Raw genomic sequence first — 56102 nt, forward strand, 5'->3', positions numbered from 1 at the left:
TGTTTGTGGATTTTGGCATAAGTTATCCGGTGCGTGCCATTTTATAAAAGAGCACTAAATTCATTAACGGTGTATAGCTTTCCGTCAAAAGGGATTTCAAAGCTTGTGTAATGGTAGTTCAAGGTAGAGGTGGTCAAAAAAACCGGTCGGCGAACCGGTTTGCCGGTTTAAACCGGAAACCGGTTTTTAAAAAAACCGGTTTTTTGTAAACCGGTTTGACCGGTTTACAAACCGGCGGTTTGTATATCGGTTACACAATTTGGATCCTAAACCGGTTTTTTAACCGATTTTAAAAAAACCGGTTTTTTTTAATAACCGGTTTATTAAAAACCGGTTTTTTTAATAACCGGTTATTAGAAAAACCGGTTAACCGGTTTTTTTATAAACCGGTTTTTGACCGTTATAAAAAAACCGGTTAACCGGTATAAAACCGGTTTTTGAACGTTGAGTAACGGCCATATAGCCGTTTTTGGTTATTTTTGACCGTTTTTTTTTTTTTTCCCATTTTACCCCCACAAACATCTATATATAGCTTAGGTTGGGTATTGGTTAGATCACACTCGATTATACAACTCCAAACGCTCTAAACGTTTATTACATACGCGATTATTTTGTTATCTCACGCTCAATTATACCACATTACCACTCCATACGCTCTTATTTCGTAGTCGATTATCATGGCCTCCCAAAGTGCTGCTTCATCCGTCAACATGGGTGCCTCGAACACGGGAGAAACGGTCGTTCGGGTCATCCCCACGAAACGAAACCAAGATGTTTGGCAACATTTCGACCTATGCGAAATGTCTAACGGTACCCAAAAAGCTCGATGCAAACATTGTTTGAAGTTTTATGGCAAAGATGCAAACTCCACTTTAAGAGCGCATGTACAAAGGCCCTTTTGCAAGGCCTTGAAGGACGAATCGGGAAGTAGTTCGCAGCCGGAGATGACGAATCAAGGAACGGTGTTTACGTACGACCTTGAAGAGGTACGTCACCAGTTTTCAAACTTTGTGATTCAAAATACACTTCCTTTCAACCACTTCGACAACCCTCAATTCACGTCGATGATGCAAAAGTATGTTCAACCACGCTACCAACACGTAAGTCGTTCGACCCTTAGAAGAGATTGTCTTAAAGCTTGGAAAAACGCTAAATCCGAACTAATTTCATACTTTTCAAACTTACAAACTGGTGTAAACTTAACAACGGATGTGTGGTCGGTACCTAATGGTTCGCCCGACTCATACATTTGTGTGACGGCTCATTGGGTTGACCCCGGGTCGTGGCAAATGATGAAACGAACCGTTGCGTTTCAATTGTTTGATTACCCGCACACGGGCAGAAATATTTTTAAACTCTTGGATAAAGTCATTCGACAATACAAGATTGAAGATAAAATCTTTTCAATTTCGTTTGATAACGCGTCCAACAATACGGCCGCGGTTGGCCATTTAAAATTAAAGTATAAACCTATTTGTGATGGAGCGTTTTTTCATAGCCGATGCATTGCACATATTATCAACTTGGCCGTGCAAGATGGGTTAAACGTGATCGAAACGCAAAGAAACAATTTTAAAAGAATGTTACGAGATGTTTTTAGCAACAATAAAACATTTTCAAGATACAAAAAATTTTGTGATGAAGCTAATTGTCAATGGTTGGGGCCCAATTGGGATTGTCCAACAAGATGGAACTCGACTTGTGATATGTTTGAGAAAGCCATCCAACAAAAAGAATCACTAGTTGCGTTTCATCAAATAATGTCAAGTAGGGGTAAATGTGCACCGTACGATCCTAGAAACTGGTTATTGATTGAGATCGTTACGGAGGTACTTCAAATTTTTAAATCTTGCACAACAAGTTTATCCGGGGTTTACTATCCAACAAGCCCCATTGCTTTACCAAAAATTGCTGTCATGTGCACAAAGTTGGGTGAACTTCATTGTAGGGGTGCACCTTATTTTGATATGGGTGTAAAAATGAAAGAAAAATTTAGAAAATATTTTCAACAACTACCCGCTGTTTTGACATGTGCTGCTGCGTTAAACCCTTGCATAAATGTTGGTGGTGTTGAAGCTTTAATAGAAAAAATTTGTGATGAGCTAGAGTTAAACGACGATCAAAACCCCTATTATAACCAAACTTTAAAGAATGCTTTCAACACCACCTTGTCTAACATGTATGATGTTTACCTTACAAAATACGGGTCGTCTTCCCAAATTCATGACTCGTTAAGAGCTGTTGCCCAATCCCAATCCCAAACCGACCTTGAAATGGGGATGTACTACATGATTTGGGAAGACGCCGGTAAACGTCAAAAGGTAAACACCCCAAGCAGTGAACTTGGAAGGTATGGTGGTACCAACTTTGTGAAACACATGACTCCGGATGAATTTAGAAGTCTTGATTTGCTGGCTTGGTGGAGAGGTAAGGAGGATGAGTTTCCGATCCTCGCCGCCATGGCCAAAGATTTACTAACGGTCCAAGCTTCCACGGTAGCTTCGGAGTCTGCTTTTTCTGTTTCTGGCAGGGTTATATCGATTAGGAGGACTCGACTGACTCCACCAGCTGTAGAGATGTCTATTTGCTACAAGGATTACTTGGACGCTTTAGATAGGGCACAACATCAACGCTCACTCGAGGGGGAAATGGACTATGAGGCGGGCTTGTATGAAGACGAGGTCAATCAAGGACACACTCAACCAATGACCGATGAAGAAGCCGCGTACGACGATTACCTAAGGAATAGCTCGGGATCGGGTAGCGATGAAAATAATGAGTAAGAAACAGCAAGTTGTTAATGTAATCGTGTCTAAGCATTCTTTAATGTTTGTATTTTTGAGTTACGAATATGCGATAACGATTTAATGTTTGTATTTTTAATGTAAAAGCTATAAATGAAAGTTATGTATTTTTGAGTTACGAATATGCGATAACGATTTAATGCTTGTAGTTACCGGTTTGTTTATACTGTGAAAAAATAATGGTTATTTAAAAAAAAAAAAAAAAAAAAAAAAAAAAAACCGGTTAACCGGTTAGACCGGTTATTAAAAAACCGGTCTATAAAAAAACCGGTTTATTAACCGGTTCTAACCGGTTCCCAAACCGGTCGTAACCGGTTTGACCGGTTATGGTTTTCACGCACAAAAACCGGTTATTAACCGGTCCGGTTATTAACCGAACCGGTTATTAACCGAACCGGTTTTTTTCCAGGACGAAAAAAACCGGTCCGGTTAATAACCGAACCGGTTTTTTTAAAAAAACCGATTTGTGCACCTCTAGTTCAAGGTACATGAATGGTGAGATTGGTGACTGTAACATCCTAAATTATTCTAGTAGTAAATAAAGAAAGTCGCGTTTAATTATCGTGAGTTAATGGTTAATTAATATTAAACAAGAAAGGATCATAAACTTGGATTAAATAAAATGGATTAAAGGGGTAATGGGCTTAAAGTCCATGGGCTTTAAGGGATATAAATACCCCCTTAAACCATCCTAAAACCCTAATCCTCATTCCATCTTTCCATATTTGTCTACACACACATACACCTACACCATATTTACGGCCGAGAGTGGCGAGAGAGATTTGAGACCAAACGGACGTTAGCTTGTATTAGAACTTTATTACACGAGCTATATACAAGATCTAGAGTTCATAAACAAGTTAAACGAGATCCAAACGAGCATTAAAGGTATGTTCTTGATATTAAAGTTTACGTTTTTATAAACGTTATCCGCGAAACTTGAAACTACGATAAATCGGGTCTAAATGAAACGTAAAGTTGTAAACTTGATGTTAAAACGAACCTAATGAACCCGTGAACATAAACGGCTCGTTTAAGATAAACCGTAGATCTAGTATTGAACGTTTTTAAGCTTAAAGGTCCAAACTTTATACTTTTGCGGGCCAAGTTTTACCCGATAAAGACCAAAGGAATGATTGCGGGTTGGTTAATATCATATCCAAGAATTATACGTTGAAACGAAGATGATTATGGGAGGGTTTAAGAACGAACAGTGGCTGCAGCTGGGCAACTTCGCCCGTAGCTAAGTTCGCTGCTGTTAACTTCGCCTACTAATAAGTTCGCTTCTGTTAACTTCGCTAAACAAGATCGCTGACAGTTAAGTTCGCCAGAATCCAAGTTCGCTTAATGATAAATTTGCTTAAGTTAAGTTCGCTTAACATGTATGTTCGCTTACATTTATATCCGCTCATAAATACGAGGTAACGAATCGGATAGCGAACCGGACATAATTCGTTGTGAAGAATGAGTTGACGAATTAGAAAATAAATTAAAATCCTAATGAAAAATGTGTTAAGACAGTTAATGGAAATAAATTTTTTCCAAGCTGACCTGGCAGCTTAACCCCAGTCAGGGGCTCTGCCCTTGGACCCCGCTAGGGGCTGCCGCCCCTAGAACCCCGCTGCCAGGGGCGCTGCCCCTGGACCCCCGTTCGTTGTGGGTAATAATTGAACTAGGAAGACGATATGGGTAGTGATAGTTAATTGATACGTGTAATTGTTATACAGTTAGTCGTGCACAACTCAAGAAAGGGATTACCATAAACGGTGAACGTAACCACATTCAGGTGAGTTTCTAGCCCCATTCTTTTTTATGTTTTCGGGGATGTGTGCATACTCGATGTGATTAGTAAATACACTTATCCTATGTGATAAGTGTATGCCATATATGTTTTATGTGAGAAGGTATGATTGACTGTTTGTCGGTACATGAACGTTCTTCGGATATTGCATGTACTGCCAGGTAAAGGTTTGATAATAAAATTGTTATATATGAAGAATGAATGATGTATATATGTATGTATGTATGAAACTTACAATTGTGTATATAGAAAGGTATGATATGAAGGTATGGAAGAAGGGGAGACCGGACCCTAATAATATCCGAGGATGAAGGGAGACCGGACCCTAATAATATCCGAGGATGGAGGGTACCTGTCACACCCCTTTCTAGGGCCTAGGAGTGCGACTCGTAAATTGGTATCGTGTTTGTAAATAAATCAGAGTTGCATTAGTTTGCGGAAGACTTATAAAAGTTTAAGGATCAAAAGTGTAATATTTATATATATTCATAAGACGGGATTATAAACGCCCGTTTAAGTTATCAAAAGATTATTTGTTTATAATTACAAACCACCATTTAAGATATTAAGTTCACAAAAAGAATCCGAGCCATCGGATATCATAGTACTTCGTCATTTCCAAGCTCTAACTTTGTTCACCTGCAAAATGTAATAAAATACGTCAGCAACGAATGCTGGTGAACACGCTGACGCAAAAATAACTCTTTTACTTTATTACCCCTCGAGACTACGCCTGCCTCGGCCCAACGTGGCTTAGGAATAACAAAGTCAAATAACACATTATAAATATGAGCCTCTACGCTAAGTCACCTCAGCAAATGTGACATCTGACCCGATCCGACCCGACCCAGGTACCCGTTTCTCTGTCCCGAACTCTTTCTTTTATGATTTAATATTTATTTATACTTATATTTTACTTTTACTAATAATATATATTTTCCTTCCCGCCTCTTTCTCTCTCTTTCTTTCCGCCGTCCCGTCCCTCTCCTTCTCTCTTTCCGCCTTCTTTTCCCTCTTGACGCCGTCCCGCCCTTAAGCCTTGTTTCCCTCTTTTTCTTCTAACTCTTTGCTTGTCCTTTGTTCCTTCCCGCCTAAGGTTGTCTGCGCAGCTCCACGCGCCAGACCCCTTACAAGGAATCCTGCGTGAAGACCACCTGTTTCAGCGATACGCGAGACGAACTCTTCTCGCAGCGCGCTAAGAATTGTAATTCTTCTCGCAGCGCGCTAAGAATCGTAGTTCATCCCTCGACGCGCGAAGAATTATAGTTCTTCCCGCGGCGCGCTAGGAATTCTAGTTCCTCCCGCGGCGCGCTAAGAAATGTGATTCTTCCCGCGGCGCGCTTAGAAATGAAGTTCTTTCCGCGACGCGTTAAGGTTGTTTCTGACTGCCTTCGCGCTCGCGCTCTCTTGACCTTCTGTGTCTGCCTTCGCGCCTTAGCCTTCTCGCGCTGAACCCTTTGAGTTTCTTCTGTTTAATCTAGCCGTTTGCTTTTGTGTTGTCTTATCTTTTGAGCTGTTGACCTAATCTGCTTTGTCTGAAAAGCCACTTTTGGCGCAGCATGCGCACCAACCCCATTGGTTGGCAGAAAAAGTGACTGACATTATCTTTTGAGATCTGCTTTTGCCATGCTTGACCAGTACCTTTATCTGACCCGCCCATGCTTTTACTGTTCCCTGACAGCTTTATCTTGCCTCTGCAGCTGCCATATCTTTCCATATCTTTTGCTTTTGGATTCTTATGCTTTTTGATATCTTTTGCTTGATCCTGTTAAAGATCCTTTCCCCTTTTCTAGGGATTATGTCTCCTAGGGTTTTCCTATAAATAATAGTAATATTTTCATAACACTACACACACAAAACACTTAATCTCTCCTGTTCTCTTGCCCCTTGCTCTCTCTGCCGTCTTCCTCTCTGCCTCCGTCTTCCTCCCTGTTCTGCCCTGCTTTTCCGGTAATATATATATATATAATAATTTACTTATTAATTATGCTAACTTATAATCAAGACTTAAAACAAATCATTAAAACAATAATCTTATTTATAGGTTAACTTGTGCTTGTTTAAAGTTGGTTCTTGCTTTATCTTACACCGCATCGTTTATCAAGTGAGTAATCTCGTACCTAATCCCTTTTTGCTTTTAATGTTTTGGGATGTTCATGTGTTCATACAAACTTAGAGTCTTAAACTTGTTTATGAACTTTAGTCGCGCAGTATCCCATGTGTTGAGGACGTAGACTTGGCTGTTTATTTGTATGTGTGGATCATTAACCGTCTTGTCGGTCTATTCCGCAGTTTTCATGGTACCATTAGATGAACACGGGAGAACTATCGTTTATGATTTTCTCTTTTGTTTACACATGCACAGTTTGTCTTGTTTGTGAGCTCAATTGTGAGCACTGGCAGTCTTATGAATCTTAGAGTTGGTCCCGATCAGATTACACCCTTGTTGAAAACCAGACATACACATGTTGCGCGCAGATTTATTGATATCTATGTATTGTATTAAACTTGATTTCTCACCAACACGCAAGTGTTTGACGTTTATTTTAACACATGTTCAGGTTTGCAGTAGCTGTTTTGGAGCTTGTGGACACGTAGGAAGTTTTCTTTATTTTGGACCTAGATTAAAATGTATCAAGACAAGTTATTGTTGTTCGAATATTTTGCCTTATAATATATTGATTTATGTTGATTTATATTATTTGTGTTTACCTTGCGCGTGCGCGAATGAATGTATTTATTAAATATTGACACCCAATAGTGTCACGAGTAATGAAACAATATGTGGCGCCCCGATGTATAATCCGCCTTTGGTCGGGGTGTTACAGCAAACACCGCAGCGTTCGACTTAGTTAAGTACCCGAAAATATACACATAAGGTCGTACTCCCTGCAGGAGAGCATCCTACGACCAAGGGTGGTGCGATCATGCCCATACATCGCATAGTACCACCTATGTAAGGATCCAGACATACGTATACCACAGTCTGAGGGCTAGGTTTATACCCTTTATTTATAACGGTTTTAGGAACACATAGTTCCTTGTAAACAATTTCAAATAACACGTTTGACTCATTTTTAAATAAGTAAAAGTTTGGGGGCGTATTCACCTTGTCTCTTTAGGATCGGCTTCACTCACCGTCCAAGGGTCTTTCCCTTTCTTTATCTCGTACCTATAGTACGAGTATAAATATTAGTCTGATACACGATCCGGCTTAAGACCTTTAGTCTTATACCTCAATCCTCGATTGAACCTTTAGTTCAATTCTTATTTACTTAAAAACCTTTAGTTTAAAAGTAAATTATAAACCTTTAGTTTATATTATAAAACCCGACGTTTCTTCTTCTCCAAGAAACGTATTCTTTTTATTTATTATTTAAGAATACTCTTATTCATTAAATAATAATTTCATAATAAAGAATATATACATATATACTTACACACATATATATGTTATCTCAATATTCAATAATCTTTTATTCATTTCTTTGTTATGTTTTCTTTTCTTTTCTTTTATCGAGGTATCGAGTATATCCTCGACTTAAGGCTTAAGCCTTTAATATAATATTGAATTATATTGAATTCATCATTACGCCTAACCTTAGTGGCGTATAGAAACCCTAGGGACTTGAGCAGCACTTTGACGCCGCTTCGCTTCTTGATCAAATTTGGTCGTTAAACGATAACGCCAACTTCAACACTCGTCGCAATTCATTGCCATTATAACAAACACTTTTGCTTGAATGTGGGTGGAGGGTGGCACAACTTCAAGGAAACGTCGGTACACAAACAAGATTCGAGGCACGCTTATCGAGGTGGGTCGTTTATATGATTGTCGGGTTTTAGTGAGAAGTTAGAGAGAGTGTGGAAAGCTGAGTGTGGGATGTGGAAATGAGCAGCCCTTTGGCTGCTATTTATAGACGAAATTTTGGTCCCTATCGCGATACGCGATAGGTTCCTCAGCAGACCTATCGCGTATCGCGATATAGGTATGCTGACTCACAGCGTAGACCTGCCACGTGTTGACACGTGGCAGGCACCGCTACACGTGGCAACACGTGGCAGCAGTTTTTCCACGTGGTGACGCGTAGCGATAACCAGTGCCACCGTGTGGCACGTGGCACACGTGTCACGTTGTGTCAGGTACCCCATCGCGATACGCGATGGGGCTCTCTTCTGACTCATCGCGTAGCGCGATGGGTCAGGAAATCAGATTTTTCAATTTAAATCCTCAACTTTGGAATTTGGCAATTTTAGTCCCTAAACTTTTGAAAGTTGATACTTTGAACTCGAAATTTTCACGTTGTTACAGTACCGGACCCTAATAATATCCGAGGTATGTAGGGTGAAATGCCCTTTATAATGTAATGATAGTTGTAATTGTGTATGGATGAATGAAGTACAGGTTATGTATGTAATGTGTACCTTCGGGCACGTATATGTGTATGAAAAGTAAGTTACGTGATTAACTAGAACTCACTCAGCGTAGCTGACTTTTAGTATGCACGCAGGTGAGTAGGATGAGACAGCTGGCTTGAAGGGAGACACATAGCGGATGAATAAAGAAGCTGGCATATGAAGATTTACTTGTTAATGTTGAACTAAAAGACATGTTTTAAGCTATGTTTTAAAGACAAGTTATGAATGTTTGTAACGACTGTTGATGTTTTATGTTATTCCGCGAAAGTTTTAATTAACTCTGATATTTAGAACTGTGTTTATGAGTAAATCCAATGTCCAAAGTAGGGCACCGGTAACGGGGCCTTACAGTGACCGGATGAGAAGCGTGGTGGAGCTGGTTCAATACTAGTAGGAGGAACTATTGCAAGATGCTCATAAGAATTAGAAGGGTTTTGTTCTTCACTAGTGGGGTGGTATTAGGTTGATGGAGACATAGGTTGAAAATGTAGACAAGCTAGGTACTTATAGATGACAAGATTCTAAATAAGTTACTCGTCAAATTCCAGTGCATCGATCGCAAAGTTACACACACATATATGTATATGTGTATTATGATGTATTACACATAGTAGTCTCACTAACTACATGTTTTTTATTTTGGTAAATAATAATGACATAAATAAAAAATAATTTGATTTTTTTAAATGAACTTCTTTCGAGTTCTCACAAGTCACAATTAATGGAGTAATCAATGGGCCATTCCCTTATATATTACGGAGTAATTACGATTTTAGGAACAATAAGCATGTAGGCATTTAAGAATATATTAAAATTGATTATATAAGTATATTTAGACTCATTAATAAAATTGATACGTGAATATAATATTCTTCTTAATTAATGTAATAGACATCATTAAAAAATAGAAGATTTCGAATACTCTGATTTTTATATAAATAGAACCTATTGTGATGGTCATTCCCACATAAACACACTCCTTAAAGCTAGTGAAAATGTCTTACAAAACAGTATATGTAACGCTTGGTGATAACTGGGCGGCCTTACATGAGGGAGTTGTTACTTTGCCATCCAAATATGTTCAAGATTATTTTATGCCTCATCTAGATAAGAGTTTGAGAAATAAGCTTGACAACGAAGAAACTTTGAAAGTTGTTTTGTTCCACCCGAAAGATAAACCCTTTGAATTTGACAAGTACGAATTATCATTTTATTTTACGACGCACTTTAGATTAAGAGGTTTTGAAAAAGTTGTGACTGCTTATAAGCTAAAGACCAAGGATATAATTGGGTTCCAATTTAAGGAAGTCGTAGGTGAAGAACTGCATCTTAATCTCGTTTTAAAAGAACTCACAGAGGGACAGAGCGAACACATAGGAATTCACAGTGATGAAAACGATCACCAGATTGGTGATTGGTAAATGGCATGTTTGGCAAAACTAGCTGGTAGCTGTAGCTGGAAGTTGGTAGCTGGTAGCTGGAAGCTGTAGCTGGTAGTTGTTAGCTGTAGCATTTTAGAAATATTTAGGTGTTTGGTAGATTAGCTGGAGCTTTTAATAAAACTAGTTGGGTGCTCGCGCGGTGCATTGTTCTAATCCAAAACCTATTCTGACTTGACCCCCTTCGATTCAAAACCGTACCAACATGAACCGGACTAAATTAGCCCTTTATGCATTGACTCGTTCCGACCCTAATTTGGTCGTACATATGACCAGAGCTTGTCTGACTCGACTTGTTGTCGATCCTAACCAATAATTACATAATATGTTATTTTTTTAAAGTTAAAGAAGTATAACAATATGATAATCAAATTAACGAGAATACAATGCTTATTTTTATGATGCAATTTTTAAAAATAAATACTAACATGTGAAAAGGTTATGGTCTTTTAAAAAGTCATGGGGTAGTTGGTTTTGAATATAGGTTAAATATGTAATTATTATATGAATTAACAAAAATTATGAAAGTTTAAGTACCAAAATTGTAAAATTTGAAATACCAAAAGCTTGAAGCTTTTTCTAAACGCTAGTAGTTGGAGCTTTTAGCTTCAAGCTTTTACTCATAACCTAAAAGCTTCAAGCTACTCTAACCATGTAAGACTTTTCAATAAATTTGAGCTTTTTTCTTAAAAGCTTGTAGGTTAAAGCTCCTAAAAGCTCTTTGTCAAACATACTCTATATATATCACGGACTTAAAATCACAAAGTACTTCAAATCAGTTTTCTATTTAACTGCACATGTTCATGATTTCTAACTATTTATGTTGATTTGAGTATTATTGTATATAATAATATGCTAAAGTTATTAAGAACAAATGCTAAAGTTAACAAATTCATTTGATTAGGTTTTCCTTTTTACTTAATTATTTAAGTAGTTACTTTCAACCGTAGATTCGTATAATGCAAGTCATGTGACGGGATTTACAACCACTTCCATAGCTTATATAAATAAACAACTATATCCAATTACATTCACATTAATTGTTGAATGTAACACTGAACTTACTCAAATTAGGGAGTGTGAATTCATAGCTCATTAGCCTAACACGCGGAATACTTAAACCATCTGCTTCCATGTGGAGCCAAGTGAAATCAGTGGCCCGTTGCTTGCAACCAAGTTTGCTTACCATTGTGGTTTTCGTTTAGGTGCACCCTTTTCACATTAGGTCGTTCATCGTTTAACAATGTGTAGATTTCTTAATGGTTAACGGAACCAATTAACTATCGAATTGCTGTGCCTTGGTTCCATAATCTGATATGAATTGTGATCCACCATTCAACCTTTAGAACCCGAAATTCTCGAAGTAACAATAAAAATAAAACTATATATAAATTAGCAATTGAAAATATCTAACAAATTTAATGATTAGATTATCATCCAGTGTCATTAACTCAGGTTTAAATGTAAAATCGATTGAATTTTCTTTTTACAACAAATGGCCAGATCATGCCAAATAGATCACTCTTCCCGTCTTCCGCTCAAAGTATAGAACATGGTGGCCCGGCCAACTCACCTAGAAGAAAACCCATGACTGGAAAAACCTTCTGGCTCAATCCGGTACAAAATGCTTCAGGTTAAACTCGAACCCATAACTTCTCGCAAGGAAAACTTATGGGCTACCACTAGACCAACTGGTATTTAGTTTGATTGGATTAAATTAAGGGGTTTAGTTTTCTTACACCATGTATGCTTTCTAAATTGCGGTATACTATGTAATCTATATAAGATAAAATGATTAGATATGTTTAACTAATTAAATAAACCTAATCGGTAAACCTGTAAAGCCAGCCCCGTAAGCTTTTCAGTTAGTAAAAAAAAAGAAGAAAAAAATTCCAACATGTATTCTGTTAACAATAGGTTGCATAATGAACTGAAATGACATAAAATATGAAATATTTACAGGGAAAACTTCATAGCAGGAATCGGTCTGCTTTGGAGATCCTGCATAAGTTTCCGGATCTTCAAAAGCGGGCGCAACATCCAATTGTAGGTTAATCTTAATAATACAGAATTTACAGTGGTTCTGGGTTGGATCATTGTGGGCTTAGAGAACGTATGATTTGGCTATAGTCAGGAAGAGTAGTAGTCGTTAAGACTTTCTTTGATACAAATCCACATAACATTATTAGTATTTACTAGTGAATTTGGTCTTTATTTACTTTTTTCATTCTATAATGGAGAATGGAGATAGTTGCACCGTGCATAAAATGGTTTCGATTGAGCGCTCGAAAATATCAAAGCATATAAAAGAATCCCAAGAAAAATTACAATAAAACATGAAAGTATGACAGACATAAACACGAATTTATCACCTAACGAGAAGCAATTTAGCACGAATTGTAGGTAATCCATTCAAAGTGGATTCAATTTTCAAGTCAGCTCTAAGATGGGCCGGATTTTGTTAAGCAAAATTTTTGCTTGTGTTATTGGTAGAGGTGGCAAATGGGTTGGGTTGGGTCGAATGAGTCATGGGTTGAAATGAGTCTGATGCAGTTTCGCCTAGCAATCAAATAGCTCAGAACACAATGATTTCATTCAAACGATTTGAACCGAGTGACTCGGTGAACAAGCTTAAAAGCTTACAATTTTTAATTCAAAAACAATCAACTAACTAAACAAATTACTAAAACCCTATTTATAAATAAAAACAAAACATTTGGGCTGGGCCAACTTAATGGACCGGATGCTCCTGCATCATACTCACTCTCTTAGAAAAAACTCGTCCTCGAGTTTTGTCTTCGGACCCAAGCCACCTGGATCAAAAGGAACATCAACCCGATTCCGATTTATTATAACCATGATCCGCCCAAACAATTTAACTTCACAAAATGACTTGCGTGACTCTGAACATATACCAGCTGGGTTGAATGGAGTATTGGATTGTTTCCTGCCTGCCGCTCAAATAGTTTAAATCCAACTCGAGAGCCATATAGTTGTAAGGATTGGACCTCATTATATATTTTCATATTAGGTACAACAATAGATTCCCCATTCTCAAATTCATAACTATTAACCAAATCTTGAAACAAAACCTTTTCCAAAATTTTTGCTCCACGTGTATTTCCACCCTTCCTTGGAGTTTCCAAATTATCAAAATGTGCCAAATCTTCCTCCCCAGCCTTTTTCACAAAGAATATAAATATATCTTTGCTATTGGAAACTTCCCTGTTTTCAAATTTTAAATAGGCAGGGAATAATGTAACACAATATGTAAAATTCAACCCTTTCCAACTCACTAACGAGATTTTCGGCTGATTAAGTGGAAATATAGGATCCATATTTTGACTTATGCCACTCACTTTTTTCTCAAATTTAAAATTCAAAATATTAAGACTCACCATACTTACTTTCTTGTGAAATTCCCATGCTAGCAGGCTCAATATTTTCACCATACTTTCCGGTTACATTATTTGTACTAATACTAGGAAAGACAATACTTGCCTCCTTTAGAATATTTATTCCATTATTAAATTTCTCATATACCGGTTTAGTCAAATCATCATTAAAACAAAATCTCGACAACTTAGGGTGAGTATGCAAACTTATCGGATCTTTCCGTGAGAAAGATGGAACGCCAAGGGAAGCCGTTAGAATACAAGTCACCATCATAGAGTTTACCACAGACGGATTTTGAGACCCGGTAGCAGCCGCTGCACCATCTAGAATTGCCGTATATTCTTCCTCATCCCCGTAGTTATCAAAGACAGGTGGCGGAATCATAGGTAAAATCGCCACCGGAAGGATTCACCTCTTCGTCGTCGAAATTATCAAAACAAGGAGGTGAATGATAGATAAAATCGCCATGGGTAGGATGCTCCTCATCCCCGGTTAACTCGTCCCCGACAGGTTCTTCCGGTTCCGTTTCCTTCCATGTCGACGATACCCTAAGATCTCGAATCCGTTTCTTGAGTCGTCGAAACTCGTGTTGTAACTCGAGGTCGCGTACTCTTTGTCGGATTCTTTTGATCTTAAGATCCCATGGGTCGGGATAGACTCCATCGCTGCCTCGGTCGGCGAATCTATGAGTTGGACGTCGATCTTCTCCACGAGCACGTGAATTTTCAATACTTCTCTCGTTGCCTCCGACGGATAATCTATGATCGAGCAAGCATCTCTCTCCACGCAGAGCCATTTGAACAACCAAAGCTCTGATACCAAATGATGCAGTTTCGCCTAGCAATCAAATGACTCAAGAACACAATGATTTCATTCAAACGATTCGAACCGAATGACTCGGTGAACAAGCTTAAAAGCTTACAGTTTTTAATTCAAAAACAATCAACTAACTAAACAAATTACTAAAACCCTATTTATAAATAAAAACAAAACATTTGGGCTGGGCCAACTTAATGGACCGGATGCTCCTGCATGGGTCAAAACGAGTTTGGGTCAGAATAGGTTAGGGTCGAACCGGTTTTTTTTGTGAACCAGAATAACGGCACAAACATTTTAGTTTTTTAAAATTTTTGTTTCTTATTTATATTTTAATTTATGATTTTTTTTTATTATTTTTTTGAAAGGTTTTCTATTAAGATTAAAAACCCTCAAAAAAAATATTCAAAATTAATAGTAAAAAACTATAACTCAAAATATAAATCATAAACAAAAAAAAGTAAAAGCATTAAAATGTTTCCTACGTTGTCCTCGTTCCATAAAAAAAGCGCCAAAACCGGTCCTCATCAATCGAAATCGAAAAAATCAATCAAAGCGAAACTAAAAGAATTCAAACCGAACAAAAACGAACAAAAACGAGTCCGGAATCGACCGGAAAGAAACAAAAGAATCAAAACCCAACACGTCACGGGTGAAAACTCGTGTTGGCTTGAAACCTGAACCGAACCCGTTCAAATCTGAAACCCGTTTCGTGCCGAAACCTGTCTTGTACGAAAACTGGTTCCGATTCGAAACCTGTCACATTTCCTTATGACACTAACCCACATCGACCAATTTCTTTGAACTTGTCGACCCATTTTGACCCGAAAATAAAAGGATGGAATTTCAAATGACTCATTTTGACCCATTTAGTTAAAATATTTTACCCAAACCAACTCATTTAATCTTTAAAACAACTCAAATTAACTCATTTAAAAGGATTTGAATCAAGATTGACACCCCTACTATATCTAAATTAGCAATTGAAAATATCTAACAAATTTAATGATTAGATTATCATCCAGTGACTTATTGGGCCACATTTAATCGCAGAAAGAAAGGTTGGAAAATTGCAATAATCTGGGTAATTTGAATATTGTTGATTACATATCAAATCCCGTCAAGAACATTTGAAATGGGCTAGAAATAAAATGGGCCTAGATATACTATAGAGACAGCATTAACAAAGGTTACTGGGCCTATAATGAGTTAATGACCGTATGCAGACTTGTTAGCGTTGGGCTCAGATTAATCCAAGGAAGGGAAATTGAAAGAAATGGTAAAACTGAAAATTAAGATGAAAAGACCAGATAATACAACTTGTAAATTTTCTTCTTGACGGAAAATGTTACTTATAGACTTATAGTCTTATCTTTTGATCATCTTTTTTGTTTTCAAGTGAACTCATCTTTGATTATGCATAGCAAATGTTTTACAAGTATTATTTGACTCGATTAACTTGAGTTCAGAATTAAAATCACACCTTTTATGTTCATAATCCCAAATTTTCAAATGACTTTTGACTATTTTATGAATTTTAACTCTCATTTTGTTTTAGCTTTGGTCGGATAAAAGCTGCTCGGAATAAGAATATCAAGTTCTTATGTTTGAAGTATGCATTTAGCCTGAGTAGGTACCAGGTCCTCTACACAGAATCTTCTTGGATGCGTCGGTGAATAAACAGTGACCTTGATACAAATAAAATAAAATAAAAACAAAAATGTTAGCATCACTATAATATAAAAAAATACTTATGAGTTGTGACTTGGTTTTGATTTAGGAAAACTAATTAGGCCTGCAAATGTTAGCATCAATGAATTATAAACTATTTATATTTTATACGTTGATTATGACCTGTTATTACTATATTGCTTAGTGGTCCACTAATAATTGACTTGTTTATTTGAACACCAAGGGTATGGTGTACCATAGTTGACCAATCGGGAGTCAGGCTCATAGCTTTGGAACAACGAACAGGTGTCCAATGATGGTTAAGACTTAAGACCAAAAGATTATGCAACCGGAAGGAGTAACATTCCACCGGTGAAATTGATAACCACGTCTTCCTGATGGTTTTCATAAACCAAACTAATTAACAAATGAAACATGTGTACGTGTTGTGTACATCATCGAGCTAAACACCTTAATGCAAACAAAACTTACACTATCTGATGCAATTTTTTAGCAACATAAGAACTCAGGATTTGAAACTTCTTAAATTCGAACAATCATCATCGATCTCGATGCAATTCCATGTCTTATAGTTTCAAATGGTGTCCTCATTTTTAACTCACGTTAATTTTGTGATACGTGCAAGTATATTAGATTTTAGATCACTTGATTAGGTCATATCCAAAGAATATTATTAGAAGCCCACCAGTTGAACTAGGGGTGTGTGAGATTCCTAATTTTTACAACCTCCATCTCCTCGACTTTCAACCATTTTTAGATTGTTTCAATGTCATCAATGTCCAACTTCAAGTGTCAATCAACCAAGAGTGAAAATCATATGTGACACATATTTATGCTAAGAATTCACCTTCAACACCCATAAATGTCTTTAAAACATCCATGTCAAATCATGACGCATACCTTATACGCATCAGTGTAGTGTTGGTATTAGAGGTATAGTCGGACCTTATTTTCTTTGTTTCATACTACTAAATTATAATATCACGCGTATAATAACTATTTCCATTCACAGATCAATAATATATATTGCAATTTATTTGCCAAAGTGACATGTTTTGTATTGAATAATGGTGTTGAACACCATTCAAGGCTCGTTACAGTAGAGTAGACAAAGGTTATGAGACAAGTAGCAACACAAAACCTTAAATTAACAATCAAAAGTAGTTCAATCGATTCACAACCACAAACACCTAACATTGATAAAACCCACCTGGAATGGATGATGGCGTCTAGGAAGGAAGACTGAGGGAGAGAGAAGCAAAGAAGAAAGAGAGAGTTGGTGGGTAGAAACAACAGAAAAGATTACATGAGTTAAAGAAAAAGAACCAACTGTAAAGATATGAAAACACGTGTCATCCGCCAAAAACACGTGTGCTACAACCAAGTTGATGGAAACTGTACAACATTAAGAGCGCAAAGTACAAAACTTGGGTGCAAAACTCTCCTGATATTGTATATATACTAGTATTTCGACCCCCACGTTGCGGGGGCAGGTGCGGTCGATTTGAATGTAACGAATGAATACTGCCGGGCATGACATAATTGTCCTATTTCATGGGCGTTTGCACAACTATTATAACTTATAACACACAAAAACCACTACAACTACTGCGATTCTCATATTAACTCATTCAAATTTAACCTTACAACTACAATACTAAAGCCTACATCCACTTCACGTCCATACATATTTTGCTACTGCATCATGAGCTCCGTTAGTTGTTGTGACCACAGATGTAAATATTCTTATTAAGTATTTCGAGTTGATGAAAATTACCATGTTTGCAAAACTTATCTTAAACTTTTCTTACCTTTTTTTGGCTTTCTCCTTTGCATGAGGCTGCAATGTTCAGAATAGGGAAATGTCACAAATCAAATAATGAATTTAAAAAGTGACAAAAATTTAGTCAACCAAATTCGTGACAAAATTACCCGGGTGACATTCATTTTCAAATTGATACGACTATCATGAAAATGGATAGTTGAAATGAAGACTTTAACCTCAGTCAATCCAACCATACTTGTTTCAAGATGCGTGAAGCAAGCTGCGGGTACACACTCAAATGGTTGATGACATAATCTTTTCTACTGAGTTGTTCAAAAACTATTTAAAAAAAATACATTAAAGAATGATTTTAAATACTAAAAATGTGAAAGTAATAAAATAAACACAAAATAAAAATGGTATTATCATTTACCTGCTAGGCTAATATCCCATGTACACTTGCAGCATGAGCAAGCATTGAGTTTGCCATTTGCATCACCAATAAGTGGAGACCCTAATAAATAATAATTATAATTCATATTCATATACTAATTCATATTCAAATACTTATGGACAATAAGAAACTTGAAATTTCATATGCAGCAAATCGTATTTCCCTTTGCATCGATTACTCCCATACAATAATCAATAGGAACAAAATCATGTTCAGTCTTGACATTGATTTGGATAAATACATCATACCACTGGAATCAGAGGACTAAGTCACTAACGATATACAATTTTCATGTTAATTATTTTTAATATTCTGCCCAACAAATAAACAGTATTTCTTGTACATCAAGGGATAGTGTTACTACTTATAGGATCAGGTGAGACTGGGCAAAAGGTGAGAATGGATCATGCTATGGTGTTCAACAACCTAAACGGGTCAGATATACATGAACTTTAGTTTATATAATCCTAAATAATGTGTTTCATAGAAGTTTGTATACCTTAATTTGTGGCTTTACTTTGCTCATTCCATGACAGAGAGAATTAGAAAACGTTATCTTCGTACACTTGTTTATACCTTAAAGGGCCAATTCAGGTTATCTTTACCTACAATGGGTCGAACTCGGGTTATCTTTTATTAATAGGTTGAATTCAGATATGGTTACGTTAATCTAACGGGTCGAAGTCGCGTTATGTTTTATTTCCAACGGGTTGATTTGGGTTATGTTTGACATCTTAATGGGTCGATTCATGTTACATTGTATCTCTTAACTGATCGATTCGCGTTACGTTCTATCTCTTGCGGGTCGATTCGGGTTATACCTATCTTTAATGGGTCAAAGTCGGGTCAATTATTTCTAATGTTTTAACTCTTAATGGGCCAATTTGGGTAGCATTAATCTCATTTATATTGCAAAACACCCCTACACCAGCTCAAATATACATAAATAAAACTTACATATAGACAAATCTTATAGAAACATCAAAACTTACATAATACTTACTCCCATGTTTCTCGATCAAAGTGAATTACTTTAGCAAAAATCAATCATCTTTGTCAGCATACTCTTAAGATAACCTAGTAGCAACCTGACAAACTAATATTTACATGTTACATTCATCACACACTCGAGTATAAAAATTCTTATTAATAAACTGAAAAGATATGCAAAATTACCCCATCGTCCTTTATCCTTGGTACATCTGGATCACCTTTTTTTTTTTTTCTGTTCATTACATTCTGCAACATAAACCAAAGCCCCTTTCAACAATGTGCAATCACATAACGTCAAAGTAAAAATATACACTCAGTTATACTTATGAAATTTAGTTATAATAAATTAACGGATTTAAGTGATGAATTATCGAACTATGTTTTTGAAGGAAACTGCATACCAAATCCCAGTTTAGACCTAATTAACTTCAAGAACAAATTCAAACGTTGTTGGTAAATAATGTAATTTATTTGACGTAAAAACGATATACACATAAAAATTAAGAACAATGAGTAATTAGTGATTACCGAGGGAGGGTTTGAACAATCAAATTAACAGAGAACACACTGATTGTTAGACATAACGGAAGAAAGTAACCCATTCACACAAGAAAGCCGCTGTCAGTTGCCTCCAGAGACTGACGGCAGGGCCAACTCGATTGACAACAAGGATGAAAGAAAATAACCTGTTTATTAGTGTGAGAGAGGAGGTTTTCATCAGACCCAACCCATTCATGGTTTTGGAGTCGCAGCAGACAGACAGACAGAGAAAAAAAACAGGGTCATTTTACATATGCTTTGAGAAATGGCATCATGAGAATTTTGAAATTAAGAAATAACTTAGACTGGTTACCGTATTGTGTAAATTAAATAATAACCAAAATTAACACATTTCTTTGTATAAAATTAGCAATCTTAAAAATTACCAATGTATGAAAGTTGAATGGAAACAAATTTGTTATCTCCAAGTGTTAAAAAAATACAAATGCATAACACCAACATGTTACCAACTCTTTCAAAAAAAAAAATGGCTGCAAGAAACGAAAGTTGTACAATGTGCAGCCTCTACCAAACTCATGTGAAATGAAAAAAGGGGAAAAAATACCATCACAAAAGGTAATATGAATTATATAGAGACAAGCATAATGATATTATCATCTTTTGTATAATTATGAAAAAAAATATGGCAATCTTATCAATTTTTATCCAATTTGAACATTTAACATTAAACTGATCAAGTAAATTGAGTTCACCACTGAGTGCTTCTAAAAGAGTCCATACAACATACATGATACCTAAAGAAAAAGGATAGCTATTCTTTAGTTGATTTTGTATTTCATTTATGTTTTCATGTATACACTCAACTACAATTAACACAAAGAAAACAACTACATTAGAATAAAACATTTGTGCAAATTAAAAACAGAGCATTCTCATATATGAGTACAAAAGTTTGTCCAGAAACTTTAATAATCAGTTAAGGTACGCCGTACGCATTGACAATTAGCATGCCATATATTTGTTCTTTAAACAAAAGATGAATATGAAGTGGACAACAATATCACAAACACAAACTGGAAAAACAATTGTGGCCTAAACATGAATTGTACCTTCTACAAAGATGATTAAATTTCAGACTTTCACAAACTGCATGTAGTAATCAAGGATCTCTATCAAAATTCGAACAGTTCACTGAAAGTTGGTTCACTTACAACCCATAGTATGATAAAAGGATCTGAAAATGAATAGCAAGTATGCTTTATCTTTTCATGCAACTTTAAAAATATATACTCATTCAATTAAATAAAACTTTCGTAAATGATATAAAGTTTAATTTTTATTAAAAAATGAAACATTTGTACAACATTTGTTAATGTTTAGTATATTTATTTTTTGATACCATAAGGAAAGAACCTGACCCGACTTTAACCGGTTACACCGGCTTGGGTTTAAATAAAGTCGTTTGGGTGATTTGGTGTAATTTGTGCGGGGAATATTTAGTCTCTAAGAGCCGTATTACTATGCATGGTTTGGTTATTTGGTGTAATTTGTGCTTGTAAATCTGGCCATTTTTGACTGTTATATATATAAATGAATTTAGTTGTTGATTAAGAAAAAAAAAATTACCCACTGTCCTATTCATTTTTTCCAGTATATTAGAGGAGCCAACTCGAGAGTCGAAACTTTAGTTTTTTCATTTCATTTACCAATAATAAGTTTGCTTTTTCACTTTGTGTTTTCTTATCATCTCTCTTTCCTTGTATTCCTTCTCACATTAATCCAGCACACTTTGTGTTTTCGTAAATCAAAGAGAGGATTACTAATCCCGGTTCTATATATATATATATATATATATATATATGGTTCTCTGTTTTACTTGATAAACAGATCCAAACATGGCATCAACTTTACACACCAAGCTTTCTCACTTACAAATCCCACTTGAAGACGTACTCAACGCCACCAACACCTTTCATCAAGATAACCTCATCGGCCACGGTGGACTCGGAACAGCATACAAAGGACAGCTCTTACGCTCCGTGAATTTGATCAAGATTTCTGCGCTCAGGTTAGATCATCGTAAGCAAGGGGATGGAGACGTCGAGTTCTGGACCGAAATCTCAATGCTTTCTGATCTCAATCATCCAAATATAGTCTCTATTGTTGGATTTTGTGATGAGAAACACGAGAAGGTCATCATAACCACTTATGCGGCCAAAGGAAGTCTGGAGAAGCATCTGGACAACCCGAATCTTACATGGCCACAAAGACTGAAGATATGCGCAGGCGTGGCTCGTGCGTTGACTTACCTCCATCATGATGAGGGACGTGATTACGTTGTTATTCGTCTTAACATCAACAGCACCTCAATTTTATTAGACGAGAACTTGGAACCAAAGTTATCTGGTTTTAAAGTTTCCGTCAAACAATCCGTTAACCGAATGGACCGGGTCATCCTTTCTGAACCTATTGTCGCAATGGGGTATGTAGACCCGGAAATTGGAAAGAGCAAGGGTGTGACGCACAAGTCAGATATCTACTCATTCGGTGTGGTTTTATTCGAATTATTGTGCGGGAGGAGAGCATATATTAAGAACGGGACGAATAGATTTCTAGCTGGATTGGCCAAATATCATTATGAAAAGGAAACATTGCAAGATAATGTCTATCCTGATCTAAGGAATCAAATATCCCCTTATTCACTTAGAATATACTCAAAAATGGCATATTCTTGCTTAGAGAAAGAGCGAGTAGACCGCCCAAATATTCTCATTATTGTTGATAAACTAGAGAAAGCATTGAAGCAGACATTAAAGTTTAAGCCGAATTTTGTAAGTCTTTTCTTATTTAACTTTTTTTTATGTATGATACTTTATTTCTCTTTGTTTAATTTGTTTTTTTAGCGTCAATTTTTTCTACCATTTGAGAGGTCTCTCATCTTAACAAATATTTTGATACTGTTGTACAAGCCCTTTGGTTTTTTACTTTACTTTTAAATATAGCATTGAGAAAGAAAAATAAATTAAAATTACGATATCTTAAATTATTGTATAACACTTGTTTATTACATAAATAGTTTTTATCCTTGTAATGAGGGTTATTTTATATTATTTGTTTCTAATATTTATTTATTTTTTGAATTTTTATTTTTCTTATTGTATGAAAGTTTATATAATATACTTATAGTTTAATGATAAATTGTTTCACAAATAAATGTGATGTTATGACTCGGTTTAAAAGCTATATTGATTTGATGTTTATTTTTTTACTATAAAATTGGTTTTTTAATTATAAATAATATATATTTTTTTAAATAAATAAGATATTATTTTTTTAGTATATCCCTACTTTTTTGGATTTTTATATCAAATATTTGGTGATATTGGTTTTTAATTTAATGAGATGTTATAACACGTTTAAGAAAAACATCTGGGTTTGATGAGACTCATACCCGTAATTCGGGTCAAATACATGAGAAGCCCCCATTTAAAAATCAAGCAAATCTGGTGACTCCAAAAAAAGAAAGCGAGCACATCGCGACACGTAGGATTTTTATGATTTCGTTTATATATATTATAGATGATTGTATATATTGTGTTTTATTAATTACTACTATTTATATATTAATCCTTTAAAGATTTTTTTAAAGTGTTTTTTTAATTGAGAATGATAATAGGGGTGAGTATTGACAATCCTAATTCTATAATGAATATAATGAATTGCGACACTTTGTCTTGTACCTGGCTAATACATGGTTGGTATTAGGGATGAGCTCGGGATGGTACCAGTACTAATATCGAAAATTCAAATATTTGGTACCGGTACCGGTGCCGAAATGTTCCGAAAATATCGGTACCGAAAACTCAAAACTTGATACCGAAAATGCTCATTCCTATTTGATATGTGTGTCGGGTGAGTAATTACCCCGTTAAGTATCGATACACCTATGTGCATTGGGGTATACCCGTTAGATTGTTAGAAGTAACCTGATAAAATATCAAAATATATATCTTATTATGTTTACTTAAAAGAAAATGCATTTTGTTGGTTATGATTTGGGTAGATGAGTATACATATTTTTGGTGATCGGGTCAGTTTTTTAAAAACTATCCCACATAACTTATTAAAAACTAATCTAATACCCGAGTACTCGTTTCATTAATAATTACTCGTTTCATTAATAATTACAAATGTTATAGCTTTTGTAATTACAAATGTTATAGCTTTTGCGATTAAAAACTAATCTAACACCCGAGTACTCGTTTCACAGAACTTGTCAGTATCTCATGTCTCTATGATTAAATGTCACCATGGATCTCGGAAATACATTCCGATGATAATGGTAACAAATTGATGGTCCAAAACTTGTAGGACAACCTATGGATTGAAGTTCAAATAACTTCAAACACGGTAACAATATTAACAAAATTAACCTTTCAAGAATGTATGATTTTTGACGAAAATTACATAGATATGATCGTCTATACCTTATAATCACAATGGTATAAACAGAAATTAATTTAGTGAAGTTTGAAATTTCTGAGAAAAATGGCCAGAGTAATCGTATAAAGTGAAGAAGAAGTAGGACGGTTCGTATGCATACCGTCCTATATATACTGACATTACACGTTTCCCAATGTAACGAATCAGATGATTCGTTTGAATTTTGAATTAACGAATCAGATGATTCGTTAGATTAAAATAGCACGTGTCATCACGAATCAGATTTTATTCTTGTCTAATTCGTTAAATTATGCATAACGAATTAAAGTCATTCGTTACAGAGTGCGGAAGCGAATTAGAGTAACGAACTAAGAAGTAGTTCGTTAGAACAACATAATTCGTTATTCATAATTAACGAATTATACTTTATTTAATTTTAAATGAATAAATAAATTAATAAATGAATTAAATAAATAAATTAATAAAAAAATAATTTAGAATTCATTAAATAACTCTTTCAAAATAAAAGGATTACCGAGATCCCATACCTCGATAATCAAATACCTTAAACCGTTTCACATTTTGAAACCGATAACTTAAATAATAAAATAATATGTAAAAAATAAAATGCAAAATCTTTTTGTATTTTGATCTTTTGATTTGAAATATTTACACAAAAAATATCCGAAACTAAAAATGTAGAACAGAAAATGTTTTTGTGTTTTTGTATGGTTTTTCAAAAGCAATACATCTTTTTGGATTTTTGTTGAGTTTAAGCAGAGAATCATATTGACCAAATTGCCCTTCCATCTCAGTTTTATATTTCACCGTTATTATGACTGGCGTTAAGTCGGTCATTGATATTGTTGTCCATCTAAATCTTATAACAAGTCTTCAAGTGTTTTTGTGATATGATTAATGGTTCAATTAGCGCACAGAATATTAGAAACTATCAGCCCCTAATCTCGGTTCAAGCTTAATTTGATTTTTGCCAAATCACCCCAACTTGACTTAAACCATTATAGTGTTGATCAAAATTTTGAGAATTTTAGAACTTTTGAGCAATGCATTAAGTTTCCTTTACTGTGAGTGAGTATGCACGAGTCCATCTGTCGGCTTACATACATTGTGTCCCCTTGGGTCCGTTTCTTATTGGTATTAAGACGCGCACAAGGGAGGAACAATTGTATGACTAACTGCGAATTTTGATCAAGTCAGTAATTTATATTGTACGAAGTACAACAGTGATCAAGTTTAATGACTTTGGGTTTGCTCTAAAAGCGAGTGAAATATTCATGAATATGAATACCCAGATGATTAAGCCGCATAAAGACTCACAGTGTCAAGAACCCTAACGCTTGTTATTTGCTTTATTATATATTTGGGTTATCAACAGCTATAAGGCTTTAGTATGACCGGTTATTACATTTCTGCCATCCTCACCGAGACTTTTGCTAGAGACTAACATCTCTTTCAATTTGGCTTTTCTTTATGTTTATATCATATACTTTACTCTAACAACTTGTTTAAGACCTATCAATGCACCAATGCAATTAAGCACTCAGTTTTTTTAAGCTTATTTCTTACTGGATTTGGGGTCAATCAATCAATGTACTATCATTTTCTCTTTTTGCTTCAAAAACTCAAAATTTTGAGGAGTATAAAACAAAATGAATTTAATCACCCTAGTGACTTTTAGTCAATAGATTAATGGCTATCCTATCAGTCTACAAGTAGATAACAGGACCAATGCATGCAAGCATGCTCTACAAACTTAAATAACCGACATAATTTTCAGCGAGAAAATAAAGTAAAAAACATAACGAACACCCCATATACTTACAATTGTCAGGTAAATGACTATCCTGAATATTTACAAGAAATTATCAGGACCAAACATATACAAGTATATATCCTTCAAATAGAAGTAATTGACATAATTTTCAGCGAACGTAAGCAAAAATCTTTTTGGTTTTTTTCTTTACATACTTAAAACACAATCTTTTTGTCTTTTTCGGATTTTTCTATACAAACGAGAAATTCACAATCTTTTTGAATTTTCAAAATTTTCTTATAAATAAAACTTCACCATCTTTTGGATTTTCAGATTGTTTCTATACAAACAAAAACACAATCTTTTTGATTTTTTCGGATTTTTAAAATGTTTTTGGATTTTCAAAATTTTAACGGAAAAACATTAAAGACATGAAGACACAATATCTTCGATTTTTCAAATTTTTCAATGTTTTTGGATTTTATCTATACAAACGCAAATCACAATATTTTTGTATTTTCTATTTCACCCTCTAAAAACCAAAACCAAAATAAAATTTTAAAGAAGAACAAGCTAAAAATAAAGATAGTTATCCTAGTTTCAGGACATCAGCAAGGGTCTTTAAGCCATTTAAACCAAGCAAAAATTAAAAACGCGCTTTGTCAAATGCCTTGGTAAATAAGTCAGCTTTTTGAAAATCGGTGTGTATTTTCTCAAGATCAATTAATTTCTTCTCAAATCAATCTCGTATGAAATGATATCGAATTTTGATATGTTTCGTTTTAGAGTGTTGTACGGGATTCTTGGTGATGCTAATGGCAGCAGAATTATCAATTAAAATGGGAGTAGTAAGAAACTTCAAACCGTAGTCGCGAAGATGTTGTTGTATCCACAAAACCTGGGAACAACAACTCAAGGCTGCAACATACTCAGCTTCGGCGGTTGAAGTGGAGACCGTTGTCTGCTTCTTACACTGCCAGGAAACAAACCGGCTTCCTAAAAATTGACATCCTGCTGAAGTAGATTTGAAATTAATCTTACATCCTCCATAATCTGAGTCAGAATAAGCGGTAAGATCAAAATTATCGTCCTTGGGGTACCATAACCCGGCGTCTAGATTGCCCCTCAGATATTGAAGAATTCGCTTGACCGCTGCCAGGTGAGTCACTCGGTGACTAGCTTGGTACCTAGCACATAAACAAACAGCAAACATTATGTCAGGTCGAGAAGCAGTATGATACATCAAAGAACCAATCATAGCTCGATAGAGGGTAGGATCGACAATATCCTCCAATTCATCCGGTGATAAATTGTGACCCACGGGGAGAGGAGTAGAAGGGGTTTTTCCGGCAGTAATCTTGAATCGGCTCAAGACGTCGTTCACGTACTTAGTCCGGTGAATGAAGATTCCTTTAACAGACTGATGAACCTGCAACCCTAAAAAGAAATTCATCTCTCCCATCGAACTCATTTCGATTTTGGTTTGCATTGACTTTTCGAACTCCTTACACAACTCGTCGTTTGTTGACCCAAAGATTATATCATCAACGTAAATCTGAACGAGGAGAAGATCATCACCAATGTTTTTATAAAATAAAGTGCAGTCAACAGTCCCACGTTTGAAACCATTATCCGTCAGATGGTCGGCGAGCGTGCCATACCAAGCTCTCGGGGCTTAATGTAGACCATATAATGCCTTGTTTAAACGATAAACTCGGTCAGGATAATCGGGGTCTTCAAAACTCGGAGGCTATAAAACAAACACTTCCTCATGTAGTTCACCTTTGAGAAAAACACTTTTAACATCCATTTGGTAGACTTTTATGTTCTTATAAGCTGGGTAGGCTAGAAAAATTCGTATAAACTCCAATCTTGCAACAGGAGCATATACTTCAGTGTAATCAATACCCTCTTTCTGATGGAAACCTTGGACTACTAACTGTGCCTTGTTCCTTACGATCACCCCACGATCGTCTTTCTTACATTTAAATACCCACTTAGTCGGAATCGCCTTCTTGACTAGGGATGGCAATGGGTCGGGTCTGGGACGGGTCTAGGTATTCCTAGACCCGAACCCGATTATAAAAACCCGTCCCAGACCCGTCCCGGACCCGTCGGGTTTTTATCGGGTAATTACCCATCGGGTATTGGGTAAACCCGCGGGTTTCGGGCATACCCGTCGGGCACACCCAAATTAAATCCATCGGGTTTCTATCGGGTTTTGACAATATATATATATATATATATATATATATATATATATATATATATATATATATATACACTAGTAGGAGCCCGCGCGATGCGGCGGCAACAATTTACAACAAGTAGGTCTAGTCGGTTCCTGGTGCATTTTTTTATAATAAACCGAAACATGGTTTGTACCCGGGGGCCACGTAGAACCAGTTCTCGATACACCAAATCAGGTCTAGAACCAGTTCTTTTCCTAACTTAACATCAAATATGAAAGTTTCTAAAGTCATATTGAGAATGAATAAACCACCATCTGAAACTTGATTAAATATTTCTAAACATTGGACTCTCTACAACCACTTTTTGTATTCAACGTTAAAATGCGTTCATATACAACAATCAACTATATACCATAGCTTGTTGAAACAAAGTATTACATTTATCAAGACAAGCAAAAGAGCAACAAAAATTCAGTAACCTTTCATATATTTTTCCCACACTCTGAAGTTAAAAAGTGAATAATTATGTATATATTATACTTATATAATACAAACACAATATATTAAACCCACAAACAACTTTGTAACATGAAACCTAATAGCCTCCTTATCTTAATTAGCATCAAAAGACCTTAAAACCACAAGAAGCTGTTCGGAAAAATGAACATAAAACTTACTAATATGGTCAAATAAACAAAGAAACATAAGTCAGTAAAGCATAACCGAACCGAATCAACATGTAAAACCGGCTAAAACATAACTGATCGGTTGCCATTCTAACCGACAGCTCGGTTATGTTTATGGTTTTCTCCTAACCGACCCAAGCATAAAAACAAAGAACAAAGATAAATATATATCTAAGAATCAACAAAAGTTGTCTTGTCTGCAGTTCATCTTTGACCCATTATGTTGTTTGGCATTCTAATTGTATGGCTTGTTTTGACACGAACCAATGCGACACTTTTCTGACTCGAACCTATCCGGTATCTCTTTTAAATGGCCCGTGTTGACCGAAACCAAGCCGGGCTAAACTGAATAACTGAACCAAACCAATACGTGAAACCAAATTGCCGAAACCGAGTTAAACGAAATCAAACGGTTATTATTATCGATTAACCTAAAGTTCGATTACAGTTATGATTTTGGGTAAAATCCGCTATTTATGTTTGCCATTCCTCTTCTGTTTGATAAAATAATCATAACAAGACTGGAGAAACAAATTAAAAGATTATTGACACTTACAATATAATCTACCTTAACCGAATATGTTATCTAACGTTCTTTTCACTGATTGCAAAATACCTGCAACCGAAAGAAATAAACTTTCTGTTAGATTAGAACAAATAAAGTTTCATAACAAACTATTGCAAGTTCAAATTTATAACCTCATAGTTAGCCTCCTTGGATGTAAGCATAATCCGGGTCAACTGAATAGAAAAGATAGCCCAGCTATCTAAAAAACAAAACTAAGAAATTGTACTTAATAAATATATTGTTCATAAAGATATTTTAAAATGAGAAGGCTGACCTTGTATTTCGAGTGGTTAACCCATCTTGATAGGGAGCATCTAGAATAAAGATTTGATAAAAAAAAACATGAAAAAGTTATAAAATATAAAAGTATATATGTATATACACACGCCCTTCCGAGCCAGAGCCCAAAACACAGTAAACGTGCTGAGCCCGAGCCAGAGTCATAAAAGTACCTAACAGTCTTCGATGACAACGAGTATGGAACTTTCACTTCCACTGTATAAGTCTTGTACAAAGTCAAAGTCTACTGCTGTAGTGCACCACAATCTACAATAAAAAAGTGTACTTTTGTTATTTAAATGAAATAAATCTTTGAAAATAATTAAGCACAAAGTAACAAAAGAGAACTTGCATATGAAAAGAATTTAGTAATCCCTCAAACACAAAGCTTACTCATCTAAGGCCTTAAAAATAAATATATAAAGTTAAAATACATTTAACCAGCTTTATTACTTTTTAAAATTAAAAAAATAATCATGTTGACCCGTATGCAACAAATCTGTAACACACCTATACCTAAATTACCCCTGGATTAAAATCTGACCCGACCAACAACGAATTTAACCCGAATCAAATGTATGAACCATTAACAAAAACTATTTTTACCTGCTGTTATTGTTTCTGGCCCGTTTCTAACAACCCGAAATTATCCCAAACAATACCTTTTGCAAAATTTAATGCGGAAATATCGTATCCATTTATGCACGTTACAAACTTTGACAAAGGCCAATATTGAACCTGACAAAAACATTGACATTTGACCCGAGTGAATTGTTGACACAAATTTGAATCGTAATCAGAATTTTCCAAATTACCAAATATGCCCCTGATTTGTTATGACCTTTAGATTCCGAAATTTTCTAATACGTTTTTCTTTTAAACACTCCGGACTGACAAACAAATCAAATTTATACATCTGCTAATCACTTAACATTCCGAAACTACGTGAACCTTTGTTAAAAACATGTAAACTTAATATGTAAACTTTAAATCACATGTATGCATCTGCTGATCACTTAACTCCCAAACAGTACTACGCGTACCTTTAGATCCAATCACTTATTTACCATTTTTACATATTTAACATATGTTTAGTATTTAAACTTAATATGTTATAGTTAAAACTTGTTAAATATATTTGTTACATATTTTAATATATGTTTAATATTTAAACTTAATATGTAAACTTATAAAATCTTATCTACAAATTTATTACACATTTTAAAAAGATGTAAATTTATTTAAATACAAAAAATCTTCTAGTGATGATGAAAGAAAAATGATAACGATATAAGAAGATAATGTATCATAATAATAAAAACGTTACATATAAGAACCTAATAAGAAAGGGTAAAAGTTGCATAAATCAAACTTACATATTTATCTTTTTTATTCTCTTTTTTAGGGGTGTTCACAGACCACGGCTCAGTTTAAACCGTAAAACCGGTCATTGATTTGGTTTCACGGTCAGTTTTTGTTTTTACTATCAGTCGCATGATTTTATAATTTTCAAACGGTAGAAAATGGTTCGGTTTGCGGTGTATCATTGATTTACATTTTGACTCCCGATCGACCCGGGTTGAACTGAACCATACCAAACCGATGCCTTTTTTAAAAAGCCCATTTTGACCTAAACCAAACAGACACCTTTTTAAAATGACCCGTTTGAACTCGAACAAAAGCGATACCAAATTAAAATGTCCCGTTTTGACCTAAACCAAAGAGACACCTTTTTGAAATGGCAACTTTTGACACGAACCAAACTGATACTTTTTAAAGCAACTCGTTTGACCAGAATCAAATCAATACCTTTATAAAATGCTTACCTTTCACATGAAGCGAACTGATACCTTCTTAAAACGCCCCCTTTGACACGAACCAAACGGATACCACTAACACAACTTATAAATCAAAAAGAAGAGTGTGACGATGGTGCACCACGACTCAAAAGAAGAACATGAATTAAATGAGAAAATGAACAAAAAAAAAATTGTTCGATTAAAGTGAGCCATGAAACAACATAATTAAAGTATCTATACAAATATCAAGACATACCTCGTTTACTAAATGTTGTTTCGCCTTATCATTGATAAATTTTTGTAAGCTAGGAGAGCAATGTGCCAAACTATAGTCAGTCAAAACCATAAACTTGTATGTTGTCCAATCTACGGTTTGTATTAACATATGTACCTGAAAATTACAAAAGTAACACAAAAAATGTGAAGCACATTCAAAAGCTTGCTAAACTTTGTACCATCTCATATCTCAAACTAAATATATAAACAAACATGTATACCTTGGCGGTTCATTTTAAGCATTCTCTCCAAAGCTTTCAGATCTCAAGAAACCTCTTTTTAACCTTATCAAACTATTCATGAAAAATAAAACATACTTTAAACTATAGTAACAAAATAATGCAGTAATGAAATCTACTTAAAACAAAATCTGCAGAAACAAAATTAATGAACCGAAATTGTAATACCTGCTGCAGATAATGAGCAAGCTTACGCCCTAGATTATAAGAGGTAGGACTGCTCGATCAACTTACTGCTAGACATCATCAATAACATAGCTGCACCAACATAAGAATAAAAACTTGTAGGAATCCAACATTCCAACTTGAACTATGAGATAAAACAAAACGTGAAACGACATTAATATTGTAAAAAAGAATGAATCGAGTGAGAAAATATGTGAAATTACTTGTAATCAAGACATCTAGTGATGTTATTTATAGTGTCTAATCTTTTAGCCATCTAATTAACCAACTTTTTCACACAAAATTAGTTTGATTAGTTTCTTAAAACATATCACTTTTTAAAACTTTCAAAACAGCCCCGAAATCATCATAAAGCATGCCTTTCGGTTCTTAAGCGTTCAACCATCAATACACGATTTAATCATTTTCAAGAACTTTTAACTTTTTTGTACGTGTTCGGCCCCAAAAACATAGAAAACAGGTTTTATGAACCCTCCTTGAGCGTTAAAACATTTTTATGCTATCTACACGACTTATTAGAATCAAACCACTCAAACCGGAACGAACCATCACAACCGACCAACACATTGAATTTAATCTTATTAAAAAGAAAACAGCAACCAAAGACTTTTCAATTCAACAGAAGAACAACAAACATAATTAGCAGTGGCAAAACCAACATTAATCACACACCATTCAAGGCAAGCTGTACATGCTAGCGTAATCCCTTCTAGAATGCATACAATATACTAAACATACCATCAACTGATGTTTGGTTTTATTTTTTTAAAATGACCAAGTATTATTTAAAAATATACATACAAACAATTTCATATTCCTAGACTGAAAAAAATAAAAAATTAAACAAAAAAATGTTGTAAGGCCTGTTTCAAGTTTAAAACATGAAACCGAACCATTAAGCCAAACCTGCTTTTGTTTTTCTTTTTTCAATATAGACACATTTAACTAATATCCATTTGCTGTGGTTTTGACAAAGCATTTGGATATTTCGTTGACAAAAAAGATATATTGGATATATATGTGAGAACAAAAGTCTGAAAATTTCTTGAAGATTGCTACTGCTAATTGTGTAGATCATGGCTTTAAGATGACACCAAACCTTCTTTTACACAAAGGAGGACCCTAATTAGCTTCAATAACTCATCACAGGTCATATTATGATTCCTTTCTACTACATGTCAACCTTTGAGAGTGAGTTCTTACCAAACTGAAAGGGAGTGACTTCAAATGAGTATCGAGTATGCATCCTCGCCCTCGATTTCGTTCCTTGACAGTCGAATATCCCACCAAAATCGGATAAAATAAATTACATGAACATAAACAGATTTAGATGAAAAAGAGCTGATTTGAGGGAAGAAAACAATTACCTTATGTGTATATTGTAAATCAATTGAAAACAAATTTACAAGAACGAATTGCTTGCACGAATCAAAGATCCAGTAGAGTTGCTTACCCATTTTGGTTATGGCGCTGTGTATAAGTGTCAATCTGCATTTTGTTTTCTGATTCGCATCCTCATGGGCCGTCGTAGATGAGAGGTGAGAGAAAGCTAGGAGAGAGAAACTGATGAAAATGTACAGCTTTTTTTTGAATTTTGATAAGAAGAGGGAAATATGAGAGGGGATGCATTTGGAGTTGTACTAAATGCATAACCAAAATTAAGAGTTTTGAATAAAAGGACGGTTTTGCCCTAGCTATATGTATTATAATATAGCATAGATATAATAGAATAATATTAAACTTTTTAAATGTTACGATGACCACTTATCAAAAGTAACAAAAGCAAACATATATATATTAATTTTTAATATTATTATATACTAAACATATATATAACAAATATATAAAAAATTATGTCGGGTATATAATCGGGTATCGGGTAATCGGGTCGGGTAACCGGATATTTTATAAATCCCAAACCCGTCCCAGACACGCGAAAAATTTCAAAACTAATCATAAACCTTAATGGGACGGGTAATACCCGTCCCAATTATGTCGGGTTTCGGGTATTCCCATCGAGTCCGGGTTTAACTGTCATCCCTATTCTTGACTCTAGCAGGTTTATTGATAAGATCCCAAACACCCAATCGTGCAAATTGTTGTAATTCCTCTTGCATAGCCTCTACCTAAGAAGGATCTTGAAGAGTCATACGAGAAGTTGTTGGCTCAACTTGGGATAAAAAACAAGTGAATTTAGCAAGATTTACAATTCCAGACGAATGTAAATCTGTATAAGCACACAATACATTATTTTCACTTGACGAAGCAACTTGATGACGTGTTTGAACTCCCACATCAAGTTCTCCAATGATGTTTTCTTGTGGATGATAACTATGAATCCTAAGAGTGGGATTCTCAGGAACAGTAACATTTTCAAATAAATTAGTGTAATGTTCTCCCAGCTCGTGAGATGAAACATCACTATCAAGTTCAATATCTTGATCATCAGCTGGAGTATCATCAGAAGAAGTAGATGTATAATCAAAAAGAACTGGAGAATTATTTTCAGGATCTTCAGTTGGAGCAACGGTTGGAGCTTCAACATCATTAGAACTAGAAAATATTGGAATTACCAGTTGTTCTTCAAAGTAAGCACGAACCAAATCTTCATCAGGTTGTTCAGTTGTTGGAGTAAAAGAATTAAATAAACCATCATAGTCGAACATCCAGTCGGGACCTTTCCCTTGTTGAGGTGTGATGTATTTTTGACAATCCACATGATACCATTCCTCAACACAACCAGAAGTGAAGTTAAATACCCGTTTTTTTGAGAAGCATACCCTAAGAAATACCCTTCAATGGACTTTTCATCAAACTTTCCAACATCCTTTTTCAACATCGTACAAGGACACCCAAACGGTTCCATGTACTTTAAATTAGGTTTACGATTAATCAACAGCTCATAACTTGTCTTCTTGAGTTTTTTAACAGTAAGAACTCGGTTGAGTGTAAAGCATGCAGTATTCACCGCCTCATTTCAAAATTGGACAGGAAGCTTTGAATCGGCAAGCATAGTTCTAGCAGCTTCAATCAACGTTCTGTTCTTTCTTTCAGCTACACCGTTCTGTTGTGGCACATACGGGGCATTGTATTCTCGATGAATTCCCTTTTGTAAACAAAAGAAATCCAAAACAGTATTTTTAAATTCTGTACCATTGTCACTTCGAATTATACTCACTTTTTGTTTGTAAAGTGATTCGATCTTAGTGATTAAATTTTGAACAAGAACTGCTGTTTGATCTTTCGAACTCATCAATAAGACCCATTAGTATCTTGAATAATCATCAGTAACTACTAGGCAATACCAATCTCCAGAAATACTCGCACGATTCACTGGACCGAAAAGATCCATATGAAGTCGCTCAAGAGGAGTATCAATGGAATTTAATAACTTAGAAGGATGCGACTTTTTCTTCTGTTTGCCATTTTTGCAAACAATACAGTGATCGGATAACTTAAAATTCTTCAAAGACACACCGTCAACTAGGTCATTTGCCATTAAATAATTCATCTTATGAACATGAATGTGACCCATTCTACGATGCCATATAATAGAATCTTTCTCGGTTGCTTTCGAGACAAAACAAGTTTCGATCGATGTTGATACTTTAGAACTCATATTCAAGACATAAATATCATTCGATCGAGGTGATCTCATGACAACCATGTCCTCGGGAATCACATACCCCGGTTTTAGAATCAGACACTCTTTATCTGTAAATATTGTAGTGTATTTTTTGTCACATATTTGCTACACACTCAATAAATTATGGTCTACCTTATCACAGTAGTTAACCTTCTCAAAAGTAATATGCCCATTCGAAACATCACTTTCTTCTGTAATCATACCCCCAGAGTTCACAGCAAACGCTACATAACCCCCTTGAATATTTCTCACATTTGTTAAGAGGTTGAGATTTCCGGTAATATGACAAGAACATTCACTATCCATAATCCAGTTTTCACCGGAAATAGCCTTGGACGTACCCTACACACAAATGAAAATGATTAGTTCAAAAAGGCAGCCCAGACCTCAGTCTTGGGCACCTTTTGGTTTTCTTGAGAAAAATTAAACTTAGTTGAATTCAACTGTTGTTCAACAACTTGAGAATAAGTTACAGGCTTCTTAGACTTTCGTCTTAGATAAGCAGCTTGAACTACATTTGAGTTCACATTTTTGCACACCGGTTCAGTTGGAATAAACTTTGGTTTAAAAGAACCATGAGTTTCATTTACATGAACAACTTTTCGAGGATTCACGTTTGAGAACATGATGTGAGTATCATCATATGACACAGGTCGTTTCAGAATCTTCGTTATCAAAGGGACCGGTTTGGAAAGGTTCTTGACAAAAGGATGAAGATTTTGAAATTTCTGCTGCCCACAATTTCTCACGACTTGACCATGTTGACCGCAAAGAAAGCAGCTTCGCATGTCTATACGATCGTGTTGAGGTTTAGCATTAACATATGATAAAGATGGTTGATGAGAACTCACATTCTTGGTAAAACTCTTAGCTAAATCATCAGATGACTCAGATTTCTTTTTCAAATAAAAATCAAAGTTAGAACAATTTGAGAAACTTTTCAATGTATCGGTTCCAGTTGACTTTACAAATTGAACTTTCTTAGCATGTTTTAAAACTTGCTTAGCTTTAGTCAAAGGATCAGATGAAACTGATGTTTTAGCTTGAGCATACAGACGTTCAAGATCTCGAATCCTGGAAGTTTCATTGTGAAACACACTCTCAATCAGTTCCGGTTTAATGATACTAATCGGAATGTCTTTCTCAGTGAACATCGTGTCAATCCCTTTTAACTTAAACACACGAGCAGTTGATGGCTTTGAGGCATTAGGATTTATAAAATGCAATAAATCCTCGTCAGAAATTGTAGGCTTTTCTGCTTTTTTAGCCTTCACTGGTGTGACCTTAACATGTTTTTCTTGTTCCACCTGAGTTGTGTGTGAACCATACACAGCCTCCTTAAATTCATGAGACTCACAAAGTATGTGATTTGAACTCAGAATGTCCTTGTTCTTGTGTATGATTTCAGGTTCGAACACATCCTCAATGATAACTTTATCAACATTATCAACAAAGACTTTGTTGCTTTGAACATGAGGTTTCTGAATTGAAGGTTGGGCTTTAACAGTTTCAGGTTTAACTGGTTTTGCTTTTTCAGGAATCACATATTCTTTAACAATCACATCCTCTTCTTTTCTAGCAAAAGGATTTGGTTTATAATCATTATGAAACGGTGGTGGAATTTCGACAAAACCTATTCCTTTCTTTGAATCTTTTTGCTTACCAGATACTTTAATTATTTCATTTAGCAAAAAGGAAGAATTTCTAAATTTGCCCAATTTGTCTTTAACTCAAGAACCTCATTTTCAAGCTTGGTTATCTTTGATCTATGTTTCAAAATTTCTTGAAACTTTTGATCATTTATAGTCATTTTAACCGATAACTCAGCCTTAAGATCATGATTACTTATAGTTAAGGCCTCAATTTTCTCTCTTGAATTCATTTGAGAAGTCAAGGATTGCCTATAAGTGTCTTTTAATGAAACTATCTCTTTTAGCAAATTATCATTTTGAAGTTTTAAGGAGTCTATCTTAGACCTATTGGTTTCACAATCAGCACATGATAACTTAGAAGTAGAAGTACTAACCTCATTTTTCTTAGCCATGTAAGCAGACATGGTTGGATCACTGATTTTTGCCATACACGCAAAAGTAGTTGGAAGCTTTTCACTTGAATCATCAGTCTCAGACTCTGTATCAGCATCCGAAGAGAGTTCACTTCCACTCACATCTTGAAAGTACTCAGGAAATCCAAACATTGGCAGATTTGCTTGATTGTTACCACACAGCAACCGTTGTGACCAGTCATCCCCATCTACATTTGACAACATTGCTTGAGAACCGGAAGACGATGGTTTAACTCCAGAAGACTCTCCTACATCACTTCCACTTTTACCCGATGAGTTCTGATCTTGCTTTCTGGGACCAGTGTACTCCTTCTTTGGCTTATCACATTCTTTGGCAAAATGCCCAAACTCTTGACAATTGTAACACTTGACTTTTAATTTATCAACCCCAATTTCTTGTTCAAAGACGGAAGATCTTTACCCGTTCTCTGCATAAACTTTTTCACTTTCCTGACTATCATAGCCATGTTCCACTTTAAGTTCATCAGTTCTAAATCATCAGGATCAATCTGATCATAATCTTCATCCCTCAAGACGCTCGTTGCAATCTTACTACTAACCAAATTCTCATATGAAGTCATGAAGGCAGACAAAAACGCAAAGTTTTGTTCAGTCTCCCTCATGTTTACATTTGTTTGAGATGAGAATTGATTTGTGGGTGATGAAGATCCAGATCCTCCAGATGAACAAGAAACACCAGAGAATCCAGTATTTCCAGCCGTATAGAAACAAGCATGTGGATCGCTATACATAGTTGTTGCATTCTCACTTGCATTTTGTGTGAGAAATGCAGTGATAGGTGAAATGGTTGACCTTAATGGCATACCCCCACCATAAAAATGCAGGATCTTGACTATCTTTTGAAGACTTTTGACATTTAAGATCGTATTCTCGTGCCTCGATCTTTTGCATAAATTTTGATGCCGTCAAATCTTCATTGTTGAAATAATTATTCTCTTTCAGAACCATCAAGAAAGTCGAGTAGGAACTCGGTAATGCACTTTTAATGGTATCAATTTTATCAATCTCAGAAGTTTCCAATCTCATCTTATCCATCTCAGCTATCAAATGATTAAATCTTGTTGTCATTTCTTCAACAGTTTCACCCTTAAGTAGGTTAAAGTTTCTGAATTGAAACTTGAGCATAACCTTTTTGCTTTCAGCGGTGTTACCCATACTTCTCATACGAATATGTTGGAATAATGAAGCACAAATCTTTATACTCCCTACTTGGTGAAAGATTTTTTCCAGGTAAAGCCATGGTAAGAGTAGAATAAGCCTTTGTCTCAATCTCCAATGCTTTCTTCTTTTTAACCGAATATTGTGAAATAGCTTTAGGTGTAAAACCAATAGTCACATCCCCAATCATTGGAACAGTGTAAACGTCATCCAAGAAATAAGAACAATCAGGGTGAACTGACCCTAGATGAGCACGGAAACGGGGTTCCCATTTAGCAAAATCGCTAAATTTCATCAAACGTGGACATTTTGAATGTGAACCGATCTCGGTATCCAATTGTAACATTTGTTGCATTAACATATTTTGGGAAGCTAGTGCATACATACCAGCCATATTTGCTAAATGACAAAGATTTCAAATTACTCTAAGGGTTAAAACTGAAAATTTAATTAACGAACTGTGAACAATGGTAACGAACTGTGAATAGTAGTACGAACGGTGAACAGTATTAACGAACTGTAAACAGTAATCAACGAATCACACCTTAACGAAGTTAAGATTGATCAGGTAACGAATCAAAGATGATTTTAACGAATTAGTCTACAAATTAATTAACGAAACAAAATGGTTTCCTTTAACGAATCATTAAGAGTATGCTTAGCGAATGAAGTAGCGAATTAGCTACAGTTGATGACGAATCAACCTATAGCGAATTAGGTAGTTACAACGGTTATAACAAACCTTTAACAGCAAATGCCACGTGGCAAAAGTTGTTATAAAACAATTACCGAGGGAAGACACGTGTCACACGAACTAGTTGACACGAATTAGAAATATGTAGCAAAATGGTTCACGAATCAGCTAATCATTCTAGCGAATTAGCTTGAAGATGTGAACGAATTAGGCTAAAATGTTAGTTAGCGAACCACTTGAATCTTCAAATCATCAAACCTTCAAACACAAATTTCCAGAAATCTGGAAAAACGTATGAACATTTAACCCATAAACAAATTTGTAATACACACTCGATACTCAACCAAATCGTTCAATCAAATTACCAAAACACTCGCAACCACATCACGAATCCAACTCGTATCATCCCGTAACCAATAACCAATTAACTCGTATCCGATCTAACCAAAACCAATCTCCTGTTTTCGGCCAAAATCAGATCCAATCCAATTCAATCCAAACTCCAATCAAATACCAATTCCGATTATCCACACCCTTCTAATACCTTATGTATCACAAATCCAAACCAATCAGTCCATTACAAGTTTAAATCAAACTCAATTTGATCAAAACTCAACTGAAAACAAAGTTATACCAAAATAACAATTAACAGTTTTGTAATAACGAATTAACTATCAAAATCAAGAGCAAAAGAGCACCAACAGCTCTGATACCACTTGTTTGATCTTGTTAATCCAACACACAGATATGATCTATGTATAATTATCCTAACACGGATCTAGCTCATGATTGCCATCGATTGTTAGTAATACGTTAACTATATATATTAATTGGAAGTATGTATATAATAAGATTAGTATGAAGCTTGAGAGAGTAATCGGGCAGCGATTCGATAATTGAAAACTCTAATACTTAAATTAACTGTGGACTAAAGCCACTATAAATAGACGATGGATCTAGTTCGTTACACAGCCCGTAACGAACTAGCATCCACTTTGTTACTTACACTTTAAAGAAATAACATTAACGAATCACCCCCTGTTTCGTTAAACATTCTTAACAAATCAGTAGGGATATTTAACTTAGCTCTAGTTCGTTTAACATCCTTAACAAACTAGGTTGTACATTAACGAACTACTTTAATACTTTAATACTTTATTACATAAATAAAATGACAAATACATTAACGATAGATACAAAGACTAGAGATGCAAAACCGTGTACTAACAATATATTATATAAGTCCATGTCTATCATTTACGTACGTATACGCTGTTTATCTTTCGTTTATTTCAGAAAATAATTTAAGCCCTTATAAGTCCTCCATGGCGTATAAGCTGCTCGCAGCGCATAAGTACATCTGACGTATAAGTTACACATATACGTCATACATATATATACGTTACATATACATATACGCTTCATATACATAAACGTTACATATACATATACGTTGCATATACATACACACTACATATACATACAAGTTGCATATACATACACGCTGGTCATACTTATACGTTACATATACATACACGTCGGTCATATTTATACGTCACTCATACATGCACGCAGGTCATACTTATACGTTGCACATATGCATACATACACGCTATATACATATACGACGTACTCATACATATGCGCTAGATACATACATATACGCTGCAACTTATACGGCGTATATACTTATACGGATACACACCCTTATACGCTAACATCATATGCGTCCATACATATGCACCCGTATAACCCGTTTCATTCGTAACAACTTGTTTATGTTCAGGTTTACATTTTTCTCACATAATAAGGTTCGATTTACTATCCCACTAAGTTTCATGTAAAACCGACTTCGTTTACCCGTCCTTTTCACAAACCGAACACTACTCGTTTTACCCGAAACGAACCAACTAACCCGTTTACTATCAAGTTTATTAGTTTATAAATAATCATGGCCCGTTCAATCATCCTACAAATTTACATGCAAATCCGTACATGAAAAGTAAACATTTTTAACAAAAACGTACATTTGAGGTTTATGATCGAAATCACTCGGATAGACCAAAACCATATCAAATGAACTCGTAATTGAGTGATTCAAGCGGCCACAGAACCGTCTCTCCAAGATCTACAAGCGCCGCGTACTGCCGCCGCCGGAGGCCGTCGATACAGTTTCCGGAAAACTGAAACTGTTGCCGGAAAAACTCCATTTTTGTTGTTACGGTTTTGCTGATATCAACCGGACTTCCCAACCTCTGATCAAAGATCTGATAGTGTAAATCTTCATTTATATGCCATGAACACTCAGTTAAAATTTGAGAACGATCCGACGTTTAGATTTCTGGGAATCGTCATGTCTTTGTTGGCTATTTTCTCAAAAACGGGAATTGGAGAAGTGTGTGTTTTTGAATGTGTAGGCTATGGTGTAGAGATGAATGGAAATGGAAAGGATTAGGGTTTAAGGGGTATTTATATTACCTTAATCCCATGGACCTAAGGCACATCTTTCCTTTTAAGTCCATATTTAATTTTATCTTTAAAGCCTACTTATCCTTCCATCTTTATTATTTAATTATTTCTCTACTAACTCAAGTAAACTTTTCCATCATAAATAAATAATATATTACATATTATTTTTAGAAATTTCAGGATGTTACACTTAACCAGAATTCGGACCTAGGTCCTCATTGGTGCAGCACAACGACTTAACCACTCAACCAACTCAATTGTGTGGTTTGTGTATGAGAAATTATATATATATATATATATATATAATAGAAATCCATCTTCTTCCTCAACAAAACCCTAGAATTACAATAAGTAAATTCGTTCCATGTTTGTAAAAATTAGTTTAGGGGTTTTGTTAGATGGCTAAAAACAATAACAATGCATATAACAATTACCTCTAAGGTTTATAGATTAACAGAGAACCGTGGTTGGCCGGAGTCAGATTAAAACGGATTGACTAGAGGTTATAGAGAGTGTTAGAGAAGGATTGAAGGTTGGTGCGAGTTTAGTAGTCGTTTAGGGTCTTATTTATACTAGTAATTGGAGCGTATTGGTGATTAATCGTGTTAAATGAGATTGGAGCAAATTCCGGCGATGGTTACGACGTTAGTAATGAAATTCGGTAATTAAAACGTGTTTTAATTGTTGATTAGTCGTTATGTGTTAAGTTTTAAGTTAGTTACGAGCTTTAAACGAGTCAAAATGAGCGAAAAATGGGGTTTTGGGGGTTGTCATTATGGTGGTCGGTTCCTTTAGGCCGAAAAAGCGAGGTTGGGGCTAGGGTTGGGTTTTTTATTTTAATACTCCCTCCGTCTCTCTACAAGTGTCATAGTTTGAAAAACACAAAATGTTAGAAAGTTTGAATGATTGCATTATTTGCTTAACAAATGACTATAATGCCATTGACATATATAAAAAGACAAAATTTAAGAAAGTTTGAATGATTGCATTTGTGTAAGGGTAAGCTTGGAAATTATTTAATAAATTTTGAAAATTGATATTTGTAATGGGACAAACTTTAATTTTACCGTAAAGTCGGTTCTTGTCGGAACCGTTTCCGTTGTATATTTATCAAATGCGTTGTGCAAACTTTGCAAATTACAAAACAAGTTTATAATTAAAGTTTAAACAATTAGGTTTTAATCAAAAATATAACGGATGTTCATGTTATGATCTAAATTAATTTTACCGTGAAAGAAGACATACAATTATATAAACTTGTTTTGTAATTTGCAAAGTTTGCACAACGCATTTGATAAATATACAACGGAAACGGTTCCGACAAGAACCGACTTTACCGGGAACCGAACCGGTTTAGAATAACCGGTTCCGGTTCTTATTTTTAGTCATTTTGCGGTTCCGGTTCGGTTCTCGCGGTTCTGAACCGTTGCACCGCCCTATAAGGGAGTATTATATTTTAAACAACTTTTACACTTTTTGCCCCTTTAGTTTCAAGTTATATTAAAACATATTTGAAATATAACTACAAATTGACCCTTTAACTTTGAAATGTTTTATAATTGTAATAAAAGTTAATATACTTGGATTATTTCTGAATTATACCGTATAGTTTGGAACAAGATTAAATAAAAACTTTAAATCTCAGAGTTTTGTTAGTTGAACAGACTGAATAGAAAATTAACGAACGATAACCGTAAATCATCGAGAATATTATATAAATGATAAACGACAAACAAGGATGCATTGAAACGACAAAACGGTTCTGTTTAACGAATACAAATACATAAATACATGAAACGAAACTTGATATATATATATATATGCACAAACCGGAAATTTAAAATGGGTCGGGATTTCGGATTTGAAAATTAATGAATGTTGCAACAACTGGACGTCCTCTAACAACCATGCACATGGCTAGCTGTCATCTCCTATTAGATTCGGCCACATGTCTATTCAAGTAGAGGAAAGCATCTTTTAGATAGTGAAAGTCCCACTAAACATATCCCTCCATTCCCAGCTATAAATACATGGTTCATCATCATGAGGTATTCGTTCACACTTCTCATATTACATCAATCAACTTGTATTCTCTCTCTATAAGAACAATATTTACTCTCACATCGGAAGGTGGTTACGGGAAGACCTCGCATCTTGTCCATCATGTAACGAGCTCACGGTGATTCTGTTTTGCAGGATTTGGATTCGGATCCCGATCTTGCTTGACTCTCTACTCATTTTAACCTAGTTTCATCCGGTAACCCTTGTGGAAATATAGACCTAACCTTAACCGATTCAAATCTGTGTTTCTTCATATGGAAAACACAAACTACCACCATGTGAACTGTGGTGTACGTGCGGCGGAGGAGGGAAGATATTTATTTATGGGACCCACTAGCATAAGATATTATTTTTCTTTTTATGTTCAGTTTTTTTTTCTTTTGGTCATTTGAGTCCGCTAGGGTTCCTAAAAGTGATTACAAATATATTAACCACCAAAAATTGTTCTCATACTTCTGACAAGTATCTATAATTTCATACTTTGTAACTCTCTTTTCCTCTTGTTACATGTTACTGCAGGGAAAGAACTTGGAACACTTGAAGATTCAACTCAATGACATAAAGTTAGCCACCAACAATTTTTCAGACAAATACAAAATTGGATCTAACAATTACCATACTTGGTACTCCGTAGAACTTGGTCATTTTGATAATGAAAACACTTTCTCTATAGAAGGGAAGAGTATAAGTGAACTATCCAAGAGACATAACACTATAGTTATTAAGCGCTTCCTTCCTGTAGATGAAGAGGAAGAAGAAGAAATATTTTTTACAGAACTTGAAATGCTATCTAGTGTTAAACATCACAACCTAGTCAATTTGTTAGGATTCTGCGTTGATGGTTATGATATGATGATTGTCGTTTAGAAATTTTCTAATGGATTTCTTAAGGATTATTTGGGAAATGTCAAAGAAATGTGTACTTTAACTTGGGAAAAACGTTTGAAAATTTGCATTGGTGTTGCTCGTGCATTGAATTACCTTCACTTTCAAATGGAAGACAAAAAAGTTATGATACACGGTGATATAAACTGCGTTAGAATCGGGTTTAATGAGAATTGGGAGGCAAAGATTGAAGACTTTCAATGGGCAACATTCTTACCTCCACATCAAAATGGCAAAGCTGGGTATAGAAAAATACATTTTGACTCACAATGCTACGTAGATCCAGAATATAAGAATACTAGTAAGTTAAACAGAGAGACCGATGTGTATAGCTTTGGAGGAGTTTTGTTTGAAATTGTATGTGGAAGGCGTGCTAAAGACCAAATTTACCGTAAGGAAAGTAAGAAAGGTCTAGTTCATGTGGTAAGACGAAACTTCTGCACGGGAACACTAGAGGACATGATGATCCTACACTAAAGGAAGAAATTTGTAAAAAGAGTTCTATTGCAAATAGAGGAGCTAGTAAGGATTCTTTGCACACATTTTTAAAAGTTGCTAACCAATGTGTGGTAGAAACACAAGACCAACGTCCAACAATGAACGTTGTTCTCAAAGAACTTGAGAAAGCATTGTTCTTTCAAGTAAGTCACATGTGTATATATATATATATTAAAATTTTAATTTAATTTAACCATTAAGTGCATATATTATTTTAATGCATAAGGAATACATATAAATTGCTACATTTTTAATAGCTAAATTTCAGCTGGTCGTGCACAGTAATTCAATGACGCCGAAGAACGATAACTTTGTTTTTTTTAGGATCGGTTTTGCCATTCAAAAGGGGTGGTGACGCAGTTTGTTGTCCGCTTACCTGTCTCCCTATTGTTATTGGATTCTTTTATTATATTTTATTAAGCGAAATATATATATATATATATATGTGTGTGTGTGTGTGTGTATTACATGTAACGGATCTTGAAAGACTTGATATGTAGACATCAATGTTGATTCAAACTGAAACACGGTTACGTGTTTGTGATTTTTTTTTTCAAATGAAGGAAATTCTACTTTATAGGAGGTTGTCCCGGCTTATTGGGGACCTTGCCGATTGCCTTTTCATTTCGATTCAAAATGCGTGTGTATTCCATAACGTTGTAATATTTTTATCTTCTGTTACCTTAATTAATTATCCTCATCGTATTAAATGTTTATACTCAATATATATATATATATATATATATATATATATATATATATATATATATTATTTCTTAAAGGTTGAGGGAGTGCAACAGCTAGATAAGGATCAAGTTGTTAAGGAACTTGAGACACCAACTCATGAAATTCTAGTAAGACCTTCCTTCATCATTTTTTTTCACTAAAATGTTTTAAAAGAATTGAAATCTACAAATTGAAATTGTTTTCCGTCACCAAATTTTTAGTTTTTCATCACTAAAATGTAGCTTTTATCAGTAACTTTTTTCTCTCATTTTTTCTTGAAGGAGGAGCAAGTACAACAACCGAAAAATGACCAAGTTGCTGAGGAAGTTGAAAAAGCATCTCATGAAATTCATGTATGACCTGTTCTTTGTTTCTTTTTCGACTTGATTATCCTTTCAGCTGGTAAATTTTTTTTCTAAAAATAAATTGAAATCTATAAATTGAATTGGAATTTGACGGAACTTCAATAGATATAGTAAATTGTTATATATATATATATAGTTTTTGAATTGAAACAATAATCTACACAATGATTAATTAATAGATCGATTATAAGTTTCACACTAATAACAACAAATTATAATGAATTGTCTGCGATATCTAAACACTTAAATAACTAACTACAATACAAGAGTTGATAAATACAAGTTATATATGACCTTTTGTTTAAATAATTGATAATAATATAACAATGGTATTACGTACAATATTGAAATTTGTTATGAAAGATTAATTTGATCAATTTAAGTTATAATCAAGAATTCAATCATATGGGTTGCAAGTGGAAAACAGAGAAAATAGATAATGTGAGCGTTGATGGTAAACGGCTACATTGTTTTCTCACCTGAGTTGTTGCATGATTAATAAGGTCGGTATTTAATGGATAAGAAGGGCACGCCAGTTTTTAAATAAGGTCGGTATGACGTGTTTTATTTAGAACCCACTATTACCTCTTCACGTAAGGTTTTAGTAAGGTTGATTATAATCCACATGCTGGATTATTAGGTTGAGTTATGGAATGAGATACGACCTCATACGATAACCACAATCCCGGGTTACCTCGGCAACCTCAATCCCAGGGTTACCTCTTCACGTGTCAAATGATAAACAAAGAAAATGTTTGTTAAGTAACTTCTACGTTACGTTTCCTTATTATTAGTAACTTAGTGTTTTATAATCATGCTTATCCGTATTCGTTATCATTTAGTTAACTATAACCTCAATTGAAATATTTTAAAATTTTAAATTAAATTTATGAATCATGCAATTATATTACATAATAAATATTAACAATATAATCCACCTTTCTTATATATTTAAATTAACTAATTGGTCTAACAACCTTTTTCACTTTACTGGCAGAATACATGCATATATATAATCAACAACACTTTGAATTTTAGCAAATCATCTATAATTATGAGCATAAACAATTTAATTAGATTAAGCAGAGGATTTTATATTCCTTTCATATTAACATTTAATCTAGCTAATAACTATCATTAATAATTTAAATCGGTTTAACAAATTGTAATATTTGGGCCTAGTTTAGAACTAACTATAAATGGTTTATGGGCTTGGGAGAATATGCTGGGCTGGCCTTGAATTGATAAAAGAATGGTCGGGTCGGGTCACGTACGAACACAAAACAAAGGGGGGAAAAGAAGCAGGTCGGCCATGAATTCCAATTTCTCAATAAAAATATGAACCACACAATTTCAATTTCAGTTTCATTGTGACATATATATTTAAGAAGTTGGAACATTTGAAGATCCGTCTCGATGATATTAAATTAGCAACCGATGATTTTTCAAAGACATACAAAATTGCATCTTTGAATGAGAGCAAAACTCGACGACCATTTTGGTAAAGAAAAGCGGTCATCTGTTGAAGGGACTGATCATGTGCTTATTAAACGCTGGACTACGGAGAAAAAGAGTTTTTTACAGAAATTGAAGTGCTTAGCATCCCAACTCCCAAGTAACATAGTCACCCTACTTGGATTTTGTTTTGAAGCTTCCTATATGATCCTTGTCACCGAAAATGTTTCTACGGAGAAAATGTTTCCTTGATAAGACGATGCTACTGTTCAGAAACACTACATGACATTATTGATCCTACAATAAAGGAAGAAAACGATGAAGACAATTTTGTTCTAAACAGAGGACCCAATGCGGATTCCTTGCGCACATTTATTGAAATTGCATATCAGTGTGTGGCCGAAACTCAAGATGAACGTCCGACAATAAAAGTGGTGGTCAATGAACTTAAGAAAGCACTATTCTTCCAAGTCAGTCATTGTTCTAACTTCGTATTATTGATAAGAAGTAGTCATTGTGATGATTCACTTTAATTTAAAAAAATAATGTAAACTGCTTTATGACGTTAGATTATAATTAGTAAAGTAAAACAGTTATAAATCTTTTCCACTTTCTATGTTTACTTTCTTTTATGGTTTATTAACTTTTTTAGACTGTGAATTAAGACTTTGCTGGACTACTGATATGAAAGCGTCAAAAATAGAATATGATCTATGTTCAATTTAAAACTTTTGAAAACTCAGTAGAAGGCATATTTAATGGATAAAAGGACATTTATCATGCTTGTTAAATTGTATTTTACATTGTTTGAAGTCTATGATATAACCAACTTCATCATCATTTTGATAGTTTTTATAAAATATTTTACTGTGGTCGGTTTTAATCATTGCTTATAGTTCTGTACAATTTCCATCACCATTTTGATTTTGAAGTACACCAGCAAAAATACTAACATGTATTTTAACAATTTATTTTTTCTATTAGCATCTTCCAATTAGTATATATTGTTTTCAACACCATTTAAATCATCAATTATATTTTAACAAATTGTTATCAATATATGTGTTTTTTTATATGGTGTGTCATGTATATATGTCAGATTAACAAGATGAACAACCCCATAATTTCACTTGAAGACATAAAAGTAGCCACACAAAACTTCCATGATGACAATTTCATTGGCGGAGGAGGATTTGGGAGAGTTTTCAAGGAAACCTTCAAGATGGCGATGGAGTTAAAACCATTGTTGCAAAGCAACTGGATACAAGGCGTGGTCAAGGGGAGCAACAATTTTGGAATGAACTCCAAATTCTTTTGGAGTATAAGCACAAGAATGTAATTGGTCTTATAGGCTATTGTGATGACAAAGATGAAAAAGTCATTATTTACGAGTATGCACCCAAAGGAAGTCTTGATAGGTATTTGAAGGATGCTTCTCTTACATGGGTGAAACGACTTATTATATGCATTGATGTTGCAACCGCGTTATGTTTCTTACATGGAGGAGTTGGAAAACAAGCTAAGGTGATACATAGGGATATTAAAACTGCTAACATTCTACTAAGCCATGATTGGAAAGCAAAACTTGGTGATTTTGGGCTTTCCTTAATAAGCCCGATAACTAAGAAAACAGAGTATGTCATCGATTATGCATGTGGCACACCTGGATACGTGGATCCACTTTATGAAATATCAAGATTCCTAACCATAGAATCTGATGTTTATTCATTTGGTGTGGTTTTATTTGAGATCTTGTGTGGAAGATCGACGTTTGAAATCAAAAAACATAAAGGCCACTATCTACCAGAGTTCATTAGAAACATATTTGAAGAAGGAAAGCATGATGAAGTGGTGTTCGAGCAAATAAGGGAACAGATCGAGCCCAAATCATTGGCTACATTTCAAGAGATTGCCTACCAATGCTTATATCATGAACGGGAAAAACGACCGACCACAAAAAAAGTGTTAACGCAGCTTAAGAAGGCAATTGAAATTCAAGTAAGTTTTAAATTCTTTAATATAATCAATAACTTCAGTTTGTGTTCACCATAAAAAGTTATTTATGCCATTAATCTATTAAGAACATGAAGAAACTTACAACTTATTAACACACACATCGATGTATGTATAAATATTTATAACTAATTTGACCAAATAAAAATAGTGTGCAGATGCTTATGTATAGTCGTATTGAACTTACAGAGTTTAGTGTTGCATTTGTAAGTCTCTGTTTTCTCAATCCTTTCTACTTGATAAACAGAACATGGTATCAACAATGACCAAGTTTGCTCACTTACGAATCCCACTAGAAGACGTAGTAAAGGCCACCAACAACTTCAATCATGATAACATCATCGGACACGGTGGATTTAGTACCACATATAAAGGACAACTCTTGCAATCCGGAAGGTTAATGAAGATTGCTGCAGAGAGGTTTGACTGTAAGAACGTGGAAGCAGACCTTGAGTTTTTGAGGGAAATTTCAGTGCTTATTGATCTCAAGCATACGAATCTGATCTCTATTGTTGGGTTTTGTGATGAGGAAGACAAGAAGATCATTGTAACCATGTATGAGGCCGACAGATGTCTCGGGCAGCATCTAAGCAACCCGAACTTCACATGGACGCAAAGATTGAGAATATGTTTAGGGGTGGCTCGTGTGTTGAGTTACCTTCATTATTCCAAGGGACGTGATTATGCTATTATACACTGTAACATCAATAGCGACACAATTTTATTAGACGTGAACTTGGAAGCCAAGCTATCCGGTTTTGGAATTTCCATCAAACAATCAGTACATAAAAAGGATCAGGTCTTCCTTTGTGAACAAATTGGCACAATGGGGTATATAGACCCAGCGATTGAAAAGACGGGAGGTGTGACCCACAAGTCCGATATTTACTCATATGGAGTCGTTTTATTTGAAATGTTGTGTGGGAGGAAAGCATATGTTCAGAATCAGGCTAAAAGTTTTCTAGCTCCATTAGCCAAATATCATTATGAAAACAAAACTTTGTGGGGTATAATATGTCCTGATCTACGATGTAATCGGATGTCCCCACAATCACTTCTCAAGTACTCAAACATAGCATACACTTGCATAAATGAGGATCAAGCAGCCCGCCCGAATATGGAATATATTGCTGATGAACTTGAGAGAGCACTGGAACTTCAGCTGCGACTTGAAAATATTGTAAGATCTTTTTTATATTATTGTTATCGTTTTTATTTTGCCTTTTATCATTCTTGCATAGTAATTTTCCTTTTGTTTCAATTACTCTATTTCCTTTTGTACTTAGAAATAAGTCGTGAGACATAGGGATGGTAAAAGAATCTAAAACGTGCAAAAAAAATCCAAAACATTTGGAATGGATAAGAGGGCCGGCATTTAGATATACATCACAATTTGATTTTTTTTTTTTGGATTTGGGACGGACATGATATTGTGTGATACCCGTATGATTTCCCGGACTCATTTACTTGGATAAAAATTTATTGAATTGCTAGAATTTAGCGGATTGTTTGATACTTTTAGTCCGTTTATGAGGTGAGTTTTAGATCTTATTATATTACTAACTAGGTTTAGACACGTGTAATACACGGGATTTGTCAACATTTAAATTAATAATAATAAAATAAATTATTTGAAAAAGGAAATTAAAGGTAAAAAATAAGAACACAAATACAAATATACTCAAATATATATTGAGATATTTTACTCTTTGATGTGAGATGTATATTTGCATTGAAACCAAATTAATTATTAATTTTCAAATATTATTTACAGTTTTTCTTTTTTTTATATATATAGAAAGTTGGTTATTTTCTCTTCAATCAGCGTATTATGATATTAACTAATAATAAATAAAATCCTAGAATCAAATATCCAGATAGTTTTAATGGGTCATAACAACTAAACCCAAGACCCATGGATACCATGGATTAATGAGAATGAAGATTAGAAATAAGAATGAATTCGGTTATAACACATCATCTCGAGTATTTTTGTTTATTAGTTAAGTAAGATAGGCATATCAACATGTAATTTTTAACCATATAAAACTACTAGAGGAATACATTGTACCTGGGTGGTTTATTGAGTACGAAGCTCGGAAGCTGATATTATTATAACCCAACCAATTACCATATACAGTCAAACAAATGGAGTGCTTGGGTTGACCGTTGATGCTTTGGTCATACACTTTTTTTTATCTATCATTATGCTAATTAGGGGTGTTAATCGGATCAATCGATCGGATTTCTGGTTAAAAAATAATTAGGGGTGTTAATCGGGTTGGGTTAGTCGGGTTTTAAAAAAATAATAAATAACTTGTAACCCGACCCTATTAAGGTTTGGGTTAGTCTGATTCGGGTTAGTAGGGTCCGGTTAACCATGTTGCTCTATATTTTAAAGTTGACTTTTATGTTTCTTACTTGTGGGTTGCAATATTTCTCATTTCACTCAACTTTCAATTTTTTCACCGGTCTTTATTTTATAGTTACATACAGGTCTGTAAATGAAACGAACGAACGTGAACAAGGGCATTTCGTGTCCGTTCCTTTAACTTTAAACGACACGAACACAAACACTTAATCGAACATATATTTGAGTTCATGTTCGTTCATTTAAAATCTAAACGAACACAATTAAACAAAGATAAATGAACACACTTAAACGAACAAAAACAACATAAATGAATACACTTAAATAAACACAAACAAACAAATATAAATGAACACAAAACGAACACAAATGAGCACACTTAAATGAACACAAACAAACAAATATAAAACATATTAGATTGATATCATTTCTAAATGCAAATAATATTTAATAATTTTCTATTAATATGTAAACGAGCATGTTCGGAACATAAACAAACTTAAATGAACAATCATAAACGAACGTTAACAAAAACAATGGGAATAATTAAGGGGCAATGACCTATTTCCCCCTCCAAACTCTCTATAAAACTTCCATACTAACTTTTTAGTGTTTATTTTACCGTTGCATTAATATTGTATTTGAAGTTAACTATCACCACTAATCAGGTTGACCCGAAACCCGATTTATGTTTTCAATGAACCCTAAATACGACCCTATTAACAATTCGGATTATTCTGTTAATTAACCCTTGACCCTATTTAACCCGACCCTAATTAGTTTATTCAGATTCGGGTTGTACACCCCTACTAATAATAATAATAATAACAACATAAACATTAACCTATTTTAAGACTTTTTTTTTAGTTGCAATAACATGTTATTTTAAATTCACTAAACCATTAACGGTTCAATTACATAGGGGAAGGTTAACGTACAAATAAAATTAACGTGCTAAACGTGAGAATCAAACAGAGTAATTATATATACAAGTAGAGTAATTATCATAGAGTAATAGAGTAATTATATATACAAGTAGAGTAATTATCATAGAGTAATTATGTAATTACTCTATGATAATTACTCTACTTATATATAATTACTCTACTTTATTCTCACGTTTAGCACGTTAATTTTATTTGTATTTGATCCAAACCCCAAATACATATTTACCATTAATATTTTGTTTTTGTAACACAATTATTATTAAAGTAAATTACACTTTGTGGATTAAATTTTAATTTTGGTCTTTAAAAATTACACAGCTCGTTAAATATAAATTCCCAAAATAGGCCATTTGAGGAAAGAGAGTCTCAAAATATGCCATAAGTTTCAAAACTTCCATTAATAATCCATCTTTGTCGTAACATTTGGTTTCGTACCAAATTCGTGAGGCTTCAAACTAAATCCGTGTGACCCGTGAGATGTCAAAGGAAATTCGTCTGACCCATGAGATTTTAAACAAAAACCAGTTTCCTGCGTGAGTTTTTGAAAAAAAAAATTTGAATCCACCTCATTCCACCATTGATTCACCACCACCGCTACTTGCCGGAAACCGTAGAAGATGATGTGATGTATATATGTTGATGTTGGAAGACGATGGAGTTGATCCGCCACGAAATGGAGGCTATCACGAAGACAACGGTGGTCGAATATGTTGATGTTGGATGGTGAAGGCGGGTGGCCGAATATGGTGATGTTGGATGGTGAAGGCGACGGTGGGCAGATATGGTGATGTTGGATGGTGAATACAACGGTGACATGAGATAGTGTAGCCGACAGTGGCTAGAGATGGTGATGTTGAATGACAGATGGTGACGAAGATTAATCAGGTTTATTTTAAAGACGTGAGGTGGTGGTGAATTAAAACAAGGTGAATTCAAACTTTTTCCAAATCTCACGGAGGAGATGGTTTTCAAGAAAACGGATTTGGCTTGAAATCTCACATGTCAGACGAATTTGACTTGAAATCTCAAGGGTCAGACGGATGTGACTTGAAATCTAACAGGTCACGCAGATTTGATTTTAAATCTCATGGGTCAGACGGATTTCCTTTGAAATCTCACGGGTCAAACGGATTTGGCTTAAAATCTCACGAATTTGGCACGAAACCAAATGTCAGATGGATTTTGATGGATTATTAATTGAAATTTTGAAACTTGTGGCCTATTTTGAGACTATATCTCCTCAAATGGTCTATTTTAGGAATTTCCTATATTATATTAGAGGTGGCAATGTGAGTTTGTTGGATTGGATTTGGATGATGGGTCAGGATGGTATGGGTCAGGATAAATTTTTAAAATAGAGTGTTAGGATGGATATGGGTCAAGATGGGTAAAGCTAACCCATCTTGATTCAAGTGAAGGTTGACATACAAAGGGTTTTAAAAATCCCTCAAAAAAATATTCAAAAAAACTATTAAAAAAAATAATAGCTCAAAATATAAATAAAAAATACAAAATGTAAAATAACTAAAATGTTTCCCCCGTCATCCTCGTTCATAAAAAAAATAAAAACCGTTTTGTACCGGTTCATGTTCGAGTTTTTCGGGTTCTTTTTCGGTTCGGTTTTGTTTTTTGTTTTTTCATTTCAGTCGGTTTTGGTATTTGCTCGGTTTCAATAATTTCGTTTTCAGTGTTGTTTTGTTTCAGTCAGTTTTTTCGGTTTCATTTCGTTTTTTTTTTTGTTTCATTTCGATTCATTTTGTTTTATTTAGGTCGGCTACGTTTCAGTTTTTTTGTTTCGTTTTGGTAAGCTTTTTTATTACATTTCGCTTTTTTTTGTTTCGTTTTTGTCAGTTTTTCGGTATTATATCGGGTTTTTTTTGTATCGTTTGGGTCGTTTTTCTATTTCGGTTCAATTTCGTTTCAGTTTTTTTTGTTTTCTTTTGGTCGATTCGATGTTTTTGATTCGTTTTGGTCCGGTTTTTAAATTGCATTTAGTTTTTTTATGTTCCTCTTAGTTTTTTCAGTTTTCTTGTTTCGATTCGTTCGTTTTTCTATTTCGGTCCAGTTTCCTTTTTTTGTTTCGATTTGGTCTGTTCAGTGTTTTTGTTTTGTTTTGGTCAGCTTTTCATTTGCATTTCGTTTTTTTTTGTTTCGCTTTGGTCAACTTTTCGATTTCATATCGGTTTTTTTGTTTCGTTTTGCTCGT

The 56102-nt window shown here is 34.6% G+C and overlaps 2 protein-coding genes across 2 annotated transcripts; both read left to right on the plus strand.

Annotated features, from left to right (window-relative positions):
* Positions 1-21934: 21934 nt before the first annotated feature.
* On the plus strand, positions 21935-45720 carry LOC143623031 (putative serine/threonine-protein kinase PBL28). The gene is made up of 2 exons (XM_077094039.1): positions 21935-22911; positions 45156-45720. Exons 1-2 carry the CDS (start codon positions 21976-21978, stop codon positions 45501-45503), a joined length of 1284 nt encoding a protein of 427 aa, XP_076950154.1. The 5' UTR covers positions 21935-21975; the 3' UTR covers positions 45504-45720.
* A 4027-nt stretch (positions 45721-49747) lies between these two features.
* On the plus strand, positions 49748-51884 carry LOC143622916 (receptor-like protein kinase HERK 1). Its single transcript, XM_077093923.1, has 2 exons — positions 49748-50563; positions 50826-51884. The coding sequence occupies exon 2, from the start codon at positions 50829-50831 to the stop codon at positions 51882-51884; it is 1056 nt and encodes a 351-aa protein (XP_076950038.1). The 5' UTR covers positions 49748-50563; positions 50826-50828.
* Positions 51885-56102: the final 4218 nt, after the last annotated feature.

Source organism: Bidens hawaiensis, unplaced genomic scaffold (assembly GCF_021521415.1).
Source record: "Bidens hawaiensis isolate Kalapana, Puna unplaced genomic scaffold, B.hawaiensis_p1.1 tig00003244_1, whole genome shotgun sequence".
Taxonomy (NCBI): Eukaryota; Viridiplantae; Streptophyta; class Magnoliopsida; order Asterales; family Asteraceae; genus Bidens; species Bidens hawaiensis.

What these genes read in the sequence shown, in the direction of transcription:
- LOC143623031 (XM_077094039.1), top strand. Translation starts at nt 21,976, where the DNA reads ATGGCATCAACTTTACACACCAAGCTTTCTCACTTACAAATCCCACTT. An exon ending in TAAAGTTTAAGCCGAATTTT is followed by an intron (nt 22,912 to 45,155) that starts GTAAGTCTTTTC and finishes ATGTTACTGCAG; the next exon opens with GGAAAGAACTTGGAACACTT.
- LOC143622916 (XM_077093923.1), top strand. Translation starts at nt 50,829, where the DNA reads ATGGTATCAACAATGACCAAGTTTGCTCACTTACGAATCCCACTAGAA.